Source organism: Salmo trutta, chromosome 14, assembly GCF_901001165.1.
Source record: "Salmo trutta chromosome 14, fSalTru1.1, whole genome shotgun sequence".
NCBI lineage: Eukaryota > Metazoa > Chordata > Actinopteri > Salmoniformes > Salmonidae > Salmo > Salmo trutta.
Window position 1 is genome coordinate 30946224 of NC_042970.1, and position 56332 is coordinate 31002555.

General features: G+C 42.1%; 4 protein-coding genes and 1 long non-coding RNA gene across 9 annotated transcripts in view; 1 reads left to right on the top strand and 4 right to left on the bottom strand.

Annotated features, from left to right (window-relative positions):
* The window catches only part of usp49 (ubiquitin specific peptidase 49), a 6647-nt gene extending 2520 nt beyond the window's left edge, over nucleotides 1–4127 (top strand). For both annotated transcript variants that reach the window (XM_029775270.1, XM_029775271.1), the window contains exons 3-7: nucleotides 1–627; nucleotides 831–1041; nucleotides 1738–1846; nucleotides 2106–2311; nucleotides 2720–4127. The exon at nucleotides 1–627 is cut by the window's left edge and continues 846 nt beyond it. In XM_029775270.1, the coding sequence (XP_029631130.1) occupies nucleotides 1–627; nucleotides 831–1041; nucleotides 1738–1846; nucleotides 2106–2311; nucleotides 2720–2823 (1257 nt within the window). In that variant the 3' untranslated portion in view covers nucleotides 2824–4127. The remainder of the gene's footprint in view (nucleotides 628–830; nucleotides 1042–1737; nucleotides 1847–2105; nucleotides 2312–2719) is intronic.
* Nucleotides 4128–6190: 2063 nt separating this feature from the next.
* Nucleotides 6191–12947, bottom strand: LOC115207793 (transmembrane and coiled-coil domains protein 2-like). Of its 2 annotated transcripts, none has more exons than XM_029775274.1 (5): nucleotides 12747–12947; nucleotides 9542–9916; nucleotides 8261–8871; nucleotides 7722–7857; nucleotides 6191–7570 (listed from the first exon to the last, which is right to left on the bottom strand). In XM_029775274.1, the coding sequence occupies exons 1-5, from the start codon at nucleotides 12762–12764 to the stop codon at nucleotides 7271–7273; spliced, it is 1440 nt and encodes a 479-aa protein (XP_029631134.1). In that variant the 5' UTR covers nucleotides 12765–12947; the 3' UTR covers nucleotides 6191–7270. The 2 variants fall into 2 exon arrangements, with proteins under 2 accessions (XP_029631134.1, XP_029631135.1); XM_029775275.1 differs by lacking the exon at nucleotides 12747–12947 and adding an exon at nucleotides 12566–12628.
* A 12821-nt stretch (nucleotides 12948–25768) lies between these two features.
* On the bottom strand, nucleotides 25769–32011 carry cdkn1a (cyclin dependent kinase inhibitor 1A). 3 transcript variants are annotated; one of them, XM_029775276.1, is made up of 3 exons: nucleotides 31939–32011; nucleotides 27760–28193; nucleotides 25769–27578 (listed from the first exon to the last, which is right to left on the bottom strand). In XM_029775276.1, exons 1-3 carry the CDS (start codon nucleotides 32007–32009, stop codon nucleotides 27523–27525), a joined length of 561 nt encoding a protein of 186 aa, XP_029631136.1. In that variant the 5' UTR covers nucleotides 32010–32011; the 3' UTR covers nucleotides 25769–27522. The 3 variants fall into 3 exon arrangements, with proteins under 3 accessions (XP_029631136.1, XP_029631138.1, XP_029631137.1); XM_029775278.1 differs by lacking the exon at nucleotides 31939–32011 and adding an exon at nucleotides 30654–30876; XM_029775277.1 differs by lacking the exon at nucleotides 31939–32011 and adding an exon at nucleotides 28741–28849.
* An 8584-nt stretch (nucleotides 32012–40595) lies between these two features.
* Nucleotides 40596–45448, bottom strand: srsf3b (serine and arginine rich splicing factor 3b). Its single transcript, XM_029775279.1, has 7 exons — nucleotides 45323–45448; nucleotides 44500–44564; nucleotides 44052–44262; nucleotides 43483–43623; nucleotides 41727–41765; nucleotides 41391–41477; nucleotides 40596–41201 (listed from the first exon to the last, which is right to left on the bottom strand). The coding sequence occupies exons 2-7, from the start codon at nucleotides 44504–44506 to the stop codon at nucleotides 41174–41176; spliced, it is 513 nt and encodes a 170-aa protein (XP_029631139.1). The 5' UTR covers nucleotides 44507–44564; nucleotides 45323–45448; the 3' UTR covers nucleotides 40596–41173.
* A 4068-nt stretch (nucleotides 45449–49516) lies between these two features.
* LOC115207094 (uncharacterized) lies at nucleotides 49517–49888 on the bottom strand. The gene is made up of 3 exons (XR_003880911.1): nucleotides 49827–49888; nucleotides 49645–49700; nucleotides 49517–49562 (listed from the first exon to the last, which is right to left on the bottom strand). It is a non-coding gene; the product is annotated as an uncharacterized LOC115207094 (long non-coding RNA).
* Between the last annotated feature and the right edge of the window lie 6444 nt (nucleotides 49889–56332).

Below are 56332 nucleotides of genomic sequence, written 5' to 3' on the forward strand. Positions count from 1 at the left end.
GCCCCGGGGGTCACTGGGCTACGCAACCTTGGGAACACGTGCTACATGAACTCTATCTTACAGGTGCTGAGCCACCTGCAGAAATTCAGGGAGTGCTTCCTCACATTGGACATGTGTGAGACTGAGGAGCTGCTGGCCAAGACAAACCAGGGTGTGGCTGGGGCTGTGGTGGGGAGTGGTAGTGCAGCCACACCAGGCTGCCCTCTGGGACGTGGCATGGGGAAGGCAGCCAGTGGGGGTCTCCCTGCTGTCAGCAAGCAGAGCTCGCCCCCCTGCCTAAACGCAGCAGAGCTGGTCCAGCCCAAGGAGCCGCGATCCTCCACCCGCCAGCAGATGTCACTGTGCCACGAGCTGCACACACTGTTCAGGGTCATGTGGTCTGGCCGATGGTCGTTGGTGTCGCCCTTTGCCATGCTGCACTCTGTGTGGAACCTGATCCCAGCGTTCCGCGGCTACGACCAGCAGGATGCCCAGGAGTTCCTGTGTGAGCTGCTGGACAAGGTGCAGCAAGAGCTGGAGTCAGAAGGCAGCAAGCGCAGGATTGTCATCCCTATCACCCAGAGGAAGCTGTCCAAGCAGGTGCTCAAGGTCCTCAACACGATCTTTCACGGACAGCTACTCAGCCAGGTAAGCGACTCTACTCATTCCCATGACAACAGTACTCAACACATTCATTTAGGTTTGACCTTCAGCACCCTATCATGGCTGAGGGTATTCATTTGTTTATTAATCACAGTTGCAAACCAGGACTTAGATGTCGGCTCTGTCTGGTTTTTCAAACAATAACCCCTTGGTGAAATGTTTGCTTGGGTATTCCTTTATCCCTCCAGGTGACTTGTCTGTCCTGTAAGCACAAGTCGAACACGGTGGAGCCATTCTGGGACCTGTCCCTGGAGTTCCCGGAGCGTTACCACAGCACGGAGAAGGGCTCGGCTGCGTCTCTGGCCAACCAGCGCAGCTGCTCCCTCACTGAGATGCTGGCCAAGTTCACTGAGACAGAGGCTCTGGAGGGCAGCATCTATGCTTGCAACCACTGCAACAGTTAGTACTGGGACAGAGACTAATGTCTGTTAATGGAATAGACAAATCCTCCTGTACTGTATTTTGCTGTTCTTTTTATTCAGCTATTCGACCAGAATCATGGTTAGGGAAGTAGTCCTATAGAGAGCAATAGTAATGGCGTCTTTTTGTAGGCACTAATGCCGCCATGGTTTGTTGGACAAAGCCTATGGGGAAATTAATGGAGTTTTTGTAGGTTTTGGATACACGCTGAAAATAATGTCTGTGATGAGCACAAGCTTAGGAGATCTTATACATTTTGTTCTATGAGATCTTAATCAACTGAAGTCACTTTTTGAATTTTTAAGCATTTAATTAAAAAAAAGCACAAAGGCGTCATTCATAAAGATCATGTTATTAACTGACTGATATTATCTCATAGAACAAAACCTATAAGATCTCCTAAGTATGTGTTTTCCCATAGGAATGGCTGAATGAACCCGAGGTAACTAAATTCTGTTTTCTAGGACTACAAGCTGGGGAGCACTATTGTGTGTTTCTCATTTCGAGCTAGGTTTTATTTGACTAATTAGCCAATTGATTGATATTGAAAGTGAAACTGAGTTTGTGCTTTTAGGGTACTCACAATATAGTTCTGCTTTTCTAGTGGTCACGTACTGTACCTCCATGTCACACAAATGTTACACGTATGTGACCTGTATGTTTTATAATTGTCAGGGAAAAGACGGAAGACGTCCCACAAGCCCCTGGTTCTGTCAGAGGCATGTAAGCAGCTGCTGATCTACCGCCTACCTCAGGTTCTACGGCTGCACCTCAAACGCTTCAGGTTAGCCCCTGAACTTTAGTCCATACTGGTCATTCAGAGCATTTATTACATTTGCAGGAAGCATGTATTCAAACACCCAGTTTGTCTACTGCATTTGAAGACTTAGTCTGCTTACACAGTCAAGATTTACACCCACCGATTGTCTGTACTTCTTGGTTTCCAAATGTGTGTTATGGTTTAGTTGGTAGGATTGGATATTTCTGCAAGGGGATGTCTTGTAACAAGGACAAGCATAAAACCAATCCCTGTTCTGTGACAGATGGTCAGGCCGGAACCACAGGGAGAAGATTGGCGTCCATGTGGCCTTTGACCAGGTTTTGAACATAGAGCCCTACTGCTGCACTGACTCGGGCCAGTCGGTTCACAGAGAGGGCTACACCTACGACCTGTCTGCTGTAGTCATGCACCACGGGAAAGGCTTTGGCTCAGGGCACTACACGGCATACTGCTACAACACCGAGGGAGGTAAGTGGGACCAAGATACCAGAAACTTGCATCCAAGCTAACAACTCTGTCTTAGAATAGCCTGTAATAACTCTCATAAACGTTTTGCTCCGAATATTTAGTATTTTCGATTTTTTTTTAACCTTTATTTAACTAGGCAAGTCAGTTAAGAACAAATACTTATTTTCAATGACGGCCTAGGAACAGTGGATTAACTGCCTTGTTCAGGGACAGAACGACAGATTTTTACCTTGTCAGCTCGGGGATTCGATCTTGCAACCTTTCGGTTACTGGTCCAACGCTCTAACCACTAGGTTACCTGCTGCCCCGTATAACCTGATACTGTGAGATTACATTAGTTGCTGTTGGGACTGTAGGTGGCACAGTTTACCAAGCCGTAACCAGCCCTCTCCCTGTGTTTGTTTCCAGGTTTCTGGGTCCACTGTAATGACTCTGAGATGAACGTGTGCAGTGTGGAGGAGGTGTGCAACACTCAGGCCTACATTTTGTTCTATACCCAGAGGTCTGCCTAGGCCCCTCTCCCTCCTACACCCTAGACCAGGGTGTACTACCTGACTGATGTCTACCTAGTCTGGGGGACTGAGACCTATATCTGTGTCTGTTGCCTAGAGGTCTGCCTGGGCATGTTACACTCCCTCTACCAGGCTACATCCTGGTTTACACCTAGATTTCCCTTGGCTTGAAACAACTCAGCCCACATTTGTTGAGTCTGGTATGCTAACAGCCATGTGAGAGCTACTGAACGTTGTACCACAAGGGAAGGCAATGTTGATCACGGTTAGTTATATATTTCACCAGGTGTCAAAGTGCTTTACATTGTATAGGAGTTAACTTGCCTCATCCTCACCAATGTTTATCTCCCTCCTGGGGTGATGAACACAAGCCATTTGGAACGGAATAGGAAATCTTCTGTGGCTAAACTAATTGAGTTTCCTTTGTGGCTCAGGATCAGAGATTATTAATTGCATCAGGTGATTCAGAGCCTGCGTGGATTACGGCAAGCCTGCAGATACTATCAGACACTCCATAACCAATGTTGCCTAGCCTACCTCTGTTCTGTATTCTCAACCACAATGAGATGTCAGCCAAGGGCATTTTAGTCTCCAACTCAGTGTCATCTGTATCTCACTATGACCTCTCTCGTTCTGACACGTTCTGCTGTGGATATCTCAGGCTTAAAGGCCTTGGTCTGGGCCAACAGAATGAACGGTATATATGGTGTGTAGATATTCCTGTATGTACTCCGTTTCCCTACCTTGAACAGAGGTATGGAGTTGTGTGTCAGAAAGCTACTTTGGAGATGGATGGGAACTGTATTGAGCCAACTGGCGTCATGCTGCACCTTTTATGGAGGAGGGGCTTAGGTCGTTGATCCCATGATCAATGGGCTCCTTCTGATCTTTTATTGACTTCTATGTCATGTGGCAGCTCTCTTCTCCTCCTACCTTAATTGTAGAGGCTAGTTTAGGCTCTGGTTGGAGTCCGGTGCACTGTAACTCTGTTCATGGGTAGAAATGGATGGAAGAATGAAACAAAGGACTGAGATATTGGAGAGTGTGTTGTTGGGATAATTGTTTGGGTTAAGAGGGGTATCCATTTCACTGGAGTGGAGCACCTGCAAGCAATATATGTGTGACATCATGACATGAAATCAAGATAAAATCAGGAATTCTTCAGCTTTGTAATACGTAGTTTTTTTCTACTCTGCTGTTTCTATTTGGGGTCTTAGTTTGCCAGGTTCCCAAGAGTTATTGTACTGCTGGTCTTGATATGAATCAAATACACTGAACAAAAATATAAACGCAACATGCAACAATTTCAAAGATTTTACTGAGTTAGAGTGTATATATAAGGAAATCAGTCAATTGAAATGAATTCATTAGCCCCTAATCTATGGATTTCACATGACAGAGAATACAGATATGGATCGGTTGGTCACAGATACATTAAAAAAAAAGGTAGGGGTGTGGATCAGAAAACCAGTCAGTATCTGGTGTGAACACTATTTGCCTCATCTCAACACATCTACTTCGCATAGAATTTATCAGGCTGTTGATTGTGGCCTGTGGAATGTTGTCCCACTCCTCTTCAATGGCTGTGGGAAGTTGCTGGATATTGTCGGGAACTTGAACACGCTGTCGTACACTTCAATCCAGAGCATCCCAAACATGCTCAATGGGTGACATGTCTTGTGCGTAAGCAGGCCATGAAAGAACTGTGGCGTTTTCAGCTTCCAGGAATTCTGTGCAGATCCTTGCGACATGGGGCCGTGCATTATCATACTGAAACATTAGGTGATGGCGGCGGCTGAATGGCATGACAATGGGCTGCAGGATCTCGGCACGGTATCTCTGCATTTAAATTGACATCGATAAAATGCAAACCCACAGTTTCATCTACTTTCCTATAGTCCCTCAACATGAGCCATCTGTAGCTTTGTGTTGTGACAAAACTGCACATTTTAGTGGCCTTTTTATTGTCCCTAGCACAAGGTTCACCTGTGTAATGATCATGCTGTTTAATCAGTTTATTGATATGCCACCCCTGTCAGGTGAATGGATTATCTTGGCAAAGGAGAAATGCTCACTAACAGGGATGTGTAAACCAATTTGTGCACAGAATTTGGGAGAAATATGCTTTTGTGTGTATGGAACAGTTCTGGGATCTTTTATTTCCGCTCATGAAACATGGGACCAACACTTTACATGTTGCGTTTATATTTTTGTTCGGTGTACAAAATTCATTTATGTGAACTGTAAAAGTTGGAATAATCTAATGACGATGAATGTCTTACTTTTTAAGGTCAGGTATGGCCTTTCCATTGGCCTGTCATGATCTCTTCTGTATTGTAAAAGCACCTGTCATCAATGTAATTGTCGTATGGGGTTTGCCTGACAATGATTAAAAAACAAGAAAATACTTACATTTTTGTGTGTCACTTGCATATTTTGTTAATGTACTACCAGCTGTACCCTCTTACATTGATGGGCTGTCTTAAACTGTCAGTGTTTCTCACTATATTAGCTTACTGTGTTTTTCGAGAGTACATTTTTCAGGTTCAGTAAAGTTCTTGATTTTGTCGCGGTAACTACTAGCACATCCAATAAGAATTTCCTTGAACATGTAAGACCTCCCTTGATCAATTTACAAACATAATATCCATATCCACAATCCCATAGGTGAGTTTCATCTGCACAAAGGCACCTCCTGGTGGAAAATATGGATATTATTTTTGTAAATTGATCAAGGGAGGTCTAACTGCACCTGGCAACCATGACAAATCGTTCTTTTTAGGGCTCAGTCTTATCCTTTAAGTGTTCCATAGTTAGTTTATTTTGTACTGTTGCTAAGAATAGTGAACTCCTAAATTCTGGCAACAGAACAAACCTATATGTGTTGTCTTTCCCAAACCATTTGAAATCCAATTGGTTACCGTTCACCTGGTCACATATGTGGATTAAAGGATTACAGAATTATTTTTAGAGGCTGTTCACTGCATTACTTTTAGAGGCTGTTCACTGCATGTCTGTAAGCACATACAGTATTTTAGATGTGAAACCAATTGTAAACTCAACCCAGCCCACACTGAAATGATGGACACTCGATTAGTAAAAAGATGCACTTATTATAGGTTACTGCTTAAACAAACTGTCTCCTACAGGGAGTTGATATACAAACCTTTAGCTTGAACAAGCCTGGAGTTCAATTTTGCAGGGGAGTACATTGAGGGACTGTCTTTGAAATTAGTACCTTTTTCATGATACAGATTACAGGTCATCACTGATTACGTAGTATTATTCTTCTCTCTGTAGTCGATACTGTTAGATATACACAGTTCCATGAGAACCATCCGACTTTCCAATATCATGCAACATTAGCATAGTTTCAGAATTGATTTATTAAGAATGGAACAGAGTTGTGATGGAGTTAGCAAACTGGATAGAAACATGGAAGCAATGGTCAAACATGCTGTGGATCTGATATTACATAGATTCTTAGCTGCTCTACAACAGTGGTTATGAAATGGCATTGATGCTCAGAATAGCTAATAGATAATTCAGTAGTTGTGAGGATCCATCTCACCAGAATACGTCCTGGACCTCCAAAGTTCTTCTTTACATCACACATAAGAGACGAAAACGATTGATGCACCCAAAAAGTGTAGTTTAAACACCAGAAGTGATTTAGTTGACTGTTTTAGAATTAATATGGAGAAGAACATTTAGGTACAAACTGTCTATAGACAACAGAATAGTGAGAAAAGAGCAAAGTGTATTTTTGTTGGTGTTGGAATGTTACTCATGCCAAGTGCATCACATAGGTATAAATGCACAAGTGAGGACATGCATGAGTAGTACATACCCTAACATTCAGCAAAAAAGCAATCCTTTTGCTTAGCCATGTCCTCCAAATATACAATTGGCTCAATTCAAAGGAACTTAAACAGCAAACGTGGTTTAGCAAAGCATAATTTGTTATTCTATCATCACTTTTAAGTGTATGCCTATACTACAATTTTTTGAGATTTCAACATTAATTCTCATATTGTAATGAAATCATAGTGACTACGATGGTGAGTTGACGCCACTAGATTAGTCAAGAGAAAGAGCAAATGCTTGAGTTGCCAAGCGACCAGGCAGATAGTTTCTCGGGTTCCTTGTAATCACCATTAAATCACCTCCTAAAAAGTCTCTCTCAACCAAAAATGGCCACCATCTGCCATCCAAAGGGAGTCTTCTTCAGTTGCTTTGTAAAAAAAGGTTTTGTGCCTTACAACACTCATAAGTACAACTCTCCAAGCATAAACCCTATGAAAAAAGTGCAACGGTTCCCTTTCAGAAATATGACTAAGTTCCAGACTTTTAGTTTGTCTGGGGCAGCTTAGTGTATCAATCTGGTCCCTCTGTCCACATCCTGGTCACTCAGACACAGGGGAGTGGGTGATTGGCTGTGGGGAGCTCAGCTGGGCAGTAGCCACAGCTCCAGGAAGTCCCAGTGCTTCCAGAGGATGAACAGGAAAAGGGCCAGCATGATTGTTGCGGCCACCCGTGCTCGGGTCTTCATGAGTGGGGTGATGAAGTTGGCCAGGGTGGAGACAAAGACCAGCACTACAGCCATGAGTGCCAGGATTATGTTGATGAGTTTGCCCAGTAAGGCGCGGGCGTTGGCATTCTCCACACCCTCCAACTGCACCACCTGCTGCTGCTGCTGCTGGAGCTCCAACTTAGTGATGCGAGTCAGGCACGACTCCACTGCTTCCTGCATGTATACACACCACACAAACACACACACACACACACACAAACACAAACACAAAGTTACAACAGAATTAGGGGTTAATTTCTGGAGTCATACAGAAAAAGTATTGTGCTATCTTAGTACATATTATACTGTAAATCCAAGTATCTACCTGAATGTCTCTGGCTCTCTCATAGGACTGGTAGGCCACTTTCTCCTCTATGCTGGCCAGCTCCTGTTTCAGATTAGTCATCTCGTTCTGGTGCAGCTCTGTCAAGTCATTCAGCTGCTCTTCCAGTCGCTCGTACCTAAAAAGAAAGATAGGTAAAAATGTATGTATAATTTAGACCAGCAAAGTGAAGACCAATTCAGCGAGTTAGAGAAAGATTTGTACATATTTATGGTGTTTTCAAGGTGTCACTCAATCCACTTAATTTGAGAATCGATTTGATGTGTTAAAACAACTATTTCTGATTTTGACAATTTGAAATGTACCAAACCTGTTGTACCAGTTTTACTGACCTATTTAATTATCCTCATGAATATCATTCAGCATAAATCATGTAGAGTGAAAACACTGAACATGATTTACACTGCTGGTCTGAAACAAGCTAAAAGCAAATCAGCTTGTTCAGCAGTTAGTGTGAGAACAATGTATACCACCAACTCTCATTTCATGCTCTGTGTCTTGGCCTAGGTGTTGGTCTGTACCTGTATCTCTCCTCCTGTAGGCACTGGGTCATGTAGGAGTAGTCACTCTGCAGCTGACTCTTCATGTCCTCGATGGCGTCCTCCATGTGGGCCTGGCTGGCCTTGATCTCCTGCAGGCCTTCCAGCAGAGTGTCCCAGGAGCTGTGGATGTGGTGGTGGTGGTGGTGCCCTTCCAGTCTGGGGCTCCCCAGGCCAGCCTGCCCATGCCCCGACATCCCACCTCCTCCCCCGGCCCAACCTGAGTGACTGCCTGGCGCTGAGCCAGAGGAGGCACTGGAGCACTCGTCGTCGCTGCCGTACTTGGGGCTGGAGACCAGGGTGGCACTGCCACTCAGGGCTCTTTGTGCAGGCACATCCTCCGAGTGCCCTCCCACCCCGTCCTCTATGAGGTGGGAGATGTTGTCTGCACTGCCAAATTTGTTGCGGATCAAGCTGGCGAACTCCCGTGGCTTAGACACCACAGCTCCTTTGACCCCTTCCACCCCTCCTTTGACCCCATCCACCATACCCCCGCCAAAGCCATGGAACCCTGCTCGTACATTGGCCCCCATGTCCTTCAGCCCCTGCTGCATGTCCCGCAGCACATCCTTAGGCTGACGAGCTGGACCATTCTATAAGGAGGGTAGAGGGAGGACGGGGGATGGAAGATGAGAGGGAGAAATTAAAAGAAATGGGGCAGGGGGAAGAGGGAAGAGGAAGGAAATAGATTGACAGGATGTGAAGGAGCAGTAGATATATGGATGGAGAAGTGGTGAGAAAGGGATGGAAATAAAAGTGGCATGGTGGAGGTGAGACGACAGAGGATGGAGATCAGAGAACATAAACACATCAATAAGAGGTAACAGTCTGAACCAAATACTCAGATAATCTAGTTAGGAATAGGGTTGGGTAAGTATACGATAATACTGTATACCAAGGTATTTTGAAGTACTGGTGATATGATTTACAATACCATGGAAACAGTCAATATTTGTACTTTTTAAATAAATACCTGCAATCAATGTGTGTAGTGGTTGAAAAATAAAGCTAATCATTCTTATTTGTTTTTCTATTATACAAGTTTTTCTTTAGATAGTGACATCTCATGTCTTGTTTTTTCAAACCCAGGTATTGAAATAGGTCTTTTTGACTACCCGCTGTTATGGCACTACTTCCACTAAAATGATATGGGAATCAATATGGTAATGTAGATACCGTCCAACACTACTTAGAAAGTGACGACGTATCATCTCGTCAGAAAGCAGCAGTCAGGGTAAAACACACACACACACACACACTCACCTGCTCTATCTCCTTCAGCTTCTTGTGGTAGTGATCTAGCTTCTTGTGCAGGTGGGCGATGGTCTGTGCAGACTTCTGGTTCTTCTTCTCAAACACCTGTTTGATGCGCGAGGCCTGCAGCTTGTCTGCGTTGTGGGCCAGCTTCAGGTACTCAGCTACGTTGTCATCTCGCGCCTCCTGTTCTATGCGAATCTGCTCAGTGATCTTCAGGATCTTCTGCTGCAGGTGCCCCAGAGCGAGCCGCGTTCGCTGAGGATCGACGACCCCTGAACCTTCAGACCCCACCCCGGCCCCGTCCAAGCTGATGTTACTGTCAGAGCCACCATGGCTGGCTGAGGGGGGCGGGCTCAACGTTGTCACTTCGCTTTTATCCAGCTAAGCAGGGAAGGGGGGGTAACAGAGTGCACAGACAGAAAGAAAGTGGTTGCCATGATTGATGTGAAGTAACCACTCTCAAATTCATAAACAGTGCTATGGATGCAAGGACTGACCATCTAGCCATGTTTGGAGGCTATACAGTGTTTGTTTACATTTACATTGTTTACAAACATTGGAGTAAAACAAGTTTACAGTATATTTTGGGTTCTGATAGGGAACGACAGTTGAACCAAACTCATGAGGCACTTATATATTTTATCTTCAAGAAATCAATGGGTATATATCATTAATTTATTATACCAAAAATGGATGTAGTAACTAAGGACACTAGCTTTAATAAACAGATCTCATTCCCATCACGGTTTACTCAATAAAAGTGTTTTCACAATGCATACTGTACATGTAAACGCAAAATATATACACTACATGACCAGAAGTATATGGACACCTGCTCGTCAAACATCTCATTCCAAAATCCTGGCCATTAATATGGAGTTAGTCCCCCCGTTGCTGCTATAACAGCCTCCACTCTTCTGGGAAGGCTTTCCACTTGATGTTGGAACATTGCTGCAGGGACTTGCTTCCATTCAGCCACACAAGAGCATTAGTGAGGTCAGGCACTGATATTGGGCAATTAGGCCTGGCTCAAAGTCGGTGTACCAAATCATCCCAAAGGTGTTCGATGGGTTTGTCAAGTCAAGTTCTTCCACACCGATCTCGACAAACCATTTCTGTATGGACCTCGCTTTGTGCACGGGGGCATTGTCATGCTGAAACAGGAAAGGGCCTTCCCCAAACTGTTGCCACAAAGTTTGAAGCACAAAATCGTCTAGAATGTTATTGTATGCTGTAGCATTAAGATTTCCCTTCATTGGAACTAAGTGGCCTAGCCCGAAACATGAAAAACAGCCCCAGACCATTATTCCTCCTCCACCAAACTTTAGTTGGGACTATGCATTGGGGGTGAACTGCCAGATGGTGAGGCGTGATTCATCAGTCCAGTGAACGAGTTTCCACTGCTCCAGAGTCCAATGGCGACGAGCTTTACACCACTCCAGCCGAGGCTTGGCATTGCGCATGGTGATCTTATACTTGTGCAAGGCTGCTCAGCCATGGAAACACATTTCCTAAAGCTCTCGACGAACAGTTATTGTGCTGACATTGCTTCCAGAGGCAGTTTGGAACTCGGTGGTGAGTGTTGCAACCGAGGACAGGCGATTTTTACGAGCTATGCACTTCAGCACTCGGCGGTCCCATTCTGTGTGCTTGTGTGGCCTACCACTTCGCAGCTGAGCCATTGTTGCTCTTAGACATTTCCACTTCACAATAACAGCACTTACAGTTGACCGGGGCAGCTCTAGCAGGGCAGGAATTTGTCAAACTGGCTTGTTGGAAAGGTGGCATCCTATGACAGTGCCACATTGAAAGTCACTGAGCTCTTCAGTAAGGCCATTCTACTGCCAATGTTTGTCTATGGAGATTGCATGGCTGTGTGCTCGATTTTATACACCTGTCAGCAATGGGTGGGGCTGAAATAGCCAAATCCACTAATTTTAAGGGGCATCCACATACTTTTGTATATATCGTGTATATTTTAATTCACATGAATATCTTAACACATTGCCCCGATGATGGTGATGATGAGGGTTAGGCCTAAGACAATGATGCATACCATGATAATTAGCTATTTTAGTTAATAAAACACAACAGTCGCCTGCTTTGTATAAAAATATGCACTACCAATTCTATCCTTTTGAAGCTTGTGTGATGTATGATTTAGTGGTGTGATGCTGCATGACATAAGCCTGGGGGGGTACTCCATCACTTCTACCCTGCAACGTGGCAGGCAGCTCAACAAACAATGGAGGTCTAATCTCCCTCAGTGATGAACCTCGTAACAAGATCTAACTGAAAGACATAACCATCTGTGGACTGTTTACATAGGATGAAAAAACATCTAGTTGTTTCTGATGTGAGATTTGTTGTGTTTAATTATTACCCCCTGTTGACTGGGCAGACATCACAACATTACTGTCACCAACCGCAGCATAGCAGACAGGAACCAGGGAAGACAACTGACACCACACATCTCTCAGTGAGTGCTACCCTAATTCACCTGGTCAGGCCACTGAGGATTTATTACCATTTTACTAGCATGTGAAAGAGGTCTCAGATATGCCCAACGGCCCTGAACTATTTTCCAACAGATCCACTGACAAGCAAGGCGACACTTTAACAAAGTAGGTTACAATCAGGTAGCTGCATTGAAACATAAGCATATGATTTTAAAGGACAAATGACTGCAGGCACTACAATACCAGGATATTCATCTATTCATTTTATTCCAATGAGAGCTAATGAAAAGCTTATGTAGTTACAGACTGGATGAAGAAGGGAAGAAATACACAATGTTCCTTCCTCTCTGGATGGATAATAAGACAAAAATAACACACACACACAAACAGCAATGACCGATGTTCCTGGAAACCAGAGCAGAAGCAGGGGGATGACAGACGGCTATGGCATAAAAAAAGGGGTCTTCACATGTGAGGAGGAGACATGCACTGTGTCAATGAGAATGGACATCAACATAAAAGGATGATGAGACAAAACCTGTGCAGTGACAGATTAATTTGAGAACATTACCATACTGTTTAATCCAAGATTGGCAGTGCCACTGCAGGTCTATGTTGGAGGCCCATCCTTCTCCCCCCCCCCCCCCCCCCCCCCCCCCCCCACCCCCCCACCCCCCCACCCTCCCCTTGGTCACACGAGACCCCCTCTCCTCAATGTCACTCCCCTCCCCAATGTCTGCCTATCGCCTTACCAGAGCTTCATGCTCCATTGTTGATAGCAAAGATGTCTGCAGCCTCCCTGTCTTCCATCTCTCTTTCTCTCGTTCTCTGCTCCTGCTCTCTTTTGTATATTGTACGCTCGCTCTGTCTGCCTCTGCGTCTCTCTCTTTCTTTCCCTCCCTCTCTTTCCCCTTCTCAAACGTTAGCCACCCTGCTCTATCGCAGCTGTGTGAGCTGAGTCACAGATGATGGGGGGGACAGTTTAGCGCACGCGTGCATGTGACTGTGTGGGCTGAGACCAGGGAAGCATAGAGGGGGAGGGGGGATGGGAGAACAGAAGGGCTTGTGTCAGGACCTATCGCAGCCCCTTCATCCCTTAAACCCTGAATATACACCGCCCCACGCATGTTTATGGAGGGCTGCTGCAGTGGTTTGTAAAGAATGTGGAGCTACGACCAGGCTTAAAAATGAGTGCCCTATCTTCAGTGTCCCACGATGCAGCATTATACAGGCCGATATACAATGAAAACCATTTTCATAAAAAGGGAAAATAGAAATACACACTGGTTATAGTGTGCTTGGTGAGGGTTTCCAAAACAGAGAAGTAATAATAGTCTCTTTGTGATGGATGGGTTCATATTTTATGCCCTTATTTCTTATATATGTATTTATTTCTCTGTGGTAAGGGGTTGTGGAGTCTGTAGGGATTTGGAGGGTTGCCAGGAGCTCTCCTTAGACTTCCTGAATTGAAGAGTTGGGGAAAAGGGGGATGTAGTTATTGTCATCTTGACAACGAGTTGGTCACCAAGGCACAAGTAACTTTAGTACCTGGCTTGAGGATTTCACCACTTTGATGACAATGCTTTAAATACAATATTTTTCTCTCTTTTTCAGATTGACAATGGATGACTTTGACTTTGTCAAATTATTGAATTACTCATTTTGATACATTTTACATTTTAGTCATTTAGCAGACACTCTTATCCAGAGCGACTTACAGTAGTGAATGCATACATTTCATACAATTTCATACATTTTTTTTTTTTTCCTGTGCTGGCCCCCTGTGGGAATTGAACCCACAACCCTGGCGTTGCAAACACCATGCTCTACCAACTGAGCTACAGGGAAGGCTTACATCATGTTTGATACATTACTTATTACTGATAGCCTATGTCTCACACAGTCATGCTTACATTCTCTGTTATGTTTATAACATAATTCGTTTTTATTGAGGGTTCTTTATGAACAAGCACCATAAAGTTTTTTTTTGGGGGGATTCAAATTTATTTTCAACAATATACAATAACCTACACACATACTGGAGGATCATATCACAGATATCAGCAATCATGAAAATCCACACTAAAGTTCACATCACCATTCCTTGTTCCTTAACAGATTCTACCCACAATCCATAAGACTGAAAAATTAATCAAATGGCCACATTACATTGACCTCCCCTCTCCATTTGTTTTCACACTGCTGCTACTCGCAGTTCATTCTGTATGCATAGTCACTTACCTACATGTACAAATTACCTCTAACCTGTACCCCCGCACACTGACCTAGTACCGGTACCCCCTGTATATAGTCTCGTTATTGTTATGTTTTTGTGTTACTTAAAAAAAAAATAATACTTTAGCTTATTTGGTAAATATTTTCTTAACTCTTCTTGAACTGCACTGTTGGTTAAGGGCTTGTAAGTAAGTATTTCACAGTGAGGTCTACACCTGTTGTATTCGGCGCATGTGACAAATAAGGTTTGATTTGATTTGCATCCCCCTTTTCCCCAACCCTTCAATTCAGGAAGTCTAAGGAGAGCTCCGGGCAACCGTATAAATCCCTAAAGACACCACAACTCCTTACCACAGAGAAATAAATACATATATAAGAAATATGATCCCATCCATCACAAAGAGACTATTATTAGTTCTCTGTTTTAAGAAATATAGAACTATTTGCAAACTGTCAAGAGTTTATGTCTTAGTTACACATACACATAATAATGATCGTACAGGGAGGAAGTAGGAGTTAACAATGCAATTTCATCATGGTATATTACTATAGAAGAAAATGTCCTCCACCCTCAACAAGTAGGTGAATAAATGTTTTGTTAAGATCCATCCCACACTTAATTTGTGGCGGCCTGAGCTTTGTTAATCACAGTCACTGACTGCTCTGTACGAGCAGTATTTTATGAAATATAATGGATTGTGGATGTGATAACCACCATAAAGCTTTTGAACAAAGAAGGAAATCAAATTGTGGGTTATCGATATCTCCCAATCTAGATACACTTAGGTTCCATAGATTTTTCACATCACCATTGCAGGTAGCCTAGTGGTTAGAGCGTTGGGTCAGTAACTGAAAGGTTGCTGGATTAAATCCCCGGGCTGACAAGGTAAAAATCTGTCCTTCTGCCCCTGAGCAAGGCAGGTAACTGTTCCCTGGGTGCCAAATATGTGGATGTCAATTAAGGCAGCCCCCACACCTCTCTGATTCAGGGTGGTTGGGTTAAATGCAGAAGACACATTTCAGTTGAAGGCATTCAGTTGTACAACTGACTAGTTTACCCCCTTTCCTTTCCCATTCCCAGTTATTCATTAATCAGAAGTGAGGAGCAGAGGCATAAGAGCACCTCACACAACAAGAAGAGACAGCATCAGAAACATGAACAACACAAAGTAGGTCATTGCTCTTGCTCTCTTTCTTCCCCTCTTCCTCCCCCTTAGTCAAGTCCTTGCAGCTCCAATGGATGAAATGAACAGCTGCCCCCAACATCTGGACTGAACTCCTGGCTGTCAGAGACATGGTAGTGGAGCAACACATAGAGCTGAGAGACACAGATGTCAAGTTCAGCGCCACAGAGGGTGTGGTGGACAAACTCAGCATATACTGTATAATGAAGGTGCAGTCAGATATCTATAAAGTCAACTACTGTTGTCATTGGTTTGTTTTATTTTATAAATATCCTTCAATTATTTCTGTCATTATAGCCATGGAGGCCAGGCTGAAAGTGAGTGGGGGCTTGGTAGCTGGACTGGATAAAGAAATGCAAGGTACTGTAACGCACAAAGCTTGATTTGGATAACTATTCCGTTTTTTTGTCTGCCAGATGGAAGTAACTAACATTTCTTGCTATTTCGTAAAAAGAAGTGCTGCCATCAGTACCGTACTTTTTGTCCACAGAGAGGTTAGCAGTGGTGTTCTCTTCTGCACTGGGTAGCACCATAGGGCCTTCTGACCAAGATGGACCTTGATCAGAGAGGTGACCAAGAACCCAATGACCACTCTGACAGAACAGAGTTCCTTGGCTGAGATGGGAGAACAGTTTCTACAGCACTTCACCAATCTGGGCTTTATGGGAGAGTGGCCAGATGGAAGCCACTCATGAGAAAAAGGCACATGACAGCACACCTGGAGTTTGCAAAAAGGCATGTGAAAGACTGAGGTCATAAGGCAAAAGATTTTGTGGTCTGATGAGACAAAAAATGTAACTCTTTGGCCTGAATACAAATCACTATGTCTGGAGAAAACCAGGCACAGCTCATCACCTGTCTAACACCATCCCTACCGTAAAGCATGGTGGTGGCAGCATCATGTTATGGGGATACTTTTCAGAGGCAGGGACTGGGAGACCGGTAAGGATAGAGGGGAAATATGAATGGAGCCAAATACAGGCAAATCCTTGATGAGAACCTGCTTCAGAGTGCAAACGACCTTAGACTGGGGCTAAAAATGATACTCCAACAGGACAATGACCTCAAGCATACAGCCAAAGCAATGCTGAAATGGCTTAATAACAAGAATGTGAAAGTCCTTGAGTGGCCCAGCCAAAGCCCAGATTGAATCTGTGGAAAGACTTAAAGATTGCTCTTCACCGCCACTCCCCATCCCGAACTTAACAGAGCTTGAGAAAAGGAATGGGAGAAAATCCAGATGTGCAAAGACATACCCAAGATGACTCAGTTGTAATTGCAGCCAAAGGTGCTTCCACAAAGTATTTACTCAGGGGTGTGAATAGTTATGTAAATAGGATATTTCTGTATGTCATTTTCAATACATTTGCAAAGATTTCTACAAAAATGTTTTCGCTTTGTCATTATGGGGTACAGTGTGTAAAATCCATTGAATCAATTTTGAATTCAGGCTGTAACACAGCATGTTGTGGAATAAGTCAAGGTGTATGAATACTTTCTGAAGTCACTGTAGGTGTGTTCACTGAAAAGGTTAGATGGGTTTCCACTTTGCGATTACTGGATTTGGTCGTGGAACACAGCACATGATTTTAAGCATTTGCAAGAACTCCCAGAAGGTCCTATCTGCTTTCCACAACACATCTGATGATTACTACACTAACTTCCAAATTCAGTCTCCCTGAAGCTAGAGGTTGGGGAGGTGTATGTTAAACTCAGGAGTGGAGCAGTTGCTTTTGATGATGTTACCACTTTTAGTGTCTATCTTCTGTTTCCAATGAGAAAGGGGACACTCCTTGACAAGATTCACTACACACTCAAAGAGACAAGAGGGTAGAACATATTTCATACTTTGCTTGTTTTTCCCCCTGATTTACAATCGCCATTTTACATGTTTTACTATATCATGTCTTATACAGTATATAGTCAAATTTCCTCATCTGCTTGTATGCCCTCTATCAAGGTGTTTTGGTACTTCCCTTATGCACTACCCTTTTTCTGTGCACATACTATACCACAGGTCAATATACATGTGGTCTACCATTCAACTGTCTATCCTGCGCTCTATCTATAATGACAATAATGGTAGTTGGATCGTTTGTCCAGATCTACAATAGGTTAACTAGCAGTCATACCACACACAAAATCCTTCAAATCTGCACCAATGTTCAATATACAGTATATCCACAAGATAGAGGAAATAGCTGATAGGCAGCTGAGAGGCCAGGTGCGTCATTGCTCTTGAAAGAACAGTGAAGAAACGCAGCTCAAAAAGCTCCCCCATTGATCTTGTTTAGGAACAATAAAAGTATCTTGCCTAGAATATCTAGAAACACCACAATCCAATGAATAATTGTATTGGTTTCAAGTGAGTGCATATGAGTACAATTCTACTCTAAGCTGTAAACGGCAATGGAAATTTCATTTGAATAATGGCGCGAAAGCCCTGTTATTTGAACGTTTCATTCCATTCATTCCATTTGGATCAGTTGTGGGTCTACTCTCAACAGATTATACAAAGGCACAGTAGCAGGCCAGTCTGGCTGTATTTTTACTTCTGATACTGTTGCCGATCATCATTCTCCGAAGTCGTCCTATAGTGTGGCCAAAGATTTTTATAACTAACCCAAGATAAACCACAGCCTGTCGTTTCTAATCGGGACAAATGAGTCATATTGGACAGAACAAGCAAGGAGGTGGGCAGAGCCAAGCACAAGCTAGCGAGATCCTATTGGCGTGTTCTAGCAAACATTTGTGTATTTCCATTAGGGAACGCCTACTCTGTTAAGTAAGCATGTGCAGTAACTCGACTTGCCTTTGCACCCCTTTGAAACAACACGATTTTTGAACACTTTGGCAAAGTTCTACAAAACTTTGTCCACTCTGTTCATAACATAGTATAGTTTTAGGAACAGAAAACTGTATTGAGATCAATGTTTTATCAATGAGAACAGTTGTAGGATGTCGGCAAAAATCAATTCTCCCACTGCTGACCACAGGGCTTCCTCTCACTACCATAATTGGTAGTGAGTGTAAACGCCAAGCGTTTGCTTCACATTTATATATCCGGTAAAATATCTGTCTCATTGTTCTATGTGTGGTGTGGCCACACAGGCCTATGCCAGTGGAGGTTCCTCAGAAGAGGAAGGGGACCCCCCTCCTCATTGAAATTCATCGTCAACAAAAACATTTTTAAAAATTTTTAAAGTTACCCTTTTTAGATAAAACTTTACTTAATATATTCACGTCACCAAATAATTTATTAAAACACACTGTTTTGCAATGAAGGTCTACAGTAGCCTCAAAAGCACTCTGTGGGGTAGCACCATGGTGTAGCTGGAGGACAGCTAGCTTCCGTCCTCCTCTGGGTACATTGACTTCAATACAAAATCCAGGAAGCTCATGGTTCTCACCGCTTTCTATAGACTTACACAGCAATTATGACAACTTCCGGAGGACGTCCTCCAACTTATCAGAGCTCTTGCAGCATGAGCTGACATGTTGTCCACCCAATCAAAGGATCAGAGAATGAATCTAGATCTGAAAGCATAAGCTACAGCTAGCTAGCAAGAGAGAGAGATTTAGTAATTTTTTCCACTTTCAGTTTCACTTACTTAGCTAGCAAATGCAGCTAGATAGTTTAGCCTACTCAAACACCCTGTTCAAACAGAGCGATGCTATGTTAGCTAGCTGGCTATGACTATCCAACACAACACTGGATTCTTCCAAGTCAAGGTAAGCTATTGGTTTTACTAATTTATAGCCACCGGAGCCTGCCGGTGTAAGTGCTAAACTGCTTACTGACTGTACACTGTAATGTTACTGCATGATTGTAGCAGGTTTACTAACTTGGTAGTTGTATTAGCTATGTTGACTATGATGTTACTTTAGCTAATACGGTGACAACGATGTAGGCTGTGTGTAGCGGTTATGATATGGTTTGGCTTGGAAAGGTTTTTTCACCTGGACACATACAGGCGATGTGTTGTGCATTGAAGTCCACAAGCGATTTTTATTTTATTTAACCTTTATTTAACTAGGCAAGTCAGTTAAGAACAAATTCTTATTCACAATGACGGCCTAGGAACAGTGGGTTAACTGCCTTGTTCAGGGGCAGAACGACAGATCTTTACCTTGTCAGCGCTGGGATTCGATCTAGCAACCTTTCGGTTACTGGCCCAACGCTCTAACCACTAGGCTACCTGCCGCCCCAAAATGGGAAAAGGTGAGAGGAGGAGAGCGCATAGATGCAAGAAGGAACACAACGTGGCTGCTATGAAAGTGAACTGTTTACGTGTGATCAGGGCTGTATTCATTCCGCCGATTCTGTTGAAAATAAATTCTTAAACAGAAGCAAACGGAACGAAGCGGGAAAAAATAGACCTGAATTTGTCCAATAGAAACTCTCGTTTGCAACTGTTGGACTAATGATTACGCCCTAGATCAGCTAGATGCAGGCAAGAGTGTGCAAGGAGGTATTGAATGTGTCACTGTCTGTCCATGTGGCACTGTCTGTCACGTTGTAAACTATCATTCATAGTAGCAACCTCATGATGGGTATAGGGAAAATGTTAGTATGATGTAGTAGCAGTGGTGTAAAGTACTTAAGTAAAAATATACTTTAAAGCACTACTTAAGTAGTTTTTTGGGGTATCTGTACTTACTTTACTATTCATATTTTTGACAACTTTTACTTCACTACATTCGTAAATACAATTATGTGCTTTTTACTCCATACATTTTCCCTGACACCCAAAAGTACTCGTTACATTTTGAATGCTTAGTAGGACAGTAAAATGGCCTAATTCACAGAACATCCCTGGTCATTCCTACTGCATCTGATCTGGCAGACTCACTAAACACATGCTTCATTTGTAAATTATATTTGAGTGTTGGAGTGTGCCCCTGGCTATCTGTAAATAAAAAAACTAGAATATGTGGCCATCTGCTTAATATAAGGAATTTGAAATGATTTATACTTGTACTTTTACTTTTGATATTTAAGTATATTTTAGCAATTACATTTGTATTTATTATGGATCCCCATTAGCTGCTGCCAAGGCATCAGCTACTCTTCCTGGGGTCCGGCAAAATTAAGGCAGTTTTACATTACATCCATAACCGATTTCACAACACACTAAGTGTGTGCCCTCAGGCCCCTACTCCACTACCACATATCTATAGCACAAAATCTATGTTTACATGTGTATGGTGCATATGTTATCATGCGAATTTAACGCTTCAATATAGCCTGAATACTTGTCACATTTTCTATGTATTACCTTTTATGTGTGGCATAAACACAACTAGTCACAATGAATATTTTTGTTCAGTATAATTCCAGCATCCAAACTGCGCAACAGCCATTCGATTAATGGAAAGAGACAATCTGTTACAAAATACCGAAAGGTTTAATGACATTCGGAGATTGTCAAACCAGGCCTTCGATATGGAGTACGGAGGGATGTATTTTCTGTTCGTCAAGATTGACATACTCTACTTGATTGTGGTGTTGACAACTCAAATCATGATGATATACGCTCGAAGTTGTGAATCGGTATTCAGTTATGCATTGCTTATTGGTTGTGTGTGGTGGATTGGCACAGAAACCTGTTGGTGGAAAATTCGTTGAATATATTTAATTTAATTATAAATATAGCATAAAAATGTTGAATATCTGATTTTCCACAACTGATCGTTGTCTGCAACCAGCTATGATTGTAATGTGGCAGGCAGGGAAAGTAAACTCTTCCATTGTGGTCGGCGCACCCTCAATATTCTGGCCCGGTAGCCCTGTGTGGCGTCGAATGTGCTACAAAACCATGCTAAAGTGGTAAAGTCGATATCCACGTTTATAAACAGGGTTGCAACAGCTTTAATTGATGGTGGTAATAATTATTTTTTTTGTTAATTTTACGAGGCGGGAGGGTGTGCAAATTATTTTACAGCACAATAGAACGGTCATGTGAGGGGGGTGCTTTTTTATGACACCTGGAATTCGACCAGTTATCAATGCTATCAATACAAAAATACCAGTAATTTATTTTAATGATCTCTATAGAGGTAAATAAATAGTCTACAATTGATTAGTCTGGTTTTTTTCAAACTAGTGGAGGCAGGGGCGAAAATCTGATATCAACTTTGGAGGGGACAATTACATGAAATTTTCTCAAGAGCAATTCCTGTGGGGGACACCAAAAGTAGTGCTGTAACACATAGCCTACATTGTAATATGGTAAATGTATATTGAGGAACCAAAGAAATAAGGTGTTTGCTGTACTCCTAACTACCGGTACCCAAAACTACACAACTAATCACAACAGCAATACCATTACCTTTAACAAATCTTAGTTCAGTCACCAGTTTAAGTTGAGAGTGGGGGTATCCATGGCATTTTCCAATTATGTTCCTATTTTACAAGTAAAAAAAATTGAGAACCTTTCATAATGTTGCCAAACAAAGACTCAACAAACTTACCTGAGACTCCCTGTCTCTGCATATCTGTTCCCAACTCTGCTGTCTGTGTGCCATCGGTTGCCTGCTTTGACCTCCACTGTGGAGGTGCATAAAGCAGCACCCATGCACTTACCACAAGTTCCTTATTTTGCTATGTTTGCCATTGTATGTACATTGCTCTCCATTATTCTTTTTTTGAATGGTCATTTGCAAAGTGCATTCGGAAAGTATTCAGACCCCTTGACTTTTTCCAAATTTTGTTACATTACAGCCTTATTATAAAATTATTTAAATTGTATTTTCCCCTCATTAATCAACACACAATACCCCATAATAACGAAGCAAAAAGATGTTTTTTTTAAGCAAATGTATTAAAAATAAAAACCTGAAATATCACATTTACATAAGTATTCAGACTCTTTACTCAGCAGGTGTTGAAGCACCTTTGTCAGCGATTACAGCCTCAAGTCTTCTTGGGTATAACGCAACAAGCTTGGCACACCTGTATTTGGGGAGTTTCTCCCATTCTTTTCTGCAGATCCTAACAAGCTCTGTCAGGTTGGAAGGGGAGCGTCGCTGCACAGCATTTTCAGGTCTCTCCAGAGATGTTAGATCAGGTTCAAGTCCGGGCTCTGGCTGGGCCACTCAAGGACATTCAGAGACTTGTCCCAAAGCCACTCCTGCGTTGTCTTGGCTGTGTGCTTAGGTCATTGTCCTGTTGGAAGGTGAAGCTTCACCCCAGGCTGGAGCAGGTTTTCATCAAGGATCTCTCTGTACCTTGCTCCATTCATCTATTCCTTGATCCTGACTAGTCTCCCAGTCCCTGCCACTAAAAAACATCCCCACAGCATGATGCTGCCACCACCATGCTTCACCGTAGGGATGGTGCCAGGTTTCCTCCAAGAGTTCTTTAGGTGCCTTTTGGTCAACTCCAAGCGGACTGTCATGTGCCTTTTATTGAGGAGTGGCTTCCGTCTGTCCGCTTTACCACAAAGGCCTGATTGGTTGAGTGCTGAAGAGATGGTTGTCCTTCTAGAAGGTTCTCCACAGAGGGACTCTGGAGCTCTGTCACAGTGACCATCGGGTTCTTGGTCACCTCCCTGACCAAGGCCCTTCTCCCCCAATTGCTCAGTTTGGCCAGGCAGCCAACTCTCGGAAGAGTCTTGGTGGTTCCAAACTTTCATTTAAGAATGATGGAGGCCACTGTGTTCTTGGGGACCTTCAATGCTGCAGAAATGTTTTGGTACCATTGCCCAGATCTGTGCCTCGATGCAATCCTGTCTCTGAGCTTTATAGACAATTCCTTCGATCTCATGGCTTGGTTTTTGCTCTGACATGCACTGTCAACTGTGGGATCTTATATAGACAAGTGTGTGCCTTTCCAAATCATGTCCAATCAATTGAATATACCACAGGTTGGAGTCTGGTGTTTTCTGTAATGACTTTAGTGATCACTGGTTTACAGCCTGTGTTCGTAATGGCTGCTCAGTCAAACGACCTGTCCTGATTTGTCAAAGATGCTTGATAAAAAAACTTTAATGAGCAATCCTTCATGTCTTGGCCTCATGTCAATATTTTCAGTGATATTGTTAACAAACACGCCACCGTAAAGGAAATGAGAATTAAAAACAGATTTAGCCCCTGGTTCGACCGTGATCTTGCAATTACTCCACCTCATGAATTGCATTTGGCGAAAGGCTCGGCACACACATACTCAGGCTGACTGGCTCTCACTCAGGCAAGTGAGAAATAAGTGCACTCAGGCTTTCCGGAAGGCCAAAGTTAGTTACTTTAAGGAGCAGTTCTCTCTTTCTGTGGGGATAACCCCAAGAAGTTCTGGAAAATGGTTAAAGACCTGGAGAATAAACCCTCCTTCTCACAGCTGCCCATGATCCTTTAAAGTTGATGATGTGGTTGTTACTGACAAGAAGCACATGGCTGAGCTTTTTAATCATCACTTCATTAAGTCAGGATTCCTATTTGACCCAGCCATGCCTCCTTGCCCGTCCAACATTTCCTCATCTCCCACCCTCTTCTTATTCTAATAATCGCCAAGCCTATCTCTGACCTTTTTAACCTGTCTCTCCTCTCTGGGGAGGTTCCCATTGCTTGGAAGGCAGCAACGGTTCATCCTTTATTTAAAGGAGAGATCAAGCTGATCCTAACTGTTATAGGCCTATTTCTATTTTGCCCTGTTTATCAAAAGTGTTGGAAAAACTTGACAATAATCAACTGACTGGCTTTCTTGATGTCTATAGTATTCTCTCTGGTATGCAATCTGGTTTCCGCTCAGTTTATGGATGTGTCACTGCAACCTTAATGGTCCTCAATGATGGCACCATTGCCCTTGAGTCTAAGCAATGTTGTGCTGCTATTTTTATTGACTTGGCCAAAGCTTTTGATACGGTAGACCATTCCATTCTTGTGGGCCGGCTAAGGAGTATTGGTGTCTCTAAGGGGTATTTGGCCTGGTTTGCTAACTACCTCTCTCAAAGAGTGCAGTGTATAAAGTCAGAACATCTGCTGTCTCAGCCACTGCCTGTCACCAAGGGTGTACCCCAAGGCTTGATCCTAGGCCCCACGCTCTTCACAATTTACATCAACAACATAGCTCAGGCAGTAGGATGCTCTCTCATCCATTTATATGCAGATTATACAGTCTTATGCTCAGCTGGCCCCTCCCCGGATTTTGTGCTAAACGCTCTACAACAAAGCTTTCTGAGTGTCCAACAAGCTTTCTCTACCCTTAACCTTGTTCTGAACACCTCCAAAACAAAGGTCATGTGGTTTGGTAAGAGGAATGCCCCTCTCCCCACAGGTGTGATTACTACCTCTGAGGGTTTAGAGCTTGAAGTCACCTCATATAAGTACTTGACAGTATGGCTAGATGGTACACTGCCCTTCTCTCGCTCCTCTTTCACCCCAGCTGCCAAACTAACCCTGATTCAGATGACCATCCTACCCATGCTAGATTATGGAGACGTAATTTATAGATCGGCAGGTAAGGGTGCTCTCAAGCGGCTAGATGTCCTTTACCATTCGGCCATCTGATTTTCCAGCAATGCTTCTTATAGGACTGGTAATCTCTGTATACCCGTCACAAGACCCACTGGTTGACGCTTATTTATAAAAACCCTCCTAGGCCTCACTCCCCCCTATCTGAGATACCTACTGCAGCCCTCATCCTCCACATACAACACCCGTTCTGCCAGTCACATTCTGTTAAAGGTCCCCAAAGCACACACATCCCTGGGTCGCTCCTCTTTCCAGTTCGCTGCAGCTAGCGACTGGAACGAGCTGCAACAAACACTCAAACTGGACAGTTTCATCTCAATCTCTTCATTCAAAGACTTAATCATGGACACTCTTAATGACAGTTGTGGCTGCTTTGCGTGATGTATTGTTGTCTCTACCTTCTTGCCCTTTGTGCTGTTATCTGTGCCCAATACTGTTTGTACCCTGTTTTGTGCTGCTACCATGTTGTTGTCATGTGTTGCTGCCATGCTGTTGTCTTAGGTCTCTCGTCTTGGTGTGTTTTGTCCTATATTTTTAATCCCAGCCTGTCCCCACAGGAGGCCTTTTGGTAGGCCGTCATTGTAAATAATAATTTGTTCTTAACTGACTTGCCTAGTTAAATAAAAAGTTGTAGAAACATCAAGGATGATCAATGGAAACAGGAAGCACCTGAGCTCAATTGCGAGTCTCATAGCAAACGGTCTGAATACTTATGTAAGGTATTTGTTTTTTTGCATAAATGTCTAAAAACCTGTTTTCGCTTTGTCATTATAGGTAGTGTGTGTAGATTGATGAGGGAAAATGCTTTTTTTATTTTATTTTTTAAATCCATTTTAGAATAAGGCTGTAACATAACAAAATGTGGAAAAAGTCAAGGGGTCTGAATACTTTCCAATTGCACAGTATGAATTTATTGTCAATTAACCAATTACACATATCTACCTTGTTTTACAATAAATAAGAATGTCTTGGTTGTAGCTATGAAAACACTATGTAAGCCAGTGCACCAACATCTACAAAAATAGGTGCACTTTTGGGGTAATGTATGTTTATATTTGCATAGCAGTGCATAAGGTGCTCTGAACATTAAGCAAAGCTATTAGTTAAGTTTGGAATGTTGCCATACAGTGATGTTGTCAAACCACCATTCGAATTACCCATAGCAGCAGGATCAGCCATCATAACAATAAATAACCGTTATGCACCAATGTTTGAGGAAGATAAAAACTTCAAATAAAATAGAAAACAGAGGCTGTAGCTTAGTCAAAAATAGCTGTTTCTGAGGACACAAATTCTCTCGGTTTAGATTCAAATACCATACAGGCACTTGTACCTGCTGTTGGCTACATGAAAAAAAATGTTGTGCAATACTGCAAGAAAACGTTAAATGTTTCACTGCTTAACAGTTTGATATTAAGATAAAGCTGATACTTATCTAAGGAAACTTGAATGTCTGGCTTTGTGTTCAGATGGCCAGATGCTAAATAGACTTTGTAAAAATACTTGAAAAGCTTGAAAGAACATTGCGGAGGTCCCTATCAACAAATTCCCAAGAGTATTATAGCAAGAAGTCCTAGTTAGGTAGAAAGGGGGACATTGGGCGGCAGGTAGCCTAGCGTTTAGAGCGTTGGACTAGTAACCGGAAGGTTGCAAGATCAAATCCCCGAGCTGACAAGGTAAAAATCTGTCATTCTGCCCCTGAACAAGGCAGTTAACCCACTGTTCCTAAGCCGTCATTGAAAATAAGAATTTGTTCTTAACTGACTTGCCTAGTTAAAAAAATAATAATAATAGGTGCCATTTCTATATAGGAGTTTGCATTATTTTATGCACAGCGGTACCCTTCAAGTAGATTCCTATGAGTACATGTTGAGATACATATTTAAAAACTTGTGCAATCTCATGTACAACAGAACATACTTTGGAAAGGAAGTGCTTGCAAATGACAGACAACAGCATGATTCCTGACCCTCTTCATGAGACACAGCATAATGAAAAAAACATCAATCCATACATTTGGACATTTGAAATTTGACCTGAAAAGATTGTTGAAGACTATTGTGTTGTTGTGGTCATTTTTTCAAGTCCTCTCAATGTGACACTATATTACAGTAGATTCAAACTCAGCACCGTAAACAGTATGGTTTTATAATGTCAAGATGTCATCAAAACAAGACGATTTATGCGTAGACCGAGGCATGGTTTCGATTGGTCTATTTCAGTGCTGTGGAATACAGAACCTTAACTGTCCAGACTTAGATTTTCAAGTCTTTCTTACACTAAACGGTCATAAAGGTTTAGGATGTTCTTTCATGACTCACAAATGGTCATGGATGCACCATTAGAATGTCCCTCCCTTACCACAGGGAGAACACAAGCCCCCTTACATTGAAATCATTAGTACATCAGTTAACCTACATGGATATAAAAATAAAACAGTATGCATCGGTAATGGATGCAATAAAATAGGTTGTTTCATTTTTCACTGCATTTGTTTAGAGGATTGGTTATGTATTCCTCCAGGTAAGTGTACTGTATGTACTCAGAGTCTGTTCAGCATGTGGGTTCCTGAGAGAAGTAGTGCTTGCTGTGGTTTTGTCCGACTGTTGGCTCCCTGGCAGCTGTGACGGTGTCTCTGAAATCACCGGCCTGACTTAAGCGACGTACCCACCACTCTCTTCTTGGCTTGGTAGAAATCTGCAGACACCAATAGATGTTTTATTAGCATTGGACTCGGTGTTCAAAACTTAATTGAAGTAAACCAGCAGTTCAACCCTACCAACTTATAAACCCTCCCCAAAAAAACATCCCCTACCTAAAAAACATCCCCTACCTAAAAAACATCCCCTCCATCCACCCACCACACCAATCCTCCTACCTGTGAGGTTGGTCTGTTTCCTCTTCAGTTTGTTCGGTTTCTCCAGGTTCTGGAGGTTGGCTCCGTACTTCTCAGGGGTGCAAGGGATGTTTTCCTTTCCACGGTGCCATGGCCCCGCCCTGACCCTCCCTGTGGATGCTGCCAGCCCTCCAATCTTCTGTGCATCCCCCTGACCCAACAGGCAGGGCAGGTAGAAGAGAGGCACCTTGGTGCCCAGAACCTCCTCCCACTGGAAGTCTCCCCCAGCCAGAGGCTTATCTGACAGGAAGTCGAAGCCCCAGCGGCGACAGGCGTCCTCCAGGTCTCTGCGCAGGGTGTCCTGGTAATCCTGCTGCAGCTGCTCACGGTCAACTGGGCCAAACAGGTTCTGCCTGGCAGGACTTTTCTCCGGAGAGCTCAGGATGCGCTTACGACTGGCCATGGTTGTTCTGGTTCTAGATTGCATGGGACACAGGGAGAGGATAGCATGGTTAGTTGACTGGGCACACAGAGCACAGCAAGAGGATAGTGGTCTGAGCCGCTGTCCAGGAAACAGTAACGTCATCAGTAAGATCATGTGAAAAGAAGTCATATCAAATGTAGACACCGGATGTACTTTGAGTATGTCACACTATTGAGTCCTCTTCTTGAGGCTTCTACAGAATAGCAAAATTATCTAAAAGCACTGAAGTGGTAAAAAAATAAAAATAATGCAATGTTCCACTGCAACCAATCAGATACTTCTCTGAACATAGGTAAAGATGATAGCAAGAATATATGTAAGACCAAGACTGTTTCTCGCAGATTTAAACCTCAACTACGGTACTAAACTAACATAATGAAATGATCTTAATCACCCTATCACCAAAAACAAATTAGTAAATGGCATCCTATAATCTGATATTCCATTATAATTCAAAAACCAACTAGCAAACCATAATCACTTAAACAATACTAAATGTAACAAGTTGTATAGCCTACCACAACCAATAAAGAACTTACCATTTATGCACAAGTAAACCTCTCAAAATCTTAATTGTACTTCATATGTGTAACGGAGGAACTGGACTGTGTATTGAGGATGCAGCAGTTATATTTAACAGCCAGCCATCAGACAGTGATTCATAAAGCCTTCCTACTTTCCTGATCTAGTACATGTCTGGGCAAAGCTCTATGGACATGTAGAGACAAGCCCTGAACATCAACCCTTATGACTGTAGTACAATAACTACTAGGCACCAGTGTTCATCCATAATTTAAGCAAAACATATTTCATGTAATTACATAACTAGTCTGAATGTACCACTACTATCAACTGACACTATTGTCATGTTTCATAAATTAGGTGGTTTCACAATTTTCTATCTATTTCCCTGTCAGACAATGGTTAAATAGGGGTTTAGGTGTGTTGAGTGTCAAATCCCAGCCCTCATATTCTTGCTCTATGACCACAGAGCACTCTCATGGTAAAGAACCTTCCCTTGCAATAACACAGTTTACCCTGGGGGAAGCAGAGGCTTCTATCACTCCCTTAGGATATAATTATGCAAGCTGTATTTATGTAACTGTAAGCTAAACTTATACATTTTTGACAAGGAACCCCATTCTTTACCAGTCATTGCCATGCAAGAAAATCAGTTCTATGATCATTTTTACACATATAGAGTTGCAAATGTATTATTTCTTTGAAGTGCATGGGAAGTAGGAAGTGGGGGAAGATGGGATCTTGTATACTAAATTGTAGGAGATATCCAGGATGGGGCCCTTTGGAGACATGCAGGGGGAAATGTGCCAGAACAAACGAAGTAGATCTGGTACAGTCAGTCAAGTTATTTACACACAATTCCACTCAAAGCAAACTCAACCCCATCCCACAACATCCTCATGAGTTGGACTTTTCTGTTCTCATTTTGTTTTTAAAAATCCTGGGAGAGAAAATCATATCACAAGGGGCTCCAAACTGCTGTGGATTGATCTACTCTAGTCTACTTCTCTGTGTCGCTCTTTCCCTGTCTGTCTGCTGAGAGAAATCACCTGACAGGGTGGGCAGTCACACATGGGCAAGGCTGCAGAACAGACTGGCCTGAGGTCATTACATGAGACATGTCTGAGAATTTGAAGGCATGCCCCATGACTAAGACATCAGTGTAGTTAGAAGTTACATTACAAATCATATTTAAGGCCTCAGCTTGTTTTTATATAACTAGACTCTGAGGGAGACATTAAAATCCCTGTATTATCCATTACTAGGTATTTCTGTTATAAGTACTCAAAAATACACTTTTCAAAATGTTAACTTATGTGAAGTGAACATATCAAACAGAGGGTCGAGTATGTGGTCGATGTGGGTCTAATCTTACAGTATCTTCATGATACCATGTCCGATGTCATTTAAAACAATACAAACCGAGTTAACTAGCTACAGTAAACGAATAGTCTACAAAAATATGGAAACGTGACTGGAGAAACCCTTATTTCCTCTTTCCACCGAAAGAGCTCTCCGTTGGCATCACTGAAAGGGGCGGATTCAAGTAAGTGGCGGGAGAAATATAGCAGACGCACATGACTTCAGAACCTGCCCACTTACTACTACACCCCACGTGAATCTGAAAAACGTTTGAACCGGGTAACTGAGGAAATCAATACACACGGTTTCCAGTGGACTGATGTTGTTGACCCAGTGTAAAATGACAAATGTATGACTAATAAGCAAATACATTGTATCATTGACAAAAACGTATCTTATCGAACCATAGCCACCAACAGCAAGGTTAACTGTGAGGATGACTACAACTTGCCTTCGTTCAGTTGTATGAAATAATACATTTCTATCGGTCTATAGCCTACAAATCGACAAGCCTTTTCAATTTATATAAAAAAAATAGCATGCATAGATATTTTAAGATTTTACTTACATTGAAACTAGCCTAATGTAAACGTCAGCCAAAGGTCCCTTTTTAGGTTTATGCAGGCTACTCTTTGAAGATAAAATGAAAGAAACGACGTTAGCCAACGTTAAGTAAACTTTTTCTTAGCATATCAATTTTCTCAAAACGAAATCCTTGTGGCACAACTAAATCAACTCAATCCCTCACTGAGGTTCGCTTCTCTTTGCTCGATACCTTTCTCAAAGTGTTCTAGTGATGCAGAAGTGGGGTTTTATAGTAGAGAATGATAGAGGCCTCTAGTGGCCAAAAAGCAATTTTAACATCGGCAGCACCTTCCCCCATGCTTCAGCCATTTTAAAGTAGTCAAAGGCTGCGGTTCAAACGTATAAAAGACACACCCTCGTCCACTTGATTTCTTTAATTTAACATTTATTTAACTAGGCAAGTCAGTTAAGAACAAATTCTTATTTACAATGACAGCCTACCAAAATGCCTCCTGCGGGACGGGGCTGGGATTAAAAATAAATATTGGACAAAAGAGGCAACAACGCTACATGCTCTGGATAAGAGCGTCTGCTAAATGACTTAAATGTAAATGTAAATAAAGAGACCTAGACACCAACATAGCAAGGCAGCAACACAACATGACAATAACATGGCAGCAGCACAAAACATGGTACAAACATTATTGGGCATAGACAACAGCACAAAGGGCAAGAAGGTACGGGAACAATTCATCACGCAAAGCAGCCATAACTGTCATTAAGTGTCCATCATTGCCTTTGAATGAAGAGATTGAGATGAAACTGTCCAGTTTTTATGCCCTTGGGGAATCCCCGTCACCATCTTGGAGGGCGGTCCAAATGATGAGCCAAGCAAGGTACATTTCCAACGTAAACCCCTCATCCCTCGTTTTTAGTCGAGTTTGTGAATGTACTGTACAATTATGTTCACTTCGGGGCCTGAAACTCCGCATAATTCAATTCGCGACGATTGTACATCCACTAAGAAAAGTCCGCCAAAAAGTAACGTCAATGTCAATAGTCAACATACAAGTGTAAGTAAAAACGAATGTAAATAAGTTAGAAATCTGTTACATGACGGCACAAACACGTCTTGTAAAAGTAATGTTTTTGTTTGGTTAGCTTTTGGAAATTGTATAAATAAAACATGTTCCTTCTTCAGAAGTTCTAGCTATGCAGGCTAACGTTATTTAGCTAGCTATCATACAGTAGGCGTATATCAATAATTATATATTTAATGTAAGTAGACATGCAATCATAATTGACTGTAGCTCATATAAAGCACTCACAAGCTACCGGTAGCTGAAAACACAATCATCGCGTTGAACGAGTGACGCATTTCTGGGAATGGGCGGTCCATTTAAAAATCTGTCCTTCCGTCCTTGCCTTGCAAGTGTATACTCGTCAGACGTCATGATATGACAACAGAAGTGTCCACTTAATTTGACGTCTGAGGGGATAGGGTGTTTCTTTTAAGTGTTTGGACTGCAACCAAAGTAGTCAAATGGGTGGGGATTCCTATGGGCCTCAATAGCGCTACCCATGTTGTCATAGACGCTATAATGGCTGAGATATAAAAATGAGTCCTCTATCTATTCCTATGGGTTTTCTCAATTTTGGGGGCATGATCAGTGTTGCCAACAATTTTTCAGTGATAATCTCTTTTGGTTGCTTGATTTGGTGCTTGAAGTCGCTAGATGACCCAAATGCTGATCACACCGCCCGCGTCGCGTTCGCGAGCATTGCAAAAATAAATTTGGAAATACATGTGGGTCATTCTATGAAAATGGTGTCTTTTTGAACAGCCAACTTTTACAAATAGTTTTTTTTTAATCAAATCTTAGTCAGATATAGTTAACCCCTTAACATTATAAATCAACATAAATTACACCTTAACATATTTATATTTTTACAACATTACATAAAATGCTTGTGCTGCCTTTTTGTAACTGGTGTTACCTATATTTTAGATGACAATTCAGGCTTTCTGGAAACTAATTTCAGTCTTTCATTTTCATATATAATGAAATACAGAAAATGTTAATGATAATATTAAGAAATTGTTTAGATTAGTAATAATTTACTTTAAACATGCATGTGTAAAGTTCTATTGTCTGACATTTTTCCATTTATACTATTGTTTTTTTTGTAACATCAGAAATAGAGGTTGAGTCATCAAAATCAAATGATCATATCTTTAAAATGTTTACAAATGAATGTAGCAACAGTTAGGTAGATACAAAAACCATATTCAATTAAATTGGGCAACTTACATTTACATTTTAGTCATTTAGCAGACGCTCTTATCCAGAACGACTTACAGTAGTGAACGCATACATTTCATACATTTTTTTCCCCCGTACTGGTTCTCTGTGGGAATCGAACCCACAACCCTGGCGTTGCAAACACCATGCTCTACCAACTGATGCCAGAACACCAATATGCCATACAGTATAATACCAATGACGCAATGTAACACCATTGACACAATGTGAAACCAATGACAAACATATGATTATTTCAAACAAATGTTATCAATTTATTAGTAATATTTTTAATTACAAATCATTTCAGATTTCACAAGATGGGTTGATTTAATATGAGCAATAAAATGAGGGTTATTGGTCAAAGATTAAGACCAAAAGATGAAGCCTATTGACTAAAATGTATTTCATAACACAACATTGTATAAGGGCACAAGTCGAGAACCAGATGCAGATGGTTTGAGTCTGATATTTATTAAATCCAAAAGGGACAGGCAAAAGGTCAAAACCAGTTCAGAGTCCAGGAGATACAGTGTGGCAGGCAGGCTCGAGGTCAGGGCAGGCAGGCAGGTACAGAGTCCAGAAAAGAGGCAAGGGTCAAAACCGGGAGGACTAGCAAAAGAGAATAGGAAAGGCATGGTCACGGGGAAAAACACACTGTTTGGCTTGGAACATACAAGACAACGTGGCACAGACAGACAGAAAACACAGGTTTAAATACCCAAGGGATTATGGGGAAGATGGGTGACACCTGGAGGGGGTGGAGACAAGGACAGGTGAAACAGATCAGGTTGTGACACATTGTCATACAAACATAAAAAACATGTCCACTAGAACATTAGAAACCCTAACATTGAACATAAACTGAAACTGTTTTCCTAACCAGATTGATACGAACATTTTGTATGCTGTAAAACATGTTAATGGAATTTTTCTTGTAGTGTTCTTCACTTTTACTTCAGATATGTTTGCCTTTGCCATGTTATTGTGTCGCGTCCATCTCTTATCATCTCTGAGCCAATCTCCATTGCTTTCTAGCTACTGACAGCTTCTTTACTAGTAGCCAGTTCACATCTGCCACTTTCACACAGTCAGGTCCTCCTCCAAGTACTTTCAGATACTGTTGCAAATTTGAACTGATCTTTTGTTCACTGGCAGTGGCTCTGGCATCAGACAAACAATCTGGTCATCCGCATACCAGTTGATATCATCTCTTGGGCTTGGCCAGTAGAACTTGTTGACACAATTCCTGTGCATGCACTTTACTCTGTTCTTCAACCTCCAGTATAATGCCAGGGTATGGTTGTTCGTTGTAGTTCACGATACACCATTGTCCCTGGGGTGAGACTCGATGACATCTGGACGAAGTGGAGCTTTGTACTTTTCCAACTTCTCTTCCAACTTCTTCTGCCTATCTGTGCTTCTCTCCCGCGCACTCTCGGTCCCTTGGATTCATTGTCTGTAAAGATGTAATATATAATTGTATTCGATTTCCAGTGTAAGATGCATGCAACATAATACAAACATGAAATCCTACTCTGTCACGCCTATCCACAAAACTACGTAGCTTGTTAAACAGTATATATCAATTCTAGTGCCATGTGACAAATATTACGTAGGCCTACTTAAATGGATAGTTCATCTGAATTACGAAATTACATATTGGTTTCCTTACTGTGTAAGCAGTCTATGGACAAGGTATGACAGCAATCAATGCTTTGGTTTTGTGCCACAAATGCAAAAGATTTAGCATTTGAAACAGTGGCCAGGTAAACAAAAGCATGGCTTGCTGTCATACCTTGTCCATAGACTGCATACATGGTAAGGAAACCAATATGTTATTTTGTAATTTGGGTGAACTATCCCTTTAAGTAACTATGTAGATACAGAGTACATATGTCTTCCTACAGACACGTTGTCTTAATTCTGACCTTGCAGTACTGGGTTCACTGTCTGGAGTGGATGGGGGGGGTCAACACTGTTGTTACTGCTCTCAATCTCTCGCTGTGTTTTGCCTATCTGACCCGCCATTTCCTTCGCTCCTGTCTTTTTCCCCTTTCTGTGAGATCCTTCACTCTCTTTTTTGACTATCTAAATCCTTTAAGTACAGTTGAAGTCGGAAGTTTACATACACCTTAGCCAAATACATTTAAACTCAGTTTTGCACAATTCCTGACATTTAATCCTAGTAAAAATACCCTGTCTTAGGTCAGTTAGGATCACCACTTTATTTTAAGAATGTGAAATGTCAGAATAATAGTAGAGAATGATTAATTTCAGCTTTTATTTCTTTCATCACATTCCCAGTGGGTTAGACGTTTACATCTGTAACAGTATTGCTTCCGTCCCTCTACTCGCCCCTACCTGGGCTCGAAACCGTTACCCATCGCTCCACAAAAGCCGCTCCACTTCAAGGTCTCAGAGCGAGTGATGTCACCGATTGAAACGCTATTAGCGCGCACCACCGCTAACTAGCTAGCTAGCCATTTCACATCGGTTACACATACACTCAATTAGTATTTGGTAGCATTGCCTTTAAATTGTTTAACTTGGGTCAAACGTTTCGGGTAGCCTTCCACAAGCTTCCCACAATAAGTTGGGTGAATTTTGGCCCATTCCTCCTGACAGAGCTGGTGTAACTGAGTCAGGTTTGTAGGCCTCCTTGCTCGCACACGCTTTTTCAGTTCTGCCAACAAATTGTCTATGGGATTGAGGTCAGGGCTTTGTTATGGCCACTCCAATACCTTGACTTTGTTGTCCGTAAGCCATTTTGCCACAACTTTGGAAGTATGCTTAGGGTCAATGTCCATTTTGAAGACCCATTTGCGACCAAGCTTTAACTTTCTGACTGATGTTTTGAGATGTTGCTTCAATATATCCACATCATTTTCCTGCCTCATGATACCATCTATTTTGTGAAGTGCACCAGTCCCTCCTGCAGCAAAGCACCCCCACAACATGATTCTGCCACCCCTGTGCTTCACGGTTGGGATGGTGTTCTTCGGCTTGCAAGCCTCCCCATTTTTCCTCCAAACATAACGATGGTCATTATGGCCAAACAGTTCTATTTTTGTTTCATCAGACCAGAGGACATTTCTCCAAAAAGTACGATCTTTGCCCCCATGTGCAGTTGCATACCGTAGTCTGGCTTTTCTATGGTGGTTTTGGAGCAATGGCTTCTTCCTTGCTGAGCAGCCTTTCAGGTTATGTCGATATAGGACTCGTTTTACTGTGGATACAGATACTTTTGTACCTGATTCCTCCAGCATCTTCACAAGGTCTTTTGCTGTTGTTCTGGGATTGATTTGCACTTTTTGCACCAAAGTACGTTCATTTCTAGGAGACAGAACACGTCTCCTTCCTGAGCAGTATGATGGTTGCGTGGTCCCATGGTGTTTATACTTGCATACTATTGTTTGTACAGATGAACGTGGTACCTTCGGGCATTTGGAAATTGCTCCCAAGGATGAACCAGGCAAAGGTGGGACCAACTCCATAATGCCCATGATTTTGGAATGAGATGTAAGACGAACAGGTGTCCACATACTTTTGGTCATGTGGTGTATGACATATTAAAACAGACTGTCAAATCATTTCAAATAAAATCTACATTGTTGAGTGAAGAATTGACAAAAAGTCAATTTTTGGTAAGCCCTGTTCCTTTCTTTGTCAGTTACACACGCTGCGCTGTTCATCAGTCTCTTCATTCACAAGACATTTGATAATATTTTCACCCTACAGACTATTGCTCGATTTTAATCTTGTATTTCGGATTACATCTCGTATATATACAGTTTACTAGGAGGTTGGTGGCACCTTAATTGGGGATGACGGGCTTCGTCGTAATGGCTGGAGCGGAATGGGTGAAATGGTATCAAATACATCAAACACATGGTTTACATGCAAAATTTACTGTATAAAATAAATAATTAAAATACTGAGCTATATTGCATGCAAAATATATATATTATTTTATACTAACACAATTGCTCAGAGAAAGAGATTTTGTGTAACAATTAATTAAAAAAAACTCAAAAAGATAGGGGTCACAATTATTAGCACCTGTTTCTGTAGATTTTGTGGTTAATTAACCATTTATTTGTGGATTTTGATGTGTGCTTGGGGTTATTGTCTTGCTGGAAGATCCACTTGCGGCCAAGTGTCAGCCTCCGAGCAGAGGCAACCAGGTACTTGGTAAAGTTCATGATGTCGTTGACCTTAACAAGGGCCACAGGACCAGTGGAATATTACACAAATGACTAGGCCACTTCGTCAGACAGATGTTATCATGAATGGGTTAAACACTCACAACTCCACTAAATTCACATGATTACATAACAAAACTCTGAAACATAACTCTTTACGGACACCCAGAAAGCCTGTAATACACTCTTGCTTTGTAATAATGGAGGGAATTCAACACAAGAACTTTGAACGTAACCACCAACTTTATGTATACAGTATAGACCTCTTGGGGATGTCATTCTAAAACAAAATGTTAACTTTCACTGCTATGCGGATGACACACAGCTGTACATTTTGATGAAACATGGTGAAGCCCCAACATTGCCCTCGCTGGAAGCCTGTGTTTCAGACATAAGGAAGTGGATGGCTGCAAACTTTCTACTTTTAAACTCGGACAAAACAGAGATGCTTGTTCTAGGTCCCAAGAAACAAAGAGATCTTCTGTTGAATCTGACAATTAATCTTGACGGTTGTACAGTCGTCTCAAATAAAACTGTGAAGGACCTAAGCGTTACTCTGGACCCTGATCTCTCTTTTGACAAACATATCAAGACTGTTTCAAGGGACAGCTTTTTTCCATCTACGTACCATTGCAAAAATCTGAAATTTTCTGTCCAAAAAGGATGCAGAAAAATTAATCCGTGCTTTTGTCACTTCTAGGTTAGACTACTGCAATGCTCTACTTTCCGGCTACCCGGATAAAGCACTAAATAAACTTCAGTTAGTGCTAAATACGGCTGCTAGAATCCTGACTAGAACCAAAAAAATGTATCATATTACTCCAGTGCTAGCTTCCCTACACTGGCTTCCTGTTAAGGCTAGGGCTGATTTCAAGTTTTTACTGCTAAGCCACAAAGCATTGCATGGGCTTGCTCCTACCCATCTTTCCGATTTGGTCCTGCCGTACATACCTACACGTACGCTACGGTCACAAGACACAGGCCTCCTAATTGTCCCTAGAATTTCTAAGCAAACAGCTGGAGGCAGGGCTTTCTCCTATAGAGCTCCATTTTTATGGAATGGTCTGCCTACCCATGTGAGAGACGCAGACTCGGTCTCAACCTTTTAGTCCTTATTGAAGACTCATCTCTTCAGTAGGTCCTATGATTGAGTGTAGTCTGGCCCAGGAGTGTGAAGGTGAACGGAAAGGCACAGTTGGTAGAGCATGGTGTTTGCAACGCCAGCATGGTGTGTGCAACGCCAGGGTTGTGGGTTCGATTCCCACGGGGGGCCAGTACAAAAAAAATGCATGAAATGAAATGTATGCATTCACTACTGTAAGTTGGTCTGGATAAGAGCGTCTGCTAATTGACTAAAATGTAAAATCTACAGGAGCAACGAACTGCCCTTGCTGTCACTGCCTGGCCGGTTCCCCTCTCTCCACTGGGATTCTCTGCCTCTAACCCTATTACAGGGGCTGAGTCACTGGCTTACTGGTGCTCTTCCATGCCGTCCATAGGAGGGGTGCGTCACTTATGTGGTCTTCCTGTCTGGGTTGTGCCGTGGCGGAGATATTTGTGGGCTATACTTGGCCTTGTCTCAGGATGGTAAGTTGGTGTTTGAAGATGTCCCTCTAGTGGTGTGGGGGCTGTGCTTTGGCAAAGTGGGTGGGGTTATATCCTGCCTGTTTGGCCCTGTCCGGGGGTATCATCAGATGGGGCCACAGTGTCTCCTGACCCCTCCTGTCTCAGCCTCCAGTATTTATGCTGCAGTAGTTTATGTGTCGGGGGCTAGGGTCAATCTGTTATATCTGGAGTATTTCTCCTGTCTTATCCGGTGTCCTGTGTGAATTTAAGTATGCTCTCTCTAATTCTCTTTTTCTTTCTTTCTCTCAGAGGACCTGAGCCCTATACCATGCCTCAGGACTACCTGGCATGATGACTCCTTGCTGTCCCCAGTCCACCTGGCCGTGCTGCTGCTCCAGTTTCAACTGCTCTGCCTGCGGCTATGGAACCCTGACCTGTTCACCGGACGTGCTACCTGTCCCAGACCTGCTGTTTTCAACTCTAGAGACAGCAGGAGTGGTAGAGATACTCTCAATGATTGGCTATGAAAAGCCAACTGACATTTACTCCTGAGGTGCTGACCTGTTGCACCCTCGACAACTACTGTGATTATTATTTGACCATTTGAACATCTTGGCCATGATCTGTTATAATCTCCACCCGGCACAGCCAGAAGAGGACTGGCCACCCCTCATAGCCTGGTTCATCTCTAGGTTTCTTCCTAGGTTTTGGCCTTTCTAGGGAGTTTTTCCTAGCCACCGTGCTTCTACACCTACATTGCTTGCCGTTTGGGGTTTTAGGCTGGGTTTCTGTACAGCACTTTGAGATATCTACTGATGTAATAAGGGCTATATATTTATATTCCAGACTCAGGTCCAGAAGCCAATTTCCTGCAGTTCTATCCATTTTGCTATGGGGTTTTGTACTGTGTATTTACAGTACAGACTGTATTCTTGACAGTTAATTCTAATATGCAGTATATGAATGGTGTGTATAGACAGTATGTGAACAGACAAGGTGTATAACAGTAGTTATATAGGATGAGCCATGACTTGAATGCAGTATACACTGTGTACAAAACATTAAGAACACCTTCCTACTATTGAGTTGCGCACCCCGCCCCCCCTCATACCAGCCTCAATCGGGGCATGGACTCTACAAGGTGTCTAAAGTATTCCACAGGGATGCTGGCCCATGTTGACACCAATGCTTCCAACAGTTGTCAAGTTGGCTGGATGTCCTTTGGGTGGTGGACCATTCTTGATTCACACAGAAAACTTGAACGTGAAAATCCCAGCAACGTTGCAGTTCTTGACACACTCAAACCAGTGCGCCTGGCACCTGATACCATACCCTGTTCAAAGGCCCTTAAATCTTGTCTTGCCCATTTACCCTCTAAATGACATACACAATCCTTGTCTCAAGGCTTAAAAATATATATATTTTTTTTTTTACCTGTCTCCACCCCTTCATCTACACTGTTTGAAGTGGATTTTACAAGTGACATCAATAAGGGATCATAGCGTTCACCATTATTCACCTGGTCAGTATTTCATGGAAAGAGCATGTTTTGTACAATCAGTGTATGTGTAACTAGAGGCCATAAAGGTATGCAATACAACAGTAACCTATTGTGGTGCATTTCAGAATACCCCCAAAATGTGTGCATACAAAGAGCAAACGTTGTTCTGACAATGTTTGCTCAAATGTCTCATGTTTTCAGACCTCAAATAAGGTTCACATAGCACATCAAATATACAGTAAGCACTGCCTAATGTCATAATGATGCCCAGCATTTCCCATTGATTTGTGATTGAGTAGTAGTCGGCGTTTTTCTGCTCTAGTTGCTTCAGGATGTCAACATGAGACCACCTTTGAGTTCTGTTTCCTATTTTTAGAATGAATCATTTAATGAAACTGCCACAAAAGAAATGTAAGAAGCCTTTTTACAACTAGTTTAATTCAGAGAACATAACAAATAGTACAAATATCAAGGAAAAGAAAAACAGTGGGCTATTGTCAAAATAAGGGTGCCGTTATTTGCAAAGACAAACCTTTACCAACAGGAACTGGAAGAATAGTGGAAGTCCTAGAGGTCAATTAGAAAACATATCGGTATATTAACCGACAATAGGATAGCTGACCATAGCCTTCCACCACATCCAGACACTAACCTTGCTGACATGGAACATGACTTGAGCACTAGACTATTTAGAATGGTGTGTTTCCGTGAGCTGCTACTTTCATGGACAAATACAGAGAAGCTTATAATGATTGATGAAATGGAATACTGCTTAGGGACAACTACAGTATATCTTGGCATTAACAGGACTAACAGCCATTTTAGTCATGCGTTACACCTGCACCCCAACTTATTTACAAAATACAGAGGAATTGGATACCTTACATGTCACAGAGAAGCAAAAACGAAACCGCTAAAATATTTGTAAAAAAAAAAAAAAAAAGTCATTCATCTTCTTCACCTTCAAACTCGACTGCCATGCATTTCCCTACTTTCTCTCCGTAGACCTGGAGCGGCTGCGAGGGCGAAAACAGTTAAGCCAGAATGTTAATATAAACTTCCCCTGGAGCATTCATGCACTCCCTCAAAAATATGTTACACCATTGGCCTGTCACTGTTCCATAAAAGCCACAACTAAAGTGGTTTCACTGTTGCTAAGACAAGATAAGAAATTATTGCTGTCTGTTAAAACCCCTCCTGCTTACCTCCTTGATCGAGAAAATGATCTTGAGGGTTTGTGGTTCCTGTCCCGGGACAAAGATCTCTCCCTCTTCCTGTCTCTGGAGAGAGACCTGCATACAGAAGGAACAAGAGAATTAACCAAAGCAACCTGAATCTTACAGAGGCCCCTGTTGACAAGAGGATCTAATCATTGACAAGTTTGGAAAGCTGTGCTGGGGTGTGGTGTCTTAAATACTTGTCATAACCATACACAAGGTTCAAAATTGGGTCCTTCAGTCCATGAAAACTAATCTGTCTTGATCTTACCTGCCCACAGTACGGCTGTTAACTTTTACAATCTCTAATGGCTGTCAACATACCTGCTTCGGCTGCGGCTGAAGCTCCTCCTACGTGGGGATCTGGGGAGGGGGGAATAAGAGGATGTTAAAAGCAGAGCATGATACATTGGTGGCCCATTGATTCCAAACCCATCCAACCCCCAAATTACCCTGAAGTAAACCCTACAGTCCCCACTAAAAACAAACAAAAAAAAAACAGGGGAACCAAGTTAATGTCTATTACACACACCCCCCCACAAGGGATGGGAATGGGTGACTGCAGATAAGGCATTTGTAATCTGAAATGCAGTCATCGCCTCCCATAAAAGGCCATGGTTAGTTAACTGCCAGCTGAGTGAATGACCAAAAAAATGCTTCGGAAAGAGAAGTGCAATTATACCAAATGGGAAGGGGTAAGAAAATGGAGGGTTGTAATATAATTAATGGTCAAAAATTGGGTGAGAATGCTCTCAATGCTGCAGTAAATTCAAGACTACATATTGAGCACAAGTGCAAAGCACACACAGGATGGGACCACTGCGACCTAAACCAGGGGAAGCATTGATCAGAATAGCTCCTTTGAACAATTAGAAAGACCTTCACAGATTAATAATGAATGTTTCTCAAAATGTCCATTCCCCTTTAAATCAACGGATTACAGTAATGAGGGAGAAATACCAATCCTGTTTGATTCAAATAAAAAAGGATAACCTTTTTTTTAAGCAGCTTTCTCTTCACTTTTAAATTTGTAATCAGCAGTGTACTGTATGAAGCAGGTAAAACTTACTAGTCGTTTGGTTTTCAACAAGCTAGAAATGACGAAGGGGAGGTAGACTGTAGGCCGGGTAGGCAGATTTGGCTGAAAAGGACTGGCCAGATGCTGCGAGGTGATTAGTTGGCTGGCGGATGGGGGCTGGCTGTGGATTTTTCCTGCTTTTATTGGTTAGCCGAGGGCTGCTGCTGGTAGGTTGCAGTGTAGACATTTGGGGACGTAAAACGCTGATTGGTCGGGAATGTGAGGAGGGCCGCTGCCGATTGGGTTAAAGTTGGAGGAGGAAGAGGCTGAGAACTGCATGCGCAGGAACCAATGGGCTGGTGCAACCTGACGACTGGCCATGTGACACGACATCAGCCAAGCTGATTGGGGCACGCTGGTCAATGGTCACATGATGCTGAAAGAGGACTAGTTGACTGACTCAGAGGGTGGTGAGAAGAGGCATGGTGATGACTCTGTAACGGGGTTCATTTTTATTAATATAAATGGTCAATAAAAAAGCAACCTCAAATTGTAACAAAAACAACCAACCTAGCATCATTAAGCTTCCCTCCCACCCGGTTCATAGTGAGGTACTGGTTTGAAATATGAATCACCTACTTCCAAAACACGTTCAGTGCTTCAGGTAACAGTGAAAAGCTTGCAAGCCAAATTTAGAGAACATGTGGTAGAGAAAACGCAAATGTACTTATTGCTTAAACTTGGCATACAAATCAGCACACTTCATTTCACACAGTACCCACCCCCTGGATCTAAAGTACCCCGGAAGTCATTAAACAATGATAATGAAGATGAAAACTGCATGCCTTCAGCACCACATTACACTAACCACTGTAGACCACCATGTAAAAAGGGTTATCAAACAGTCAGTGCTAAACTATCAATATGGTGCAGCGAAACAGGAGATGCCGTTTGGAAAGAGGACACAGGAACAAAAATAGTTTAACTAGTAAAATGGACAGAAAAGGATTAGTAGTCTGTTGGGCATTGCTATCATAAAGCCCTGTATGGGAGATGGGTTACCTGCGCCTGGCAGGCGGGCTACCACGACGCCCACGATGGTCATCTCGAGGACGTCGGCTCCACGATGGAGGAGGACCCCGGTTGCGGGTGCGTTTCTCACCATTGGACAGTTCCACTCGCACACGGGAACCACTTAGTGTCCTGTGCAGAGCAATACAGTGTTACTGCAGAGCATGCTGTTAAACAGTCACCAAAACATTATGGCATGCATGGCCTTGTTTCACCCCCTTTCAGGAAGTTAAATGGAGGCAAGTGGCAACAAAAAGTCAGTCCTTCCAAATATCAGAGTGGAAACAAAGATCTCCAAGCAAACTAGGCTCTGTCATTAATTATTTTATACCAGAGTATAAAGCACACGTGGATCATTTGAATTCATTCGGACAAACCAGAAAAGCTACTTCTACTTCCAACAGTTCTGGAAGACACCTCTGAAATTATCTGCATTTATTTTGTCAAACTGTCAAGCGTATTGGCATGCAAGGAACAAAAACCTGAAAAATGACCTCAAATTTCCTGATTCTATCATTCAGTTATTTTTTACACCAGAGGAACTTGTTCTTAGGTTTTACCTTCCATCAAGTTCTCTCACTGCATCGGTTGCATCCCTTGGATCTTCAAATTCCACAAAAGCAAAGCCTGGGGGGTTCCTAGCTACCCAGACACTGCGAAGTGGCCCATAATAGCCGAATGACCGCTCCAGCTCTGTCTTATTGCCGTTGTTCCCCAAGTTTCCCACGTAGACCTTGCAGTCGAGAGGGCAATCTCGGTGCATGGCTGGATCTTTAAAAATATTAAACAGCATGTATGTTTTGCTTTCTAGGAATCATTATTCAAAAAGGCAGCCTATCAGCAAATTTACTTAACTTTAAAGGCATGCACCTGTAAAAAGAACCTGGGGCTCAATTGCATTCAGATAGACGTGAACAAGAAAAGCTACTTCAAGCAGTTCTGTTACACACACACCTCTAATTATGTGAATTGTATTGGCATGCAAGGAACAAAAACGTAGGTAATTACCTCCCATTTCAACAGGCCTCAATTTTCAAAACAAAAATTGATACTCCGCAAACGTGAATGAGAAACTGAAAGAAGATTTGTCCATTTAGATTTTCATGTAGTACACATTTTCCACACATCACAACAACAATGTATATTCAAGTAGGCCAATTGTCTGTTCATAACACTTAGATAAAAATGGTCCTCCACATACAATTAAACCCATATTCAAACAGCCAGGTGTGTTTATAACAATCAAGCAGATGTGTATCATTATGGCTGAATTTGGGGTAGGCAACAATAGGGCATAAAGCCATTGGTGTGGAAATGCATAGCACATGGAAATGCATTGCGAGATTTCTTATTTCCGTGAAATAGCTAATTGGTTCTGCTATACTGCAATAACAAACTATAATAACAGGGTAAAACAACTAGGTAACGCTTGTAAACACCAATCACACCTCCAGCCTTTGTTCACTTACGTTACTACGCAAAATGGAAGAAGGGGCCTTGCTGCGATAACCCTCAACATTTGCTGGCTCCCTCCCCAGTCCCTGTACTGACTAGTTCACCATTTGCACATGCCATGGCTACGTGTGAGAGAGTATAACTGTATAGAGTACAATTGCAAATGAACTGCAACAATCATTTATTTGCTGCGATACAGTTTGGTCTAGCCATTTCAGCTACTCGTTAGCTAGCGACCTGAGGAAAGAAATGGCTAGCTAGGGCCAGCTAGCTAACACGAATACAAGAGAAAGTTCGAATAAATATCAAAGAACCAATGTTCACTGCTAAATAGAAATACGTGTCACATTTTGTAGTATTTAGAGGTGTTATTTACCGTAATGTATTTTAAAACAAACACTGATAGTCGATTCGTTTCCTGTCCTTCGTCGAACCGCCTGTCTGTATCTGCAAGCTACAATAAAATGGAGACCGGAAATCTTTATGGATCGTGTGTACCATCTATCCATCTTACGTAACTGACGGATATGTTCTTGTTCTACTTCTAGGATATCCTGGCGGTCCGCAAACAATCTTTTAAGTGCATGCCGCCACCTACTGTGTTGGAATGTACTATCAATCATGATCTGCCTGATTCTGTACTAACATGAAAATACAATTCAAAACCAAATAAATCCCTAACTTCTATCACACCCTCCCCCAAAACACCTCCCCAACCCCATTAAAATTGATCTATATCATGCCGAAACATTGTTCAGCATGTCAAATAACCATTTCAACAGTAACATCTGTTACCCCCAATATCCTTCTCCTTCTCCTCAACCTAGCATTTCTGCTTTCCACAACCCGAGTCGTATTGATAACCTTACCAATAAAAGCTATGAAGTCAACTTGATTAATTATCAAAGTGTCCTTTGACACCGCACATTCATGAGCACAAGATTTCTGAACAGGCCTCAAAACCATGCCAGGACCATCAGAAGCACCATCCCCGACAGTAGGTCCACTTACTACAGGTACATTAATGTAAGCTCCATCAGTCCGCACTGTAGTTCTACCAATCTGTTTTACGGCCTCTGCATACGATACATCATGACTAATCCTATATCTCTGAGCCTCTCTAGCCTCGCTCTGTACCTGGCATCCACCAAATGCTGCACTGTGTTCTCACCCACAATTACAGCATTTAACCTTCACATTGCTTCCACATTCACTGTAATAATGTGTCCCTCCACACTTGGCACATCTTTTCTTTCCTTTACACTGAGCAGCTACATGTCCCATTCTTTGGCATTTAAAACACTGCAATGAATAAAGAGTCACATTCTCTCAAGTACCCCTGACTGCAGTGTGCAGTTCAGGGCGGGGCTCAATGTGGGCAGAGTCAAATGTTTGACCTCGCTCACCATTTCTGTGTTGTTGTTGCAGTGTGTAGTTCGGGGGCGGGCTCAATGTGGGTGGAGGTAAATGCTTGACCCCATCCACATTTGACCCTGTCCACAGTTTTTTTTTGTCCATCTGAGGTTTGACAGTCACACACTGAATACAAACACACACGTTTGTGAAAGGCACACGTTGAATACAAACGTATTTCATTTTTGAAGATTGTAAGAAATATGATATAAAGTGGTACAAGCACATGTAACACTTTCATGCTATATTTGAGACAAGCTACTGATATTGTTGCTGTGAACAACAGACTTGTTATGTATGTCATGTACTGTTAAAATTGTGTTCATAAATGTTATAACTTTGTAATTATATTATTTCATTGAGCATATATACAGTTACTACCTATCCTGATTTATAATGCTATTTCTTTTCCTCATGAGAATGGAGACAGACTATACCATATAGACATACTGACAAGCTGAATGTGTTCTGTACATTAAGTTATACCAGCTTCAGTAAAGAGATCAGAGACTCGGGTGACTTCTATGTCATCTTTACTAAACAACACAATTAACACAGCAGACAAAAACAAGGTTTGACCACTCCTCAAAAATGGCTTCACTCCTGCTCCTCAACATTTTCTTGTTGTCAACTGCCTCCACATAGAACATCTCATAATCTCTGTAACTGGAACGAGAACATGAATGGTTCCTTGAGGAGAATATTTTCCTCTTCATCCAGGCCATCATACAACCGTAGTTCTTTAAGAGTTGTAATGTGGTCTTCCCCCTCCATCATACAACCGTAGTTCTTTAAGAGTTGTAATGTGGTCTTCCCCCTCCATCATACAACTGTAGTTCTTTAAGAGTTGTAATGTGGTCTTCCCCCTCCATCATACAACCGTAGTTCTTTAAGAGTTGTAATGTGGTCTTCCCCCTCCATCATACAACCGTAGTTCTTTAAGAGTTGTAATGTGGTCTTCCCCCTCCATCATACAACCGTAGTTCTTTAAGAGTTGTAATGTGTCTTCCCCCTCCATCATACAACCGTAGTTCTTTAAGAGTTGTAATGTGGTCTTCCCCCTCCATCATACAACCGTAGTTCTTTAAGAGTTGTAATGTGTCTTCCCCCTCCATCATACAACCGTAGTTCTTTAAGAGTTGTAATGTGGTCTTCCCCCTCCATCATACAACCGTAGCTCTTTAAGAGTTGTAATGTGGTCTTCCCCCTCCATCATACAACCGTAGTTCTTTAAGAGTTGTAATGTGGTCTTCCCCCTCCATCATACAACCGTAGTTCTTTAAGAGTTGTAATGTGTCTTCCCCCTCCATCATACAACCGTAGTTCTTTAAGAGTTGTAATGTGGTCTTCCCCCTCCATCATACAACCGTAGTTCTTTAAGAGTTGTAATGCGTCTTCCCCCTCCATCATACAACCGTAGTTCTTTAAGAGTTGTAATGTGGTCTTCCCCCTCCATCATACAACCGTAGTTCTTTAAGAGTTGTAATGTGGTCTTCCCCCTCCATCATACAACCGTAGTTCTTTAAGAGTTGTAATGTGTCTTCCCCCTCCATCATACAACCGTAGTTCTTTAAGAGTTGTAATGTGTCTTCCCCCTCCATCATACAACCGTAGTTCTTTAAGAGTTGTAATGTGTCTTCCCCCTCCATCATACAACCGTAGTTCTTTAAGAGTTGTAATGTGGTCTTCCCCCTCCATCATACAACCGTAGTTCTTTAAGAGTTGTAATGTGGTCTTCCCCCTCCATCATACAACAGTAGTTCTTTAAGAGTTGTAATGTGGTCTTCCCCCTCCATCATACAACCGTAGTTCTTTAAGAGTTGTAATGCGTCTTCCCTGTCCATCCCAGTTACACTTGGGAGGGAAACGGTGCCTTTAAATGTTAGGTGTTCACACCACCTTGCTGCCTCTAGGCTGTCCCTGAGAAGAACATCTGCTTCCTTGAAGAAAAAGGAAGAATAAATATTAAGAGTAGTGATCAAGTCAAATTACACCCCACTTTCACAATACCACCATGCAAACAAAAGACACTATTACTACAGGGGTTTTCAGTGATATCTATAACTACTCAACAAGTCTTCACAACTATTATATCTCGCCATGCATCAAGCCTTCAGCATTACACACAGTAGACTACATACCCAGTTCACAGCTCCCAGTTCACCATGCATCAAGCCTTCAGCATTACACACAGTAGACTACATACCCAGTTCACAGCTCCTAGTTCACCATGCATCAAGCCTTCAGCATTACACACAGTAGACTACATACCCAGTTCACAGCTCCCAGTTCACCATGCATCAAGCCTTCAGCATTACACACAGTAGACTACATACCCAGTTCACAGCTCCTAGTTCACCATGCATCAAGCCTTCAGCATTACACACAGTAGACTACATACCCAGTTCACAGCTCCTAGTTCACCATGCATCAAGCCTTCAGCATTACACACAGTAGACTACATACCCAGTTCACAGCTCCTAGTTCACCATGCATCAAGCCTTCAGCATTACACACAGTAGACTACATACCCAGTTCACAGCTCCTAGTTCACCATGCATCAAGCCTTCAGCATTACACACAGTAGACTACATACCCAGTTCACAGCTCCCAGTTCACCATGCATCAAGCCTTCAGCATTACACACAGTAGACTACATACCCAGTTCACAGCTCCCAGTTCACCATGCATCAAGCCTTCAGCATTACACACAGTAGACTACATACCCAGTTCACAGCTCCCAGTTCACCATGCATCAAGCCTTCAGCATTACACACAGTAGACTACATACCCAGTTCACAGCTCCCAGTTCACCATGCATCAAGCCTTCAGCATTACACACAGTAGACTACATACCCAGTTCACAGCTCCTAGTTCACCATGCATCAAGCCTTCAGCATTACACACAGTAGACTACATACCCAGTTCACAGCTCCCAGTTCACCATGCATCAAGCCTTCAGCATTACACACAGTAGACTACATACCCAGTTCACAGCTCCCAGTTCTCCGTGCAATTTGTTTTCAGTATCGTCTCTAGAACGAAAACAGATTGTGGTCATTAAGTAATGTAAGGGAACCTCTAGGGATGTGTGTAAAAGAGGTCACCTTACTTTAGCTAATAGCCTATACAGTACCTGATCCTGCAGAGCTGGATGCTGATGTGACATGCTGTGACTTCTTAGGGGGGACGTCTTCTACATCCTGAAATATATTCGAGGGGGGGGGGGTTAAGTCTTTAAACACTGGTTTAAGAGTATACCACCCATCATATGACACCTCCTACCTGAAGTATGTTTTGTTTTCGCCGCCTTTTTCGATTTTTCAACCTCTTCTTCAGACCTTAGTGAGTGAATGACATACATTACATACATTCAATATGAAAATATATTCAGCTCAGTCTGACTACGGTGAAACAAGTGATTTTAAGAATGCAAATGAAAAGTTTTTATAATGTTCAAGACTTACGGCATGGGAAAGTTCTGCAGGAGAACTAGGCACCACCATCGCCTAATGTGCTGCATGTCTTCCTTTGAAAAAGAAAATCACACAATCGGATGGGTATCCCAAAAAACCTTATGTCCACTACTGAGGAGAATTTAAGAGCCTCTGGGTGCTCTTGAGGGGTCACTGGATGCTGATGGTATGTCAGGTGCTTCTCGAAACTGTGCTCTGTTGATTATTGTTGCTGTGCAATAGTGTGTCGTATTTCTACAACTGAAGCCACACTTTCTGATTGTGAACTCCGAAAGAGAGGAATAACATTAAAGTAACAAGTTCTAAAATAAAATTAAATACACTGATGTAACTGAAAAAAATAGGGCAAATCAAAAAAAGTGAATGTTAAATATATTCAATAAACAAAGAAAGAAATAGTACTTCTGTGCCTCACTGAAGCATGACTGATGTGGTTGTTGACCATATATTGTTCAGCCTTATATGTGCAGAAGGGACAGTGACGAAGTTGACTGCTGCTGCATTTTTTAATTTTGTGACTCTCGCCCTCCAATAACACTAACGTGTCTCTATACATCAAAGAAAATAAGCATAGACAAAAAAGGCATGATAATTAGAAAGGCATAAAATAAGCAATAGGTATTTAATTTCATTATTGTATATACTATGTGCAGGCTGTGTAGACTCGCTATATGTAACTTGGGGAATGGCCGTCGACATCAACGATACACATTTAGAGCCAGCCAAACACAACAAGGCTTACATTGAAGAAACACAGAAAATTAACGATCAAATCGATTACATAACTGTACATGTAAACCTAGGCTTACTGCTCAAGTAGGCAAATTTGTCCAAATAACATTCCCTGATTGTAAGCAATTAGCTAGCTCACGTGCAAAAGGGTGCTATTGCTAATTAGCCAGCTCAAGTGCAAATGGGTGCTAATTAACGCTATGCTAACATCGGTGCGGTTGTTGGTTATATAAAAATATACCACTGCACTGGTATTACATGAATATTTCAAAGTACATTATGCATAACATGTGATCCCGTGTGGCTCAGTTGGTAGAGCATGGTGTTTGCAACGCCAGAGTTGTGGGTTCGATTCCCACGGGGGACCAGTACGGAGAAAAAAAAAGAATATATTTTTTTTAATGAAATGTATGCATTCACTACTGTAAGTCGCTCTGGATAAGAGCGTCTGCTAAATGACTAAAATGTAAATGCATAATGACAGTCTCACTTACTTCCATGGTTTATATTTTTATCCATGTAGGTTACATTCGATTAAGATTCACTTAAGATTCACTTTCGTTGACGTTGATACCTTCGACGTGAACCTAAACTTGGGTGACCTTGAAGGAGACGGAAAGGGTTCGGGTTAAACGCGTTTGACTCCGCACACATTGAGCCCCGGCCCCAAACTGCACACTGCAGTCAGGGGCTTCTCAATTCTCTAACAGTGAAAACTAAGGAATCTGTACTTTTCCCGGCAAAACTTTCTCAAACCTCAGCGTCACTAATAAGCTTTCACTTCTTTGACCCTCTTTCCTACTGATCAACCTTTTGGCCTCAATCCCTCTGCCTCCTTTCACATTTTCTTTAATATCGTCTGTGGATATGGATATTTGGACGATCGGATATGTTGACTGACGGTATTGGTTCCACCCTGAGCTGTATGGGGTTTCCACTAGTTACCACAGCGTTTTGGTCTTAATTTAAGGTTAGGGTTAGGCATAATGTTAGTAGTTTGGTAAAGGTTAAGGTTAGGTTTAAATTCACATTTTAAGAAGATAAATTGTAGAAATAGGCAGGGTTTATGACTTTGTGGCTGTGGTAACTAGTGATTACCCCTGCATGGCCTTCTCCCCCATTGTTTTGTTCGCTTGGATGCTTTCTCTGGTGAGATACATTCAGCCTCTTGCGAATTGAAGGACATTTACGAACACAGAGAGACTAAATAAATTATTTTGCATTGGGGTAACCCTTCGTGGTTCTTTATCAATAGTATTTTAGTAGCCAGAAAATGTCAGAAACATTAACTTGCTTAGGTCATGCTGTAGGTCATGTAACTGGTTGTTACATGCAATATGTTTTGTGGACTTCACCAGACAGATGTTGCCCTCCGGTTTTGTGATGAAACCAAGTTGTTGTTAAATTTATTCTGCCACTGTGTCTTCTTACTATTTCGGCCTTAGGCCTATATATAACGTTGTCAAGGCATATGAACTAACAGGTTATAGAGCAAACAACACAATTATCACAACACATAGGTTGTAATATGGCTTGTTTTTCCTGGCTTGGCTTCCCTGGAGGTTTTACCCACACACCACTACTGAAGATCAGCCAAATTATCATCCTACCTGACTTCCAAAGGAATATAAAGAAATATGTACAGTAGGATGTGACCTGCAGGACTTTTTGCCACATTCAAGATAAAAAAAACTTCACCCACAGGTCAATTACGCATTAGAAAGATCAAAAGGCAAGTCTGTTTGTGACAGCCCTTTCACATTCCAGTTAGTCAATTGGTCTCTTTAGTATGCAAGCTCCATCTGCTGACTGCCTATACTAAACTGTAGGAATGGAAACTGATCCGCACTGCTTCTTGACACACTCCTCACTTAACTCGGAAGCCAGCCACACCAATGTGTTGGAGGACACACTGTCAAACTGACGACCGCAGTCAGCTTGCCGGCGCCCGGCCCACCACAAGGAGTTGCTTGAGCACGATGAGACAAGGACATCCTAGCTGGCCAAACCCTCCTCTAACCCGGACGACACTGGGTCAATTGTGCACCGCCACATGGGTCTCTCGGTCACAGCCGAGCTCAGACGGATGACATGCCTATTTGTTCAGCACTTTTGAAATGGACAAAGACAGAATTCAGAACATGGGCCGTTCTTACAGTATTCTCCCTGTACACCAAGTCAGAAACGTAGGATAAATAACTGGGGCATATAAGCAGACAATGAAAGCTTTTACAATATTTGATGATGACATTTCTCTAAATCTGGCTATAGGCTACATGTGCACCACCAAGTCAGAACAGTAGACCTATAGTCTAAGTTCTGAGGGGGAGAGGGAACAAATTCTTAGGGTGAGACACATGGGCTACTAACAGCTTACTACACAACATACACTAATTATTACTTTCTTAGCTACAGTATACATATATCCCTGGCATATTACATAATTTATGTAGTAGCATACAAGACATAGGCCTATTTTTGGACTCACAGTTGTTGTGCTGTGCTCACTTGAACAGGAAGGTGGCGCGGCGGTACTTGTGGGCAAACTTTGTCATCATCTGGATTTATGGTGCTTTCAAGACAACGGGGAACTCTGGAAAAAAAACGAGGTCGAATCACGAGAAAAAGACCCGAGTTCCTGACTTGGAAATCCAAGTTGGATGACCGTTCAAAACTTATTTTCCCAGTCGGAGCTATTTTTTTCCTCCATGTTTCCAGATATCTTAAACGCACCAAAGTCTGAGATTTCCCAGTTGTTTTGAACCTGGCAGAATTCATGCTGTATTGATAGCATGGCCAATGTATTCAACCTTTTCTGGACCATGGTGTTGTGTGCGAATGTGTATCCTTTCAAGCTTGGAAAACAGACCCTTTCAGACAGATATTTTAAATCCTTAAACCCAGACTTGGACCACACACCCTCTCCACCGAATATCAGGCAGGGAAAGCAAAATAGTGATTGCTTTGCATCGCAGTTAGCCACTGATTCCTTCCAAACCACTCATTGTTGAATTTGCGATTTCCAACTGGTTGTGTAATGTTTATGTCCAATGGCCTATTATTGGCACCAATACGTTTTATCTATAATTTCTCTTCATATGACAAGGATTGAAAAGAATTTGCCAGTAGATTGTCAACGTAATTCATGATGATGACTGCTTGTTTAGCTAGCTAGCTAAGATTTTGATATAACGTGATTTGACATCATTTTATCTGTGGCCAATGACCTTGAGCCTTCTTGAACGGGCACTTCTAGTGTAAATCTATGGCAGCACCCAAGGGGACTTGAATTGCCTAGCTCTCCCTGAAGATTCTGTGGTGACTCAGTGTCCCATGAGTGATAGAACACTGAGCCAATCACGGCGCAACTAGAGAAAATTACCAAAGCCTATGCTCCAGGCTTTCGCGGGCTGCCCCACCTACACAGAAAGCTTGAGCTAGGCTGAAACACCTGCATTTGTAGCTCAAGAGCCATATTTGTATGCAGCTTCATTAACATTGTAACACGAATTAATGCCAAAATAACTTGCAAAATAGGCAATTTTTTTGCTTAACAGGTAGGGCTCAAAACAGGTAGGGGTCTGACTGGTCGCCACAGCTGCTGAGTTTGCAAGATAACTTTTCTTTCATTTAGATTTTCAGCACAAATTAAAATGAGGTACTGACTCCCCCATGGATTGATGTTTCAGCATTGTCTCGTTTTCTTCCTCTTTGGGACTGGGTTGGCGGATCGCATCCAACTTTAAAGTGCATACACTGCCACCTACTGTACTTAAGTGTGAGGCCAGTCACGGCTTATCTACATTATTCCTGTTGCTAAAAGGAAAATATTGGACCACTAACTAACCCTTCACGTTTAAACCACTATATACCCCTATTTCATAAAAATAAAAATCACCACCCCACTAACTCTTCTGCAGTAAAATCTCATACACCCAGGTCCTTCTCTGCAGCTGCCACCTATACTCCCACTACCCCATTCCACTACTTTGACCCTATCTGCCCCTGCTCCATGACAACGGCCTGGGAGGATGGGATTAAGTCCGGCCCGCTCATTAGGGGGCAGATTGACGAGGGCTGCATTTTCTGAGCTAAACTGTCCAAGACACATCTCCAACAACACATAAAACCTCACATAATTCTGCCCCAAAACAATTACAATTTCTCTCAATCAGTGGCATATGGGCTTTTTAGGTGAGCGCTGATGTCGCCCTATGATAAGCAGTGCCCACTTTTTTTATTTTTTTATTTCACCTTTGTTTAACTTCTATGGGCTAGGCCACATGCGGGACACAGCCAGTGAAATATCAGGGCGGAAAATTCAAAAATAACAAAATGTCATAATTCAAGTTTCTCAAACATACGACTATTTTACACCATTTTAAAGATACACTTCTCGTTAATCTAACCACATTGTCCGATTTCAAAAAGGCTTTACAGCGAAAGCAAAACATTAGATTATGTTAGGAGAGTACATAGACAAAAATAATCACACAGCCATTTTCCAAGCAAGGACATGTGTCAATAAAACCCAAAACACAGCGAAATGAAGCACTAACCTTTGACGATCTTCATCAGATGACACTCCTAGGACATTATGTTGCAAAACATACATGTATTGTGTTCGATAAAGTTCATATTTATATCCAAAAACAGCATTTTACATTGGCGCATGATATTCAGAAAATGTATTCCCACCAAAACTTCCGGTGAATGTGCACATCAATTTACAAAAATACTCATCATAAATGTTGACAAAATACATAACAATTATTTTAAGAATTATAGATAGACTACTCCTTTATGCAACCGCTGTGTCAGATTTTAAAAAAGCTTTACGGAGAAAGCACATTTTTCAATATTCTGAGTACATAGCTCAGCCATCACGGCGAGCTATTCAGACACCCGCCAAATTCGGGGCAACCTAAACTCAGAATTAGTATTAGAAATATTGTATTACTTTTGCTGATCTTCGTCAGAATGCACTCCCAGGACTGCTACTTCCACAAGAAATGTTGTTTTTGTTCCAAATAATCCATATTTATGTCCAAATATCTCCGTTTTGTTCATGCGTACAGATCACTTATCCAAAGGCATAACGTGCGAGCGCGGAACGAGAGACGAAAAGTCAAAATGTTCCATTACCGTACTTAGAAGCATGTCAAACGCAGTTTAAAATCAATCTTTAGGCTATTTTTAACGTAAAAGTGCGATAATATTCAAGAATGAATAGCATATTCATTCAAGAAGAAAAAGAAGGAGGGGTGCGCTCACGGGACTGAGCATATCCAATCCCTTTGTTGCCAGGCAGACCACTCAGTAACTGAGCTCCGATACTCTGCCCAGTGACAGGAAAATGCTCAAACCACTTTCTGAAGGGTTTAGACAACCAATGGAAGCCTTAGGAAGTGCAACGTCACCCCACAGACACTGGAGCTTCGATAGAGAATCAAAAGAAGAACTACAATTCCCAGACTTTTCACTTCCTGCTTGGATTTTTCTCAGGTTTTTGCCTGCCATATGAGTTCTGGTATACTCACAGACACCATTCAAACAGTTTTAGAAACTTCAGAGTGTTTTCTATCCAAATCTACTAATAACATGCATATTGAAGTTTCTGGGCCAGAGTAGTAACCTGTTTAAATTGGGAACGTTTTTCATCCGGCCGTGAAAATACTGCCCCCTAGCCCAGACAGGTTATTAACCAGGTAGGCAAGTTGAGAACAAGTTCTCATTTGCAACTGCGACCTGGCCAAGATAAAGCA

Bases quoted from the DNA above. Each gene is read 5' to 3' on its own strand.
- srsf3b (XM_029775279.1), bottom strand. The intron at 43,624-44,051 runs GTAAAACCTAAG...TGCTCTGCACAG, and splicing joins GTGAGAGAACTTGATGGAAG to GACACTAAGTGGTTCCCGTG. The intron at 41,766-43,482 runs GTAACCCATCTC...CCCCCTCCCCAG, and splicing joins AGCCCGCCTGCCAGGCGCAG to ATCCCCACGTAGGAGGAGCT.
- LOC115207793 (XM_029775274.1), bottom strand. The intron at 7,858-8,260 runs GTACAGACCAAC...CTTTCTTTTTAG, and splicing joins CTACAGGAGGAGAGATACAG to GTACGAGCGACTGGAAGAGC. The intron at 7,571-7,721 runs GTAGATACTTGG...GTATACATGCAG, and splicing joins AGAGAGCCAGAGACATTCAG to GAAGCAGTGGAGTCGTGCCT.
- cdkn1a (XM_029775276.1), bottom strand. From the start codon at position 32,009: ATGGACCGCCCATTCCCAGAAATGCGTCACTCGTTCAACGCGATGATT. The intron at 28,194-31,938 runs GTGAGTGCTTTA...CATGCAATCTAG, and splicing joins TTTTCAGCTACCGGTAGCTT to AACCAGAACAACCATGGCCA. The intron at 27,579-27,759 runs GTAGGAGGATTG...TGGTGTCTGCAG, and splicing joins GAAACAGACCAACCTCACAG to ATTTCTACCAAGCCAAGAAG.